Below are 72,089 nucleotides of genomic sequence, written 5' to 3' on the forward strand. Positions count from 1 at the left end.
CAGTGATAAACCTTCAAGATAGACATGGTTATGATGTTAGCTTTAAGCTCATGTCTAATCTGGATAGGTTCTGGGCTAATTTTCCCAGGTTTAGGGACACAGAAGGTTGGAGTAAATTTATTTTTATTCCAATCTCCAAACCAGACACTGTCACAGTCAACATCATATTCTGGAATGAAGCCGTTCCTCCCCAGGATATTGTGGTGTGGCTCCAGAGACACTATGACCTTATGTCCGACCTGACTAAGAACAGTGACGATGATGGTATCTGGACAGTAGGGTGGAAGGTCCTGTCAAACTGAACCAGCAGACAGTAGGGTGGAAGGTCCTGTCAAACTGAACCAGCAGACAGTAGGGTGGAAGGTCCTGTCAAACTGAACCAGCAGACAGTAGGGTGGAAGGTCCTGTCAAACTGAACCAGCAGACAGTAGGGTGGAAGGTCCTGTCAAATTGAACCAGCAGAACAATATAACATGACATTTACCCATTCCTTCTACATTGGGAGAGAGAAAGGTGTCTGCTTCTACCCTAGTTAGCCCAGAGAGTGCTTCAGATGCGGCAAGGCCTGTCATCTGGCCAGTGCCTGCACTGTGGTGAAGTGCAATCTGTGTGGTGAGGTCGGCCATGTAAGTGTGCAGTGTCCCACTACGAGGCCGTGGGCACCGCAAACTTGTTTTTATTGTGTTTTAATGTCTTGTATTATTCCTGTATGCTGTATTTCATCTCATGTCATATTCTCCCATGTCACAATGTGATTTCACATGTAGGATCCTCTACACAGGCCTAGTCAGGGTGCACTACACTAGTTTCTACACTACACAGTGTCACAGTGTATAAATAGCTTAGCTCAGGCCAATGCGGTATCGCAGCAGATCCGCACACAACTGCTGCACAATACAATTGCACTATATACTCTCTATGTTAGAAAGTATATTATAAGTATATCACACCCCTCAGTATGTCACACCTATCGATAGCACATCTATACCAGTCCTTAAAAGGACTTTTGTGGCCCTATTAGCTAGCGTTTGGTGTCCCTAACAGTCTGTCCCTGCTCCACACAGCAACCTCTCCCTACACTGGCAAAACACAGAATGTAAAATGTCTGCCAGCTCGTTTTTTTTTTTTAGCGGGTGGGGGGTGTCCATGTGCTGAAACATCTCAATTGGCTGTCCTTTACCACCTGATGGATGTGTCATGGGTCAAAGTTCTTTACAATGTAAAAGAATATGGCGGGTGCGAATATCACTATATGTTCGCATGTTCTGCGAATCACGAACAAGCAAAGTTTGCCGCGAAACAACCGCCGGGCAAACCGCAAGGCCATCTCTACTTACGAAAACAAGCTACCAACCAATATGCAGGGATGCTGTGTATATATATATATATATATATATTATATAGATGTCAAACAGATACTTTTAGAACCATTACATCCTTTACATTTATTTTGCAGAACACCAGAATATGAAGAAGTACTATAGATTTTGGTTTAAAAGAATCAGTCCTAACAAAGGACACGACAAGGAGATATTATGGATGTACACTGGACAGCTCTTATAATGCAACACTAATCATGGACTTACCATAGACAGAAGTGTTACTAATACCCCATTGACCAGAGGGTGAAGGGACCTTAGTCAACACTACTTCCATTCAAGAATTAACTTCTACTTCTCACGGCAATGCTTGAAGGACATTTACTGCCCTGTACAAGAAGGGCTGCATTTATTATTTTCGGGGTGAAGCAGGGTTAGGGTAGACACCATTATGTACAACACACTAAAAGGCCCACCAAGAAGTTTACAACACAAAAGTGAACACAATCAAATTCCAAAAACAAATCTAAAACATAAAAATTGTACAACTCTCAAAGTAGAATTGAAAGGGACATGTAGACAATTACGGGGACGTTTGGAGGCGGAACACTCTAGGCCGGATCATCATGGAGACTTTTTTTAGTGAGTAGTAGTCCGTGTTCTTCCAGCTGTACCACACAATGCCATCTGGTCCCATAGTCTCACGACCTTTGACATATTTTCCACCCTAAGGAGGGACAAAAATGTAAATTTTGTACAAAATAAATAAAAACAATATCATGCGTAAATGACTTTGCTAGAGATGTTTTGTTGGTGGTTCCCTATTTCTACCTGTGGAACATGGTTTATGGAAGGTCATTGGAGATGTTTGGCATTGCAGGGTCAAGAAACGGTTTGTTGGGACAATACAGTCTACAGTGACCACAGTCAACCCGTGAGGAGCTCTACAGAGTGAGGGTTACACAAGACGTCTCCAAATATCTCAGCTCCTTGAACTTCTTAAAGGTTTGTTATGATGGTGGATTATTTTTTTTCTTTTGGTGGAATTAACCTTTATGGTTGTAAGACCCTCACCCTGAAGGACATGATCCATTGATATGAGTGGGCCCAGTTTCCACATGGCTGATTGCTGAGAGTCACAGCCAGAGGACACTTTGTGATCTGCTTAATGTCAAAGAACCTTTTTACTTGTGGAGAACCCCTTTAAAGTTAGATCAATATAGAAAACATTTTGGGATAACCCCATGCAGGATTATAAAATGCAAAGTAATAACCCTTGTGGGAATGGTCATGGTGGCCAATATTGGGTTTAACCCATATGTTGCTACCTTGAGACCATGGTATCTCAAAAGTGGATCAGTACAAAATCCTGGCAACAGATGTTCAATTTCCCTGCAGTATCACCACATGGGAGGTAAAGTAGTACACAGCTCCAACCAAAATCAGTCCCCAGGCATGTTGAGTCACTCTGTAGCTGTCTCTGATTGGTTGAGACTTCCCAATCTCACTGTGGACATTGTCCATTTGTGAATTGGTACCTTAAAACGTCCAGTGAGAAAGATAGGAAGAGGAGCCTAGCACCAAAAGGCCCAAGTGGGACCATAGTTGTAGCATAGACAGTTTTTGAAGCAGGCACGCCGCAGAGTTAGTCAATGTCTAAGAAAATTCAGGGTCAGTATAGCTTATGTGGTGTCCATGGAGAGGACCAGCAGGGCACTGGTTGACCGTACAGTCCTGGATTACACCCAGTTTTTGCCCATCTTATTTGTAGAATGAACCTGGTGTAACCACAAGGCCAAAGACCTCTTAATAGTCATGATAGATCCATGAGTGGCCACTTACCGCATAGTAGACACCGTTGAGGTTGGAGTAGAAACACTGATAGTACCACCAACCCCCATGAGAAATGTCCGCACATAGATTTCCAAAGCCTGGAGCACTGAAACTTCTTTTATTGTGGTACCAAGCAAATGAGTCCTCAGCTGTCCCACTAGGCCCAGAAATGTGGAGCCGGTAGTAGTTGGATTCATCCTCTATGCTACAAGAGAAGTACGGTAAGTTCTGAAAAAATATGCTTTTATCTACACACGTGTGCAAAAAATTTTGGTACCCTTCCATTAAAGTACACCAAAATTATTACTCCACACATATAATATAAGTTCATTCTTTATTATTTAAAAAGAGAAAAAGTCAATACATATTGTAATAAATTACATACAGTTGTTGCAGTGCAGGACAATGCTGCAACAAGTAAAAATCCACCCTCCCCACAAAAACTCCTACAATTGGCTTTATACCATCAGCATTACATGGAGTATGCACCAGGGTCTAAATCTAATTACTGTGTAATACACATGTAAGTTTGAATACCTCATACATATGCTAACCCTATGCTATGGCAAATGATCTGCTCATATGCTACCAGTGCAATTCCCATAGACTATTGCATGGAGTTTCCAGCAGGATATACTCGCAAATGCAAAAAAGAGGACCTTGCAATGAATAGCATCCCCGCCCATGTCCTAAAACAGGATCATTGGTGGTGCAGAATGAGCATAAGGAAAACCAAATACTGACCAGGAGCACAAGGGGAGAGAGGATGCCAACCCGACGCGCGTTTCGCCTCGCTTCTTCAGGGAGCGTATCCCTCCACCAAGCCATACAGCCATATATATACCCCCCGCACTGCTACCACTGTATGTAATTTATTACAATATGTATTGACTTTTTCTCTTTTTAAATAATAAAGAATGAACTTATATGTGTGAAGTAATAATTTTGGTGTACTATGGTCTAGTGACACACATATTGAATTACTGGTATCTTGATATTGGTTGTTTTACCCTTCCATTAAAGAAAGAAAAACCCACAATGGTCACTGAAATAACTTAAAAGTGACAAAAATAATGACAAATAAAATTTTTATGAAAATCAGACATTGCTTTTGAACTGTGGTTCAACAGAATAATTTCGAAAAACAATCTAATGGAACTGGCCTGGACAAAAATGATGGTACCCCTAGAAAAGATTGAAAATAATTTGACCATAGGGACATGTGTAAATAAGGAATGTCCTGTAATTAGCATCACAGGGGTCTTCAAACGTGTAATCAGTCAGTCTGCCTATATAAAGCGTTAAAAGTAGTTACTGTGCTATTTGGTATCATGGTGGGTACCACACTGAACATGGACCAAAGAAAGCTAAGTAGAGAGTTACCTCAGGAGTAAATATGAGCGAAGCAGTTCGGTTTAAACTTTACTATTTTTCGGACAGTAGACAAACCCAAATCTTTGCGGGTTCGTTTTGGACAAATCCACTAAAATGTCACGTAGCGCCATTTTGGTGCACATGTTGGTGGGAAAAAAGCAAGAAGGGTGTAACGGGGCGCCGAAGGCGCACTCGGTCTCCCATCAGCCACAGACCTGCTGCTTAGCTTCGGGAGCGAGGATCTGTGTTTGGCCTCGTTCCCAGGGCGGCCTTGCTAGCTGGGAGGCTCCCTGCTCCTAGGTCTGCCTTGAGCGCCGAGCTGATCACTCGGTGCTCGACTTGTTTGTCTGTCGGTCATGTGACGCTGGCCACGTCACATGACCCTCACTCCCCACTATAAATACAGGCGGCCTGCTGGCTACAGGTTGCCTGTGATTTTCGTCCTATAGGCTGTGTACTTTATTGTTATTAAGCTACCTCTGGAATTGAACCTCGATCCGCCTCTTGACACCTCTTCTGCCTGCTCCCTGTACCTTGACGCTACCTCTCGGATTTTGACCTCGGCTTGTTTATGGATTTGTCTTTGCCTCTTCCCTTGTTCTGACGTGACCTCCTGGACTGACCTCGGCTAGTTGACCCGCCTTGCCTTCCGTTTTTGTTCTACCTCTTGTCCGCTTATTGTAACTTCTCAGTGGCTGTCCTCTTCCCTGCTGTCTCTTTCTCTCTGCTTGCACTTAGTAGGTTAGGTACTGTCGCCCAGTTGCGCTCCGTCACTTAGGGCGGGTGGTGCAAGTAGGCAGGGACAGGGGACCGGGTGGCAGCTCAGGGGGTGCACCTCCGCTCTATCTTGATTCCCGTTACTCTACCCGTGACAAAGGGTTCTCACATGATCCTGAGAGGAAGTGGGGGGAGCCTGCCCTGATATATACTGTGTGTATATATACAGTACAGACCAAAAGTTTGGACACACCTTCTCATTCAAAGAGTTTTCTTTATTTTCATGACTATGAAAATTGTAGATTCACACTGAAGGCATCAAAACTACAAATTAACACATGTGGAATTATATACATAACAAACAAGTGTGAAACAACTGAAAATATGTCATATTCTAGGTTCTTCAAAGTAGCCACCTTTTGCTTTGATTACTGCTTTGCACACTCTTGGCATTCTCTTGATGAGCTTCAAGAGGTAGTCCCCTGAAATGGTCTTCCAACAGTCTTGAAGGAGTTCCCAGAGATGCTTAGCACTTGTTGGCCCTTTTGCCTTCAATCTGCGGTCCAGCTCACCCCAAACCATCTCAATTGGGTTCAGGTCCGGTGACTGTGGAGGCCAGGTCATCTGGCGCAGCACCCCATCACTCTCCTTCATGGTCAAATAGCCCTTACTTTCAAAGTTTTCCCAATTTTTCGACTGACTACCTGACCTTAATTTCTTAAAGTAATGATGGCCACTTGTTTTTCTTTACTTAGCTGCTTTTTTCTTGCCATAATACAAATTCTAACAGTCTATTCAGTAGGACTATCAGCTGTGTATCCACCTGACTTCTCCTCAACGCAACTGATGGTCCCAACCCCATTTATAAGGCAAGAAATCCCACTTATTAAACCTGACAGGGCACACCTGTGAAGTGAAAACCATTTCAGGGGACTACCTCTTGAAGCTCATCAAGAGAATGCCAAGAGTGTGCAAAGCAGTAATCAAAGCAAAAGGTGGCTACTTTGAAGAACCTAGAATATGACATATTTTCAGTTGTTTCACACTTGTTTGTTATGTATATAATTCCACATGTGTTAATTCACAGTTTTGATGCCTTCAGTGTGAATCTACAATTTTCATAGTCATGAAAATAAAGAAAACTCTTTGAATGAGAAGGTGTGTCCAAACTTTTGGTCTGTACTGTATATATGATTACTACAAGACGCAAGGTATAGCAGCAATCGTCTGTTCCCGTGAATTCCATTTCCATCCGGATGCAATTAAATTTTTTAGGGATTGTTTAATCGAATGAACCAGCATATATACGTGATTACTGCAGCAATACACAGGGTAATGCAGCAATCTACCTGTGAGTGTTATTGTGAAATTAAGCATCAAGCCTCAATCGTCCATTCCCTGAATTCCCTGAAATTTTTTGGTTGTTCAATTTAATTAGCCAGCTTATATACGACGCGTGATTACTAAAAGACAAAAGGTATAGCAGCAATCTACCTGTGTGTATTAATGAGAAATTGAGTGTCAAGCCTCACTGGTCCGTATATGTATTTTCAGTTTGGACACGGTTGGAATTTAAACTTTTTTGGGGATTGTTAAATGTAATCAAAACAGCCTATATATCTGTGATTAGTACAAGACACAAGGTATAGCAGCAATCTGCCTGTGTGTATTAATAAGAAAGAGGAAAATTTATGACAAATTGAAGAGACAGATAATATGAATGGCGACCAAAGAGCCCAGAACAACTTCCAAAGAAATTAGAGGTGAACTCCAAGGTAGGATGGCCACTTCTGCCCCGAAACGCAGAGCTAAAAACATCCAAGAATGGACTAAGAGCAAAGCATTGGACTATTCTGAAGTGGCCCTTAGGAGCCCTGATGTAAATCCTATTGAACATCTGTGGAAGTTGCTGAAACATGCATTTTGTAGCAGGCACCCTTCACACCTGAGACGGCTGGAGCAGTCTGCTCATGAGGAGTGGTCAAAATACCTGGGGACTGGTGCAGAAGTTTCATTGAGAGTTACAGATTGCCTCAAAAAGTTGTGCAACAAAATATTAAGTTATGGGTAACATCATGTTTGCCCAGGCCAGTTTCAGTTTGTTTTATAAAATTATTCTGTTGAACCACAATTCAAAAGCAATGTCTGATTTTCATTAGTTTATTTTCAGTAAATTTCAAGTTATTTTAGTGACCATTGTCAGTTTTTCTTTCTTTAATGGAAGGGTACCAACAATTTTGTCTATCTATCTATCTAATATCTATCTCATTATCTATCTATGTAATATCTATCTACTAGGGACACAAATAAAAATCTAATACTATGGATGGTTCCTGTACTATAACTTACCTGAACTCCAGGTAGTGGACATACTTGTGCTCCCTGTCCCAGTCCTCCATGTCAATCCTCAGTGAGTATCCCCCCCTGCTGGTGATTTTGTGGATATGGTCATTTCCTAGCCAGAATTCACCCTTCAGGTCACCAAATCCTTCTTTGTATTCTTTCCAGGTGCGGTTGAAACTGATTGATCCATCCCGACGTCTCTGAATCACTGTCCACCCCCCGCCTTACAGAAAAAGAGCAAGAAAATCATGAAGACGATATATGTTAATGTGGGGGAGGGGTCAACAGGGGTCACTGGAAATAGAGATGAGAGAATCCATTCTAAACAAATTGTATTTGTTACAAATTTACCATAAATTCATCTGCCAAGCGAATCCAAAGATTTGGCGATTCACTTTGGATGAATTGCGCATAAACAGCACTCAGGGCTATTTTCCTGTAGACATTGGGTGGAACAATAGAAGGGAGGATGAAGGTGAAAGATCACAAGACACTGGGAGGGGGGAGAGATTGTCCTGATTGGCTTAGAGGCTGACAGACAGCCTAATCAACCAATCAGGGACATTACAATGATAGACAGGCTAGTGAGCAGAATGTAAAAGTTAATTCCCCATTAAAAGTGCCCTGTCTGACCCAAGAAGAAGTACAGCGGAGTCTTAAAAAGATTAAAATAGACAAATCTCCGGGACCAGATGGCATACACCCCCGTATACCAAGAGAATTAAGTAATGTTATAGCAAGACCCTTATTTCGGACATTTAAGGACTCTATACTGACAGGGAATGTCCCACAGGATTGGCACAAATGTGGTGCCAATATTAAAAAAGGGTCTAAAAACAGAGCTGGGAAACTATAGGCTGGTAAGTTTAACATCTGTCGTGGGTAATCTGTTTGAAGGTTTTCTAAGAGATGCTATCTTAGAGTACCTCAATGAAAATAAGCAAATAACGCCATATCAGCATGGCTTCATGAGGAATCGGTCATGTCAAACTAATTTAATCAGTTTCTATGAGGAGGTAAGTTCTAGACTTGACAGCGGCGAATAAATGGATGTCGTATATCTGGACTTCTCCAACGCATTTGACACTGTACCGCATGAAAGGTTAGTATATAAAATGAGAAGGCTGGGACTGGGGGAAAATGTCTGTATGTGGGTAAGTAACTGGCTGAGTGATAGAAAACAGAGGGTGGTTATTAACGGTACACACTCAGATTGGGTCACTGTCACTAGCGGAGTACCTCAAGGGTCAGTATTGGGCCCTATTCTCTACAATATATTTATTAATGATCAGATGACACTAAACTGTGTAAAGTAATTAACATGGAAGAGGACATAATACTGCTACAGATGGATCTGGATAGATTGGAGGCTTGGGCAGATAAGTGGCAGATGAGGTTTAACACTGACAAATGTAAGGTTATGCACATGGGAAGGAATAATGCAAGTCACCCGTACATACTAAATGGTAAAACACTCGGTAACACTGACATGGAAAAGGATCTAGGAATTTTAGTGAAAAGCAAACTAAGCTTTAGAAACCAGTGTCAGGTAGCTGCTGCCAAGGCCAATAAGATAATGGGTTGCATCAAAAGGGGCATAGATGCCCGTGAGGAGAACATAGTCTTGCCCAGGGCTGGCGGTTCCATATAGGCAAGGGGGGCACTTGCCCCCGGGCCCCCGAATCATTAGGGGCCCCCAAGCCCACCACCGGGCGCCGGCCCACAAGTAACGACAGGTCACAGGGAGATGAACGCTTCCATTGTGGAAGCGTTCATCTCCATAGTCATCTGTATCGCCATCCTCAGGACAGCGATACAAATGGCTGTGCTGTGGGGCAGGGGAGGGAGAGGCGCTTGATACTGGCATATGGTTTGGTTTGTCACTTGATTCTGGCATATGGGGGGGTTTGGCACTTGATCCTGGCACATGGGGGGGTTTGGCACTTGATACTGGCACATGGGGGGTTTGGCACTTGATACTGGCACATGGGGGGTTGGCACTTGATATTGGCACATGGTGGGGTTTGGCACTTGATACTGGAACATGGGGGGGATTGGCACTTGATACTGGCACATGGGGGGGTTGGCACTTGATACTGGCACATGGGGGGGTTGGCACTTGATACTGGCACATGGGGGTTTGGCACTTGATACTGGCACATGGGGGGTTTGGCACTTGATACTGGCACATGGGGGGGTTTGGCACTTGTTACTGGAACATGGGGGGCATGAAGAGTCACTTGTTACTGGCACATGGGTGGAAGAGAGGCACTTGATACTGGCACATTATTATGGGGCCCTATGGGGGCTTCTACTGAGGCCACAAAGAAGGGGTATTTTATATGGGGGGCTCTGTGTGGTACTAGTATTATCTGTGTCTGCACAGTATAGTATTGGGGAGCACAGTGGCACAGTATTGGGGGTAGTAGGATGATTTGTCCAGAAGATGGGAGGATGATGGAAAAGTAGTAAACTAAGATTTTTTTTTTTGTTGTCAAACTGCAGAGATGGAAAATGGCGACAAAATGGTGGTCTGGTCTGAAAGGAGAAGACGAGGACAGAGAACATCTACATCAAAGGAGACGTCACTGGATGTAACAGGTATGGGACGCTGTATTTCTGTAGTGATGGGGGGGAACGTTCAGAACAAGCCTCTTTTTCTTCTGACAATTATCACTTGTATGTGTATAAATACAGGCAGGCATTCTGCCCTCATTATGGCATACTTTTTGGATGCTTGTGCAGAACAAGCCCCTATTTCTTATGACATTATGTGTACAGGAATCTGCCTCCATTGAGGTATAATTTTTGGACGTTTGGTCCCCAGACAAGCTGCTGTTTTGTATCCTATAACACTGTGTGTGTTTAAACACCATCTGCCTCCAATTTTGGAGCTTTTTTCAACACGCTGTTTGTTAACACCATTAAATGCATTTACCCATAGCTATGTATGTCAGTGTCATTTAGACATCATTTACTATTGCTGTCATCGCATTCAAGAACTTAGGGAGGGGGGATAGAAAGAGCAAAAATTCAACTAAAAAGTTTAAAAAGGTATAAAAAATCTGAGTTATCTCAGAGTGTCATACCAATTTCAGGCCAATTAGAGTACTTTTCATTTGGATAAAATCGATTTGGCCACAAATGAAATTTTTTAAAAAAATTGACGAATCGGACACAAGATAAATTTCAAGAATTTCGCTCATCTCTCACTGGCAGCATTGGCAGGGTGTCCTCAATTTCTCCCTGTTAGAAGGTTCCCTAACGATAAACAAAATTCTGACCCATCGGTGGGAATCTCAGTTGTGTTCTTTGAGGGGGTGAACCTGGAAGCAAGTTTTCATTTACCCTTCAGTGCCCCCACAGGGACCCGAAGAACAGAAAATGGAGATGTGAATTCTTCCTAATATGTACAATCATTAACTATTTTAGCTGTTTTCAAATATATTTCTAGTGCACTGCAGAAAAAAAAAATGTCCTACCTGGGAATCGTCAACATGCTGCTTAAAGGGCTTCCACCACCAAAAATACTGTTATGTAGCCGTTCATGTCTGTCTTCGGCGCAGTGAGTGAAGGCCGCTCTCCTGATGCCGGATTCCTCACTGTGACGTAGTCGGCGCAGGCGCAGTGAGGAATCCGGCACCAGGAGCGCATCATTCACTCACTGCGCCTGCGCCGAATACAGAAGTGAACGGCGCAGGCGCGGGATTTCAGTCTTATGTAGGGGCTCATTTTTTTTCGATATGAGATGACGGTTTGATTGGTACTATTTTAGGGTGAATATGACTTTTTGATCGCTTGGTATTACACTTTTTGTGATGTAAGGTGACAAAAAATGGCTTTTTTGACACACTTTATTTTTATTTTTTTACGGTGTTTACCTTAGGGGTTAGGTCATGTGATATTTTATACAACAGGTTCTTACGGATGCGGTGATACCTAATATGTATACTTTTTTAAATTTAATTTAAGTTTTTCACAATAACAGCATTTATTTATATTTTTTTTTAACTTTCTTTATTAAAGTTCCAATATTAACAATCAGTTTTATAAAACATATAAATATTAACATCTTTTTTCAGCAAAAATACCCCCCCACTCCCTCCCCCTCCTCTCCTATGATGCATCCTCCCTCCACCACCACCCCTCCGTAACCAGACCGAGGAGAGATGGAGAAGGATGGCGAAGGAATCTAATCTCCCCAGATACTAAGCCATTTTATCTCAATATTTCTTTGCTTATACAAAATATATTCATATCTCTTATTAGTATTTACCAAATTTTGCCATGTATTCATACTGGGAGCATCTCGCACAAACCAAGAGCGTGCTATTAGGAGTCCTGCCAGGAACATTATCTTAAACAAAAGATTTTTTTTTAATTGCTGACAGCCCACCTTGGCAAGATCACCCAATACCCAACATTCAGCAGTAAAAGGAATCCGTACATTCAGTTTTCTCTCTATGTAATTCTGAATAGCCCCCCAGTATTGTTTCAGCTCTACACAGAACCAAAACATATGCAAATAATCTGCATCAGGAACATGTATCACATATGTAACACATATGTAACACCTATGGCAATTGTAATCGCTCCTAATACCACATCTCTTAAGCCAAAAAAGGTGTAACGTAAAGACTATGTAAAATATTAAACTGCACCACAACGTGATTAAAATTGTGTGAAACCAATTTTAAATCCTGAACTACCTTCTCCTGATCATCCAAGTAAATCATTGAACATTCATTTTGCCAAGCCCTCTGTCCAGAAGAACAGGTATCTGCAAATCGTGCTATAAGTAAATTTTTATAAAGTTGGGAAATCTTCATCCTTTGCCCCAAGTTCCCTCTCAAATCATAAAATTGTATAGAAATGTGTATTTCAAGTCAATTTTTTTTTTAATACTTAAAAGTGCCGATCTTAACTGTAAGTACCGAAACCATAATAGTTTCTGTGACTTTTCCCTTTGTGATAATACCGTGAATGGAACAATATCTCCATTACCTACTACCTGTGTCACATACAAAATATTACCTTTTTGCCAATAGGGATCTCTATCTCTACCTAATTCAACTAAAGTTTGCAAGTGCTTATTATACCACAAAGGAGTACATCCCATTGAACCCTTCACTCCACACCAAAGCCTAATAGAATACCATGAATTCATAAAAAGATTACTGGCGAATTTAAATTCCTTATCGGAGTCGGTGTCACGGATGATGTTGCAGATAGCTGGAACTTATAAATAAACATCCGACTGGCTTGATCCCGAACTAAGGAGCATATGGGTGAGCCCTATAAAACCCTAAGAGCTCTCCCTGACTGCTATGCCCATGCAAGGGTCTGAATGGTAGACTATTGCATGCCCACGTACCTAAGACTGTGTGACACCTGAAGACCCTATATTAGTGAGGGAACACGACCACCGGCTCCCTGCACTTAATACGGATGGAGTCAGGGTCACCTAGAATCAAGCCAGCAAGGAAACACAAATAAAGAAAAAGACTTATCTTAGCAAACAGCAGCAGCAGCCTCCAGCAGTGAACACCTCATCCAGGAAGTAGTATAAACCGCAAAGTGAGGCAGTATGGGAGGGAATATAAAGGTGGACAATTAGTCTAAATAGGTGACACCTGGGAGAAGGAGAGGAGATGACAAAGTGAAACCAAAACAAAGAACGTCATGCAAGAGGTAGAGCAGAACGTCTGCCAGACCTTCTCACAGAACTGGCGGTGATAGTCGGTCAATTGATCAGACTCCAATAACTTAAAAAAATTATCATATGGAGATCTATTCACTAAATACTTACAGAGTGGGCTATCATTCCACTCCCGGAAAAAACAAAACTGTGCAGCTAAAAAATAGCCCTTGAAGCAAGAGAGATTATCTCCTCCCCTCTGCAACGGCTTATACCAATGCTCTAATTTAAGTCTTACACGTTTCCTCCCCCAAAGTAAGTCATTAATAATTCTTTCTATTAGCTTAAAAAACCTATCCCCAATCCAAACTGGAGAATTCCTAAAGACATAAAGTAACTGGGGGAGAATCACCATCCTAACTAGAGATATTCTATCAGCCTTCGATAAAGATAAACAAAGCCATGTTGTTATTTTTGAGCCTATTTATCAATGGAATCAAATTAAGCGGGATAAAATCTTCCACCCTAGGAGAGATTGTAATACCTAAATACTCAAAAGACTCAAATTTTCAAAGTGTTCAAAGGGGCGTCATTGGGGAGTACAGATTTATCTAAGGGCACAGTCATATTATCCAATGGCATGAGGGTAGTTTTTTCCCAGTTTACATCCACACCTGAAACTTCTCCAAAATGATTTAGCGTTTGGATGATATTCATTAAAGTAGATTGTGTCTGTTGAATATAAAATAAAATATCGTCTGCATATAGAGAAATTCGGTCTTCCATTCCTAATACCCCAAACCCTAGAATCCTAGGGTCTTGTCTAACTCTAGCGGCCAAGGGGTCAATGTAGATGTCAAATAAAAGAGGAGAAAGTGGACATCCCTGGCGAGTGTCTCTAGTCATACAAAAACTTCTTGTAAGATGACCATTTATATTCAATCTTGCGGTAGGAGATCTATAAAGAAGTTTAATTATATTACTAAACCTAGGGACGAAGCCCATCTTATGAAGCACTCTCCAAAGAAACCCCCACTCAACTCTATCAAAGGCCTTAGAGTAATCTATAGACAAAATAGATCGTGAGGCCCCTCCAAATGTTTGTAAATTAGCAAAAAGACGGTGTCGATTATAATGGGAACCTTTATTAGGCATAAAACCATTTTGGTCTGGATGTATAATTGATGTCATGACACTAGCTAGCCTCATAGCTAAGATTTTAGACAGGAGTTTGACATCTGTATTAAGAAGAGAAATACAAAAAAAGGTTGAAAGAAATCCAGCTCCACTTGGATAAAGGAATGTGCGTTTATTCAGCTTGCGGTTAAAAACTCATCCATGAATTACAAAATTAGCAGTCTTGTCTACGCGTTTCGGGCTACCAGAGACAATTCCAGCCCTTCTTCATGACAGAAGGGCTGGAATTGTCTCTGGTAGCCCGAAACGCGTAGACAAGACTGCTAATTTTGTAATTCATGGATGAGTTTTTAACCGCAAGCTGAATAAACGCACATTCCTTTATCCAAGTGGAGCTGGATTTCTTTCAACCTTTTTTTGCATTGCTGCCCGTACCTGACATGGGTTATCCGTGCTCACAACCAAAGGAAGGACAGGTGAGAGCTGCTAAACTTCTCTTTTCTTTAAGAAGAGAAATAGGTCTATACGAACCCAACTCATTAGGGTCTTTACCCTTCTTTATTATGACTATAATCACGGCCTCTGTCATTGTTTCTGGAAGGGCTCCCTCCTTTATTGAATCAGAGAGTGTTCTCCACAGATGGGGAAGAATAACCTCCCTATATTTATGATAAAACTCATACGGGAGTCCATCCAGTCCAGGGGAGGAATTACCTTAACAGGCTTTAATTGTATCCTCAGATTATAACCACCTGAAAAAAAAAACGGTGGATCTAGAAGATCGATCAAGAAGATGCAATGTACGAATTATTGGCTTAATAGAATCTCCTGATGATAAAAATCTAGCAGGAACGATACAATCCATAATTTTTGATAATTTTGGGAAGGAACATTTTTTCATCATTGTTTCTAATTGAAAGGGCCCATCGAATTCCTGGTGGTAAATCTATTCCGGGGAGGTTGCCAAGGATTGTAATTATCAAGATGTTAGCCGCTTGCGATAGAGATATGATCCTGAGGCGAGCACGTGATTCCCCTCCGATTTTGTATAATGGGTGTAAACTCTTCTTTTTCCCCGATTTTTCGAAAGAAACGCCTTCAGCGCAAGGACATTAAGTACTCCTTTTTGTATCCAGCCAAGTTAAGGATTGTGTTTAACAAATCTGTGCTTTTTTTTGATACTCCAGATATGGCCACTGATTGGCTAGATAGGAATAATGTCTAAAACTTGTTTTTTCTGATTGATGGAGGTTCGGTTGAGGGAGTGAAGGAGGGATGGTCCTAGTTAAGAGGTCTGTTACCTGTAGTCACAGATCAAAGGGGATTTGGGGTTTTGTGGGTAGGGGGAGGGGGAGGATGGGGGGGGTCAGAGGGGAGGGTGGGTTATGATGCGTCTTCTTTTGAGGTGGGGAACAGAGCGAAGCCTCAGGAGTCTATTAGCTGGATGCTTTAAGATTAATTAATGATTACTAGAATACTAACATGGAATGTTCGGGGCCTTGGGGAGAAGATAAAAAGGCAGGCGGTTTTAGATTTGATACGGAGACATTTACCAGCTATTGTTAGCTTGGTAGAAACCCACTTCACACAGGACACGATTTTTCGACTTGGGGGGAGGTGGGCTACACAGGTTTACAACTCTACATATACTAGTTACTCTAGAGGAGTCACAGTTTTAATCCATAAACAGATTCATTTTTTATGTTTGGCATCCTCTGTTGATAGACAGGGGAGATATGTCTTTCTCCATGGTAGGCTTGATGGGAAGATATGTATCTTGGCCTTTATTTATATCCCCCCTCCTTTCTCTATGCAAATATTGACTTGTTTGATGGTGTTTGTGGATCAGTGGCCTGAATGTTTGGTTATAGTAAATGGGAACTTTAACTGTGTGATGAATCCAGAGGTGGATAGGATCTCTATGGGAGGGAAGGGTGATTCCCCGGCCCAGGGGTCCCCCTTGGCTCGGTTTTTTGCCAAGAGGTGGGCCTCGTGGATGTTTGGGAATATCTATTCAAAGGAAAAAGACCTTATTCCTGTGTTAGTAAATCTGGAAGCTCTATGTCTAGAATTGATCTGGCCTTGATAAATAAAGGATATTTAAACTGTATTAAACATATGAAATACGAGACCAGATCTATTTCAGATCATGTTCCCTTTTTAATAGAGCTATGTATGGTCAGGAATAATTCTAGACTGAAACCCCCATTTAGATTGAACCCCCACTGGTTATTAATAATTGATAATCATAACCAGATAGAAAATGAGATTACTTCCTTTTGGGATAAAAAAATATTGCTTCAGCCAAATCTCAATATGTTTGGGGTGCATTTAAAGCGGTTATGAGAGGGATTTTTATCAGTACAATTGCTAATTTGACAAAACGTTATGCAAAGAAGGAGAAAGAACTAGAGGAAGCAGCTGCGGCTGGAATGGCTGGATACGCTAAGTTAAAAACAGAGGAAGGTGGAGAGATTATGCCGAAGACAAGTCAGGCTTTCTCTGACTTTCTTCTGGATAAAACTCAACAGAGGTTATTCTTTAGAGGACAAAAATATTTTTCTGAGGCAGGACGTCCCGGGAAGATGCTGGCTTGGGTAATAGCTAGCCAGGACCTAAAGAAAGAGATTCGTAGTATTTCGTGCCTCGGATGGGACCATTATTGAAGATCATGAGGGAATAATAAAAATATTTATAAACAATTTTCCTTAATTATATAAATCAGAGAGTGTTCTCTCAGAGGAAAAGATTGACTCATATTTGGATTCTATTTCCCTTCCAGTGCTTACAGATAGTCAAAAAGAACGTTTGGAGATGGACTTATGTCTTCAAGAGATAGAGGATGCAATAACAGCATTTTTGGAACAAAAAAAATCATGTTTTAGTGTCTCCATATTCTGAGAGCCATAGTTTTTTATTTTGTGGGCGATTGTCTTAGGTAGGTTCTCATTTTTTGTGGGATGAGATGACGGTTTCATTGGCACTATTTTGGGGTGCGTATAAATTTTGATCGCTTGCTATTGCACTTTTTGTGATGTAAGGTGACAAAAAAATGGTTTTTTGACACCGTTTTATTTTTCATTTTTTTCTTACCGTGTCATCTGAGTGGTTAGATCATGTGATATTTTTATAGAGCAGGTCGTTATGGATGTGGCAATACCGAATATGTCTACTTTTTATTTATTTATTTGTTTTACACAATAATATAATTTTTTAAACAAAAAAAAAATCATGTTTTAGTGTCTCCATAGTTCTGAGAGCCATTGTTTATTTTTTATTTTTTGGGCAATTGTAATACGTAAGGCATCATTTTTGTGGGATGAGATGACGGTTTGATTGGCATTATTTTAGGGTGCATATGTCTTTTTGATCGCTTGCTATTACACTTTTTGTGGTTGTAAGGTGACAAAAAATGGCTTATTTTACACTGTTTTTATTTTATTGTTTTTATGGTGTTCAACTGAAGGGTTAGGTCATGTGGTATTTTTATAGAGCCGGATGTTACGGACATGGCGATACCTAATATGTCATTTATTTTAATTTTTTTACATTTAACACAATAAAAGCATTTTTGAAACAAAAAAATCATGTTTTAGTGTCTCCATGGTCTGAGAGCCATAGTTTTTTTATTTTTTGGTGCTCATTTTTTGCGGGATGAAGTGACAGTTAGATTGGTACCATTTTGGGGGGCATACGCCTTTTTGATTGCTTGGTGTTGCACTTTTAGTGATGTAAGATATTTAATTTTTTTGACGGTGTTCACCTGAGGGGTTTGGTCATGTGACCGTTAGGTTGAAACGGACACGGCAATACTTTTCTTTTTTTTCCTAATTTTTACAATTATTTTTTACATTATTTTGGGGAAAGGATGCTTTTTTTTTTTTTTGAAACTTAATTTTTTGTAAAACTTTATTTTTTTCACTTTTTTTTCACTTTTTTTTTTTTCACTTTTCTGGGACTTCAACTTTTGGGGGTCTGATCCCCTTTACAACGCATTATAATACTTCTGTATTGTAATGCATTGGCTGTAAGTGTATTACCAGTGTAAAAAATGTGCAGCTTCCTGCCTGTGAGATCCAGGGGGCTGGATCTCACAGGCTGTCACGGAAGGCAGCCATGATGCCTAAGGAAGGCATCGCGCTGCCTTCCCTGCCATCGGGTCCCTGTCACAACAGCGCGGGGACCCGATGGAAGCTATCTCCCTCCCTCCACACATTGCACGTGCCACGATCAGCGCTGAACGCGGCACATCAAGGGTTAATGTGCCGGCATTGGTGCATTCACCGATGCCGGCGCATACAGCAGGGGTCCGGCTATCAGTGACTGCCGGACCCCTGCCGCTGATCGGGCGGGCGCAACTCCTGCACCCGCCCAATCAGCCTGCCGTAATAGTATGGCGCTGGGCAGCAAGTCACATCCCTCTGCGCTGTACTATTACGGTGCTGGTTGGGAAGGGGTTGTCCCGTGAAAAATATTCTGCAATTTTGAAACCAGCGCCTGGATCTGAACACTTTTGTAATTGCATGTAATTAAAATATTATCATAGCCACTGAGTTATTCAATAAAATGTATCTGTATAGCGCCACCTGCTGTTTGTTCTATCTCATTTCTTTGACCTGCTCACTGAGATGGTCGCACATGCTCAGTTTCATCCTTTAACTGCTTCCTGAGCTGTGATAGGTAGATTATGGACACACCCCCTGAGCTGCAGCAGAAAATACACTCCCCTGAGCTTTCAGCTTGATATAAATCTAGCAGAGCAATGAACGTGGAGATCTCTGGATCCATGTGAGGTACTGGGCTGGTTCTGGCTTTGTTAGAAAGAGGTTGTCATGTACTATATGATGTCTGATTCTCATTTTTCACATTAGTCATGGGAGAACCCCTTTAACTAAAATATTGCATATAATAAATACAATAATGTGAAGATTTTAATTGACTGGACAGATTTGACAACAATGTAACTGTAACTACATAAGTAACGTCCACTCTTAATTACAATACATTTCATTCCTAGAGGAACCTGAAAAAACTGCAGGGAAATAAAAGATTGGGCTTGAAATGTGACATTTAAAGGGGAGCACTCAGTCACACACCTTGCGTCTCCATGTCACAGAACACGTCTACTGGACTTCTACCACTAGATGGCAGTACAGTATAGCTGCCGGAGCTGCGGATCCCATTGTAGTACAGGCTGGAACAGTCGGAGGGACAGGACTTTGTGTGTTTCAAAGCTGCTAATGGATAGGTACATGGATTAGATAGATATACGATAGATATACGATAGAAATGAAAAAAAGGCCAGCAGCACACCAAGGGTTTCAAAGAAAAACGTGCGGTTTATTCACCCAGTATCAGTAGCAGCGACGTTTCAACCGCTTGTTGCGGTCTTTCTCAAGCTATGTGCACATGTGTTACAATCATACAATATAATGGTGTGGACAGAACCAAAAACCACAGACCCCCAACGCCAGAAAGCATTAAACAAAAAGAGGACACAGTGGTAAATATCTCTTCCCTTATATTAAATAATGCGCCGCAGTCCGTGTTGGATAAGGGGCTGTCGTTTTGCCCAGTGTCCAAGATGGACTGGTTTAGCATGGAGTTGGATTTACTATTAAGCTTAAGATTTGGTTTTCTACACAGTGTCAAGCTCCTAGAGGTGATGGGGATAGACCACCAGAATTGTCTTTGTGTAATACAGGGTTGTATATTAAGAGTAATTTCAGTCCTGTAGTAGATCACCCAGTAGAGATATTGACACGTTAAAACATCATTTCTATCGTTCAGAGAAGAGCTACTAAACTGGTACACGGATTGCAGGATAAAACTTACCAGGAAAGGTTAAAGGACCTTAACATGTATAGCTTGGAAGAAAGACGAGACAGAAGGGATATGATAGAAACTGCTAAATACATAAAGGGAATCAACAAGGTAAAAGAGGAGGGAATATTTAAAAGAAGAAAAACTGCTACAAGAGGACATAGTTATAAATTAGACGGGCAAAGGTTTAAAAGTAATATCAGGAAGTATTACTTTACTGAGAGAGTAGTGGATGCATGGAATAGCCTTCCTGCAGAAGTGGTAGCTGCAAATACAGTGAAGGAGTTTAAGCATGCATGGGATAGGCACAAGGCCATCCTTCATAAAAGATAGGGCCAGGGGCTATCCATAGTATTCAGTATATTGGGCAGACTAGATGGGACAAATGGTTCTTATCTGCCGACACATTCTATGTTTCTATGATTCTGACATCAATTGCCTGAAATATGGCAATATTACATCCGAGGAGATCACCGCGGTGGACTCTCTGGCCTCCGACCACAGCCTCACCATCAAGTCGGCCGATAAAGGTGGTGGGGTTGTGGTCATGGACACCAGTGAGTACATCCGGGAGATCTATGGTCAACTGAACGATGCACAGGTGTATAAGCGAGTCGCACAGGACCCCAAATTTGGTTTATTAAGGGAATTGCGAGACATCCTGAATCAGGCCCGAGAGGTTGATATCATTGATGACAAACTTTTCTCTTACCTTTATTGTGTAAACCCTGTACACCTATTCTGTATACTTTGCCTAAAATCCATAAGAGATTGGATTCCCCCCCCCCCCCCCGGGTGACCTATTGTGTCCGGGAGGGGGTCTCTATTTTGCAATGTGGCTATCTTTCTTGACAGAATGTTGCGTCATTATGCTATATCCTCGAAATCTTACATCAGAGATACAAGCGATTTTTTGTCTAAAATAGACAATCTTGACATTCCTGCAGGTGCGACTCTGGTATCATTCGACGTGTGTAGCTTATACACGTCGATTGACCATGAGTTGGGCCTCCAGGCAGTAGAAGTATGTTTAAAAGATTCGGACTACACTGAAGCCTGCCAAACTTTCATGTTGACACTATTGAGATTTGTTTTAACCAAAAACTAATTTTTATGTGCAGATGCGTGGGACGGCGATGGGGTCCAACGTGGCGCCCACTTATGCCAACATCTACATGGCCCACCTCGAGGAGTCGTTTGTATATGGCAGCCACCGCTTCAGACATGTTCTGGGGTGGTGGCGCTATATCGACGATATCTTTTTGGTGTGGACGGGCGACACGTTGGGCCTCCTCGCGTTCCACGCATTTCTCAATGAAATCGATCCGACAGTAAAATTCACTGTGGTCCATTCCACTGACAAACTGCAGTTTCTGGACACGGAGGTCCGGATCATAGGACGGGGATTGATGACTGATCTATTTGTGGAGATCACTGATAAAAACACGTTGTTGCGCTATGACAGCCATCATCCCCGCTCCATGATTCGATCATTGCCCTTTAGTCAATTCCTCCGAGTACAGAGGATCGTGAGGGATAAACAGACTAGAGATATACGGCCTAATGAAATGGGCCAGAAATTTGCTACTCGAGGGTATCCAAAGAAATTGATCAGGGGAAGTATCTCGCGAGTGGACAATAATTCCACTACAGCCAGCCCCAAGGAAGGTTCTCCAAAAAAAAAACGAATTCCCTTCGTCTCCCAATTTTCCGCTGACAGTCCGCAAATCGCGGCTGTCATCAGGAAACATTGGAAGATGATAGGGAATAGTTTCCCCCAGGTTGAGGAATTCCGTACACCACCTCTATTTTCCTATCGAAGAGGACGCAATTTGGGAGACAGGCTGGTGAGGTCTGATGTGGGTAGTGCTAAGACCAGCGTAAGAGCACTATGTGGCTCCACGCGGACTGGCTGCTACCCGTGTTACCATTGTGTAAATTGTAACCTTATGTTGAAGGGGGATACATTTTTCAATCCGGCTACTAACAAAATGATCAAAATTACCCAGTACTTGACGTGTGACTCGTCCTACGTGGTCTACCAGCTGACCTGTCCCTGTGGGAGGTGGTATGTTGGTGAGACCACGTGGGACGTGAAGACACGGTTAAACCAACACCGATACTCCATTAGAAAAGAGAAAATGGATTTGCCGGTGTCCAAAGGCAGGACACACACAAAAAGATCTGAGGTTCCGTATACTGGAACAGATATAATTGGGAAGGCGGGGGGGGGGGGGGGGGGGGGGGGAAATAGACAAGCAAGCTCTCCTCAAAATGTGCTGAGAGCTATTCTGGATTTTCACCTTGAAAACCTTGGGACCAAAAGGGTTGAATGTTGATTTCAGAGTGGATTAGTGGTGTCTCTCACCGGGTACCGATTTGTCCGTATTCCCTACTTTGGGTTGAGTGACACATGTGTACAAAATGATCAAGTGGAATAGTTTTTTTTATAAAAATTCTAAAAAAAATATTCTTTGCTTTTAGATTTATCTGTCTATCACGATCATGACTGACATCCTGCACAGGGAGAAGAGCATCTTGGGTCCTGCCGGCTACCCACGATTTTACTGTACTACATGTAGGCGAGATGGCCCGGCCGGTGTTCTGTTCCAGTTGTGGAGTGTGATCCATGACAGTATATATTTTTAATACCCTAATAGGAATTAGTTGATGCTATTTGAGTTATATCCAGGTCTGACACTGGCCACTCAGTGTACTAGGTGGATGGTGAGGTGACACACTGGGGACGGTTCGCAGTGAAGGCTCGCTGCGACGTCACCGTCTCCCTATCCCGGCGGTGATTTGACCGTAGATACGGTTGGTCCCCGCTGTGGGACACCAGCCTTCCCTATTTTGTGCACGCATGGGTGGCTTCAGAACAAGACCACAGGGTTGATAGGACGCCGGACCCTGGATCTCCACATGTGCATGCCATGCATATTTGTGGGAATTCCGGGATCTATGCGATCCAGACCCACGTTTTAGTATTAAATTACCTAAACCTATTTTGTTTATCTGCCGTTGCTTGGTCATGTGACATTGATCACATGATTACTGGTGGGAGGCCGACGCTTCTGCATTGACATGCGCACACTGGGGAATGAACAGGCCGAGCCATCTTGGATGTGGTTTTCAGTCAGTCTCTCTGCGTCCGAGGGATCGCAGGATTTGGTGTTCCCGCGCATGCACAGAGACTGAATGGGGACGCCGCCGGGACCGCGATGCCGCATATGTGCAGCTTATCAGCTGATTGTGAGTTTTTATGTTTATGCCACTAACGGGATACACCTGCACTGAATTATAAGTAATTACAGTACTTTATGTATGTTTAGGACACATTATGTATGTTATCACAGCACTTTATAAATGTACTGTATCTGTGAACTTTTATGACACTACCTACGAGATTTGCTCACAAGTTTAAACTGCTGTCACTATGAACTTTGTTACTTGTATGCATAAATTAATTTGATTGTAATATTGATTGACACACCTTTATATTGTATGATTGTAACACATGTGCACATAGCTTGAGAAAGACCGCAACAAGCGGTTGAAACGTCGCTGCTACTGATACTGGGTGAATAAACCGCACGTTTTTCTTTTGAAACCCTTGGTGTGCTGCTGGCCTTTTTTTCATTGCTACTGAATTGGACCGTGGTGCTGGTCCATACCAGCCTGATTTGCACCCGAACACGACAGAGTGCTGCATCCCCACTTTCCAAATCTAGATATACGATAGATAGATAGATAGATAGATAGATAGATAGATAGATAGATAATAGATAGATAATAGATAGATAATAGATAGATAGATAATAGATAATAGATAGATAATAGATAGATAATAGATAGATAGATAATAGATAGATAATAGATAGATAGATAGATAGATAGATAGATAGATAATAGATAGATAGATAGATAGATAGATAGATAGATAGATAATAGATAATAGATAATAGATAATAGATAGATAGATAGATAGATAGATAGATAGATAGATAGATAATAGATAGATATCTTGAGAAAAGAGAAGGCAGCACTCCAGTTTTTAAAACAAAATTAAGATTTTTTTTGTTTTGCTATATATACAGTACAGACCAAAAGTTTGGACAAACCTTCTCATTCAAAGAGTTTTCTTTATTTTCATGACTATGAAGGCATCAAAACTATGAATTAACCACTTAAGGACCACAGGTTTATACCCCCCTAAAGACCAGGCCCTTTTTTACAAATCGTCACTCCACAATTTTAGCCGTTTATTGCTCAGTCATGCAACTTACCACCCAAATGAATTTTACCTCCTTTTCTTCTCACTAATAGAGCTTTCATTTGGTGGTATTTCATTGCTGCTGACATTTTTACTTTTTTTGTTATTAATCGAAATTTAACGATTTTTTTGCAAAAAAATGACATTTTTCACTTTCAGTTGTAAAATTTTGGAAAAAAAACGAGATCCATATAGAAATTTTGCTCTAAATTTATAGTTCTACATGTCTTTGATTAAAAAAAATGGTTTGGGTAAAAAAAAATGGTTTGGGTAAAAGTTATAGCGTTTACAAACTATGGTCCAAAAATGTGAATTTCCGCTTTTTGAAGCAGCTCTGACTTTCTGAGCACCTGTCATGTTTCCTGAGGTTCTACAATGGCCAGACAGTAGAAACACCCCACAAATGACCTTATTTCGGAAAGTAGACACCCTAAGGTATTCGCTGATGGGCATAGTGAGTTCATAGAACTTTTTATTTTTTGTCACAAGTTAGTGGAAAATGATGATTTTTTTTTTTGATTTTTTTTTCTTACAAAGTCTCATATTCCACTAACCTGTGACAAAAAATAAAAACTTCTATGAACTCACTATTCCCATCAGCGAATACCTTGGGGTGTCTTCTTTCCAAAATGGGGTCACTTGTGGGGTAGTTATACTGCCCTGGCATTCTAGGGGCCCAAATGTGTGGTAAGTAGTTTGAAATCAAAATGTGTAAAAAATGGCCGGTGAAATCCGAAAGGTGCTCTTTGGAATATGGGCCCCTTTGCCCACCTAGGCTGCAAAAAAGTGTCACACATCTGGTATCTCCGTACTCAGGAGAAGGTGGGGAATGTGTTTTGGGGTGTCATTTTACATATACCCATGCTGGGTGAGAGAAATATCTTGGTCAAATGCCAACTTTGTATAAAAAAATGGGAAAAGTTGTCTTTTGCCAAGATATTTCTCTCACCCAGCATGGGTATATGTAAAATGACACCCCAAAACACATTCCCCAACTTCTCTTGAGTACGGAGATACCAAATGTGTGACACTTTTTTGCCGCCTAGGTGGGCAAAGGGGCCCATATTCCAAAGAGCACCTTTCGGATTTCCCCGGTCATTTTTTACACATTTTGATTTCAAACTCCTTACCACACATTTGGGCCCCTAGAATGCCAGGGCAGTATAACTACCCCACAAGTGACCCCATTTTGGAAAGAAGACACCCCCAGGTATTTCGTGATGGGCATAGTGAGTTCATGGAAGTTTTTATTTTTTGTCACAAGTTAGTGGAATATGAGACTTTGTAAGGAAAAAAAAAAAAATCATCATTTTCCGCTAACTTGTGACAAAAAATATAGAATTCTAGGAACTCGCCATGCCCCTCACGGAATACCTTGGGGTGTCTTCTTTCCAAAATGGGGTCACTTGTGGGGTAGTTATACTGCCCTGGCATTTTACAGGGGCCCTAATGTGTGGTAAGTAGGTAAATGACCTGTGAAATCCGAAAGGTGCTTTTTGGAATGTGGGCCCCTTTGCCCACCTAGGCTGCAAAAAAGTGCCACACATGTGGTATCGCCGTACTCAGGAGAAGTTGGGGAATGTGTTTTGGGGTGTCATTTTACATATACCCATGCTGGGTGAGATAAATATCTTGGTCAAATGCCAACTTTGTATAAAAAAAATGGGAAAAGTTGTCTTTTGCCAAGATATTTCTCTCACCCAGCATGGGTATATGTAAAATGACACCCCAAAACACATTGCCCAACTTCTCCTGAGTACGGAGATACCACATGTGTGACACTTTTTTGCAGCCTAGGTGCGCAAAGGGGCCCACATTCCAAAGAGCACCTTTCGGATTTCACCGGCCATTTTTTACAGATTTTGATTTCAAACCACTTCTCACGCATTCGGCCCCTAAAATGCCAGGGCAGTATAACTACCCCACAAGTGACAGCATTTTGGAAAGAAGACACCCCAAGGTATTTCGTGATGGGCATAGTGAGTTCATGGAAGTTTTTATTTTTTGTCACAAGTTAGTGGAATATGAGACTTTGTACGGAAAAAATAAATAAAAAATAAATCATCATTTTCCGCTAACTTGTGACAAAAAATATAAAATTCTAGGAACTCGCCATGCCCCTCACGGAATACCTTGGGGTGTCTTCTTTCCAAAATGGGGTCACTTGTGGGGTAATTATACTGCCCTGGCATTTTCCAGGGGCCCTAATGTGTGGTAAGTAGGTAAATGACCTGTGAAATCCTAAAGGTGCTCTTTGGAATGTGGGCCCCTTTGCCCACCTAGGCTGCAAAAAAGTGTCACACATGTGGTATCGCCGTATTCAGGAGAAGTTGGGCAATGTGTTTTAGGATGTCTTTTTACATATATTCATGCTGGGTGAGAGAAATATCTTGGCAAAAGACAACTTTTCCCATTTTTTTATACAAAGTTGGCATTTGACCAAGATATTTATCTCACCCAGCATGGGTATATGTAAAATGACACCCCAAAACACATTGCCCAACTTCTCCTGAGTACGGCGATACCAGATGTGTGACACTTTTTTGCAGCCTAGATGCGCAAAGGGGCCCACATTCCTTTATGAGGGCATTTTTAGACATTTGGATCCCAGACTTCTTCTCACGCTTTAGGGCCCCTAAAATGCCAGGGCAGTATAAATACCCCACATGTGACCCCATTTTGGAAAGAAGACACCCCAAGGTATTCAATGAGGGGCATGGAGAGTTCATAGAATTTTTTTTTTTTTTGGCACAAGTTAGCACAAATTGATTTTATTTATTTTTTTCTCACAAAGTCTCCCTTTCCGCTAACTTGGGACAAAAATTTCAATCTTTCATGGACTCAATATGCCCCTCACGGAATACCTGGGGGTGTCTTCTTTCCGAAATGGGGTCACATGTGGGGTATTTATACTGCCCTGGCATTCTAGGGGCCCTAAAGCGTGAGAAGAAGTCTGGAATATAAATGTCTAAAAATTTTTACGCATTTGGATTCCGTGAGGGGTATGGTGAGTTCATGTGAGATTTTATTTTTTGACACAAGTTAGTGGAATATGAGACTTTGTAAGAAAAAAAAAAATTTCCGCTAACTTGGGCCAAAAGAATGTCTGAATGGAGCCTTACAGAGGGGTGATCAATGACAGGGGGGTGATCAATGACAGGGGGGTGATCAATGACAGGGGGGTGATCAGGGAGTCTATATGGGGTGATCACCCCCCTGTTATTGATCACCCCCCTATAAGGCTCCATTCAGATGTCCGTATGTGTTTTGCGGATCCGATCCGTGGATCCGTAAAAATCATACGGACATCTGAATGCAGCCTGACAGGGGGGGTGATCAATGACAGGGGGGTGATCAGGGAGTCTATATGGGGTGATCACCCCCCCTGGAAGGCTCCAGGGAGACGCCTGTATGTGTTTTGCGGATCCGATCCATCTATCAGTGGATCCGTAAAAATCATGCGGACGTCTGAATGGAGCTTTACAGGGGGGTGATCAATGACAAGGGGGTAATCAATGACAGGGGGGTGATCAGGGAGTCTATATGGGGTGATCACCACAGTCATTGATCACGCCCCTGTAAGGCTCCATTCAGACGTCCATATGCGTTTTGCGGATCCGATCCATCTATCAGTGGATCCGTAAAAATCATGCGGACATTTGAATGGAGCTTTACAGGGGGGTGATCAATGACAGGGGGGTGATCAGGGAGTCTATATAGGGGGATCACCACAGTTATTGATCACGCCCCTGTAAGGCTCCATTCAGACGTCCGTATGCGTTTTGCGGATCCGATCCATCTAGCAGTGGATCCGTAAAAATCATGCGGACATCTGAATGGAGCTTTACAGGGGGGTGATCAATGACGGGGGTAATCAATGACAGGGGGGTGATCAGGGAGTCTATATGGGGTGATCACCACAGTCATTGATCACGCCCCTGTAAGGCTCCATTCAGACGTCCGTATGCGTTTTGCGGATCCGATCCATCTATCAGTGGATCCGTAAAAATCATGCGGACATCTGAATGGAGCTTTACAGGGGGGTGATCAATGACAGGGGGGTAATCAATGACAGGGGGGTGATCAGGGAGTCTATATGGGGTGATCAGGGGTGATCAAGGGTGAATAAGGGGTTAATAAGTGACAGGGGGGGTGGTGTAGTGTAGTGGTGCTTGGTGCAACATATTACTGAGCTACCTGTGTCCTCTGGTGGTCGATCCAAACAAAGGGGACCACCAGAGGACCAGGTAGCAGGTATATTAGACGCTGTTATCAAAATAGCGTCTAATATACCTGTTAGGGGTTAAAAAAATCACATCTCCAGCCTGTCAGCGAACGATCGCCGCTGGCAGGCTGGAGATCCACTCTCTTACGTTCCGTTCCTGTGAGCGCGCGTTCACAGGAAATCTCGGCTCACGCGAGATGACGCCAATCGGCGTTAGCGTAGCCTGGGGGAGCCGCCGCGATGACGCCTTTCGGCGTTACAGTTGCGGCAAATGGTTAACACATGTGGAATTATATACATAACAAACAAGTGTGAAACGACTGAAAATATGTCATATTCTAGGTTCTTCAAAGTAGCCACCTTTTGCTTTGATTACTGCTTTGCACACTCTTGGCATTCTCTTGATGAGCTTCAAGAGGTAGTCACCTGAAATGGTTTTCACTTCACAGGTGTGCCCGGTCAGGTTTAATAAGTGGGATTTCTTGCCTTATAAATGGGGTTGGGACCATCAGTTGCGTTGAGGAGAAGTCAGGTGGATACACAGCTGATAGTCCTACTGAATAGACTGTTAGAATTTGTATTATGGCAAGAAAAAAGCAGCTAAGTAAAGAAAAACGAGTGGCCATCATTACTTTAAGAAATGAAGGTCAGTCAGTCAGCCAAAAAATTGGGAAAACTTTGAAAGTAAGGGCTATTTGACCATGAAGGAGAGTAATGGGGTGCTGCGCCAGATGACCTGGCCTCCACAGTCACCGGACCTTAACCCAATCTAGATGGTTTGGGGTGAGCTGGACCGCAGAGTGAAGGCAAAAGGGCCAACAAGTGCTAAGCATCTCTGGGAACTCCTTCAAGACTGTTGGAAGACCATTTCAGGGGACTACCTCTTGAAGCTCATCAAGAGAATGCCAAGAGTGTGCAAAGCAGTAATCAAAGCAAAAGGTGGCTACTTTAAAGAACCTAGAATAAGACATATTTTCAGTTGTTTCACACTTGTTTGTTATGTATATAATTCCACATGTGTTAATTCATAGTTTTGATGCCTTCATAGTCATGAAAATAAAGAAAACTCTTTGAATGAGAAGGTGTGTCCAAACTTTTGGTCTGTACTGTATATATATATATTTTTTGTTTAGATAGATAGATAAATAGATAATAGATAGATAGATATTAGATTGATTGATAGGTACATGCACTAATTGACAAAAATTACCGCCCCCAGATAGAAATGTCGGATTGTTGCTAAATTCAGCATGCAATTATGTCTCAGGCAGATAGATAGATCGATAGATCGATAGATAGATCGATAGTGCAGTATTTCCCCCCCGCTGGCACCTTGCCCCATGTCCTCCCTTTTACCTGCTGCTTGTGGTGATCTCTGAGCTCCCAGTACATCAGCTATAGGACATGTTGAGTTCCTGATGGCTCCTTCCAGCATCAGGGAGATGTTACGGACCTGAGCTTGGATGTCATAGATAAAGGTGGCCTGTAGGCGCTGCAGAGTGCTGCTCTCACCGGCCCATATCTCCAGGCTCTGCACTCTGTGCCCCAGGGAGGAGTTGTAGCTCCCTACTTCAGGCTGTGGAGACAACATGACGTATTCAGTAAGCCTTTGAGCTCCCTCTAGTGGCGGTTGCAGGTAGTCAGCAAAATGATTGACACTTTAACCATAAATCACGACAGATAACAGCATTACCCACAGCTGGCACTGTTATGCATAGGTGGTTCTCTGCTAGCTTATTAACTGGGGTCCTGATTACAGTTTGTGGCAAGTAAAGTATATATGTTTTCCATATTGTATTACATGATCTGTATGGTTTGGACTGAAAAAAGGCAGGGCTTCTGTAGATTTGATGTTTGGAATATGTGTCGAGCTTGCAATTTGCGGTTCAAATGTTGGAAGGTATGCGGTACTGAGATATGACTGAGAAGTCATACTAATCATGAAGCCCCCAAACCCCTGCCCTATATTTACCAGTAGATTTTCACATTTTGAGCAATAATTAGGAATAATCCTATAAACGTTTTTTCATTGCAGTCATGCAGTTCTGACCTATGACCTGCAGGTGTCACTGTTTGCACACAAAATAAGTAGTATGCAAAGACGAGGAATCTTTACCTGATGTTCTAGAATCCTCAGACGATGTCTATGGTTCCTGAGCTCTTCCTGAAGTTCTGCTATAAGTTCCCTCATCTCCAGAATGTCCTGTTTCCTATTGTCATTTTGGTGGAGCCAGTAGGACACCTCATCAGTACAACGGAAAATATCCGGGCAGCGGTGTCCGTCTTGTAGAGGCAGCGTAGCCGTAATCTTGCACTTTCCATTTGCCAGAACCTGACGGCTGTACTCCCCACAACCTCTTTGTGCGGAGTCGCCATGAGTTGGATATTGGGGCGCCGGATGGGAGCGATAGTCATTCAGAGCTACCACGCTTTGTAGAAGTGGCCATATGAAGCCAGAAATGAGCAAATGAGCGGCCATTTAGAAATTGTTTCCTGTCATTAAATCCATGGAGAGAGTGTGGAGAATAGGACAAAGCTGTATCCCAGAGAAGGGAGTCTAGGAGAATTCTTTGCCGTGCGCCACTGTATCACACAAACACCCAATAGTCACTTTATGTTTACACCATCCTAGAAGGATAAAATATGAGTGAAGGTCAGTGTTGAGGTCATTCAGACATATCTAAAGGATTATGAGTCCTGGGGCAAAAGTACAGCTTGGAGGATACATACACACAGCTTTTCTGCATGGCTGCCAACCGAAGACCACCAATACCTTTTAGCTGCATCCGTGGCAATGTTCCCTCTAAGGCTTTGTATCCCTGGTGGTCTAGGACAGTAAAGGTGTTAGTGTCAGCTTCCTTAGTAATCTAGCACAGTAAAAGAACTAATATCAGCATTCCTGGTGATCTCAAGTAGTGAAAGGAAAATGTCAGAGCCCCTGGTAGTGTAGGGCAGAAAAAGGTTAATTGTCGGTCGGGGCCGCGCTCCGCAAATGCGGATGCGGACAGCACACTGTGTGCTGTCCGCATCCATTCCGTCCCCATAGAAAATGAATAGGTCCGCACCCGTTCCGCAAAATTGCGGAACGGATGCGGACCCATTTGCGGTCGTGTGAATGTACCCTTAATCTGTAATTGTCCTGATAAAGGGGGCGCTTTGCCCTTGAAACGCGGACTGTAAATAAATAAATAAAAGAATATCGATACTTACCCTGAAGACCTCTCTGTACGCTGACAGCGCCGAAGGATTGGTTCCCTTTTTCTCCACTTTTCTCTTCTTCAAGTTTTCCTGGTACTCGTAGAATTGAGACAGGAAGGGACTAAGGCAGCAGCACAGCATTAACTGGTGCTGGTGGCGCTATATACCAGCAAGGTGATTATAGCTGTTGTGACTCTTCACAACAGCGTCCGGCAAGCACAATAAGCACCATTTATTTGTATACTCACCCAGACGATACCGCACATGAGGCGCTGTTTTTTTATTTTTCTCCTGTTTTTCTATATATATATAGCTAGCCATCATACAACCATAGATAGTGGCTTTAGATTCAAAATATGGCTGCATGCTTTAAAACAATACCTTGCACATGTCTCTAGCTGCTACACAGCCTGAGATACAGCAGGTTAAAGCAGCCCCTAGGTTCTCAGCCAGCATGGAAGGGAGGGCAGTTGGGATGTGCTGACAGGCAGCAGAGAGAGATTTAGATCCTCTCCATGTGTAACTACTGTAAGTGATCCCAGGGGGAGAGGTAACGTGGACTTCTGTGCATTTTATACACTTCTCCCCAGGAATCACAGAGCATACTTCCTCTCTGTCACATATAGGGAGTCTTTTTAAAAAAAGGAGTAAGAAGAAAAGCTCTTGCTCACCTAATAGCCCTTTTGTGGCCGTTTATTGACGACACCAGACAGAAATTTATCAGCACACCCTGTGGCAGGCGCATCACTGTGAAGTGCCTTTTGTGCTGTGGCATTAGGAGAATTCTGATATCTCTGACTTTTAGTCTAACCAGACTGTCTATTACTCTGTAATTCCTCTAGCGCCGTTCTATGGAAACAGTAGGTTTAAAGAGCCCACCAAATGCTTGAAATAACTTCTTTATTAACTTCAACTTTTCTTCATATAACACTGCCGCCTTCGCAGCAGATAGTCCATGTACAAAACACGTGTTGAAAATATATCACAAAATGGCGGTATGCATAAGATGGTGGTTCAACTGTTCAATCTTGTTATTCAACATAAAATGGTGGATATATTTCTCTCTTCAGTATCTGTACTCTCACTTTAAGTTATTTAAGCACTTTATGATCTCTCTGAGAGGTATATCTGAGGTCTAACTAATAGTTCTACTTGCTGAATTTGGTCGCAATTTGCAGTATGCAGTTAGCAGTAACTATTTGCAGATTGGTTGAGTATGATCTGGTATGGTTATATGCAATTTTAATTGCAATATGGAATTTGAATGGTTACAATTGCGAACTTTGTAGTTTGCAATTGGTGGAACTATTTTGGCCTCTCTGCTTCCATAAAACAAAGCTGTTAGTGGAGTGAATGTATGTTCAGCTTCTCTCCTCTGGTGTAATGATTCTAGCAGCTACTGCTAGGGGGATTTCCCATACAGGCTGGCTGTGATAGGTCAAAACTTCTGCTGTGTGTGAGGCTGGCTGTGATTGGTCAAGACTCCTGCCCAGCAACAACAGTTTAACTCTATGCTTTCTGTTGTTTCTGCTGTGTCATTGAGCTTACCTCACATCCATATAATGAATCTTAAAGGCATATTATCTTTTCTGCTTCTGTGAACACAATATATATAACAGTTATATGACATCCAAACATGAAGTCACTGTAAATAACTCTGCTTTTGTCTTTACCATACAAACATAGGAACTGTATTAAGGTTATTGGCAGGTCTACAAGCTATATTAGTAACCTAGGACAGGTCTTAGCTGGCCAGCTACACACACTCACAAATGATCTTTTGGCTGGATGGGAACAAATTCTCACCGACACACTCCAAAATTTGGGTGAAAGTCTTCCCAGATAGGGGTCCACCTCTATATTAACGTCCATGGTTTTGGAATGGGATGTCCAAAAGCTCATATAGGTGTGATGGTCAGGGGTGAACATACTTTTGGCCATATATTGTGTCTAATCACTTTTATTCTATTTTTTTTGTCCGAAAGCCTAAGGACAGGGGAAGTGCTTGTTCTGTTCTCCAGCCTAGAAGGGCAACTAAGTGCCTATTGTTCTTGACAAGGTTTAGGATCCCAGTGGTCACACTCCCAACTTGTCTGATTGACAGGCCATAAGACAAAAAGAGGCTTTGTGGTTGGATATTTCCTTTGATTTTGACCCTATTTCCAATGATTTGATAACACATAGTATCACAAGATGTTCCTTATGCTTCTGGCCAGGTATTTCATATTTTTGCGAAAGTTCTAGGACGGCTGTAGTGGCAAATTGTATTCTAAGAATCTCCAACAATTACATGAGTCAATCGAGAGCTCAATACATGTATGAAATAATGGGTCTCTTAAAAAGAGTCCAAATTAAACCAGTATTGAGAATGTTAATGAATCACATTGAAGTCCATGATGTGACACAATTGAATTGGCCCTGCTTGATTTTCCACTAGTTTAGGGCATAGTGAGGAACATGGAGCACCCTCTAAACGTAGGTGACTTTAAAAAGGGCTTTTTGAGTTAATTTTTTATGAATACTAAGATGAGACCATCATCCAGGGTCAATCTGCAGCACAAAAGCCGTATACACATTAATGTCAATCGCCATTTAAAAGCAAAACTCGTTGAATTTCAAAAGGAACATAAACTTTTGTCCCCTCGAAGGGGCTTTTTGCTAGTTTCAATTAATTTTAAGTGCTCTTTATCTAAGGCTGATCTTCGAAGACGTAACAATGGGAGAGTACATTTGACAAGAACCCATATTTGTTCGACTAGATAGATCTGCCTGGTTGCGCTCTCTGGAGGACCACTTTATCCATACAAAGGTTCAATAAAAGTCCTGAGATTAAATCCATTTTCGACAAGATCAGAAAATAGACATTGGAAATGGCAAGATGGTAATGTCAAAGTTGTAGAAGTTTACTGTTAATATCCTCCATTGATTTCTAGGTCTGCACATTGTCCTTATTGATCGTCAAAGCCAGGGGCGTTGTTAGGGTCTCAAAAGATTCGGGGCCCAAGCCCCAATGAATATGGCCCAGTTCTCTAAGTAGAACCCCCCTCCCACCATACACCGCATTTTGCTATACTTGCTATACAGCAGCACATACCTCTCACATCCAGGACCTCCAGGTGACGTCTCATCCGATGTAGATCTTCTCTGTCATCATCTTCTCCATATGGTCCGTACAAAGCCACCTCGTCTCTGCAGAGTGTGACACACAGACATCTCAGCGTCCTCACTTTTCTATCATCATCCCCCAACCTGGAGTCCCAACGCTGTTATCCTGCTGCTCGCTGTGCTCCCTAATACCCCCAAATACTATCCTGAAGAAAAATGAGTGCCATACAGATAATCTACCCCATAGTAATAGTGCTCCTCATAGTCCCACCAATAGTAATTCCCTTCTAGAATGCCCCCATTAGTAATACTGCCCCATAGCGCTCCCTAAGAGTGCCCCCATTAGTAGAAGAGCCCTCCAGTATTAATAATGCCCTTACAGAGTCTCCAGTAGAAATAAGACCCCCCTATTGTTCCCCCAGTGGTAATAATGCTCTCTACAGACCCCTCGGTAGTAATAAGGCCCCCATAGTGCTCTTAGTAGAAATAATGCAGATCTATAAGTTCCTCCTATAGAGCCCTCAGTAGTAATAAGAACGCCTAATGTCCCCTGGATTTCCAGTGCCCCCTGTAGTTATATTCCTCTCACAACCATACAGTCCTTGTAAATAACATCACATCATCTCTCCTGCCCCCTTTAAAATATAGTCTTATGTAAATAACATCACTCCCCTTCCTTCAGCCCCTCCAACATTCAGTCCCATGTAAATAAGACTATTTCCCTCCCTCCGCCATACAGTCCCATGTAAATAACATCACACCATCTCTCCAGCCCCCTCCAATATACAGTCCCATGTAATTAATATCTCTCTCTATCTACAGCCCTCTCTCAAATATAGCCCCATGTAAATAACAACACCTCCTCCCCAGCTGCCTTCAACATACAGTCCCATGTAAACATCACCTCCTCAACATTCAGTCCCATGTAAATAACATCATTCCGCCCCACCAGCCACCTTCAACATACAGTGCCATGTAAATAACATTGCCCCTCAACTTTCAGTCCCATGTAAATAACATCACTCCCTCCCTCAGACCCCTGTAACATTCAGTCCCATGTAAACAACATCACACCCTCCCACATCCACCTCCAACATACAGTTCCATGTAAATAACATCATCCCCTCCCACAGCCGCCTTTAACATACAGTCCCATGTAAATAACATCGCCCCCTCAACATTCAGTACCATGTAAATAACATCACTCTATCCCTCAGACCCCTGTAACATTCAGTCCCATGTAAATAACATCACTCCCTCCCATAGCTGCCATCAACATACAGTCCCATGTAAATAACATCACTCCCTCCCACAGCCGTCTCCAACATACAGTCCCATGTAAATAACATAATCCCCTCCCACAACCGCCTTCAACATACAATCCCATGTAAATAACATCACCCTGCCCCAGCCCCCTCCAACATTCAGTCCCATGTAAATAACATCACTCCCTCCCACAGCCACCATCAACATACAGTCCCATGTAAATAACATCACTCCCCCAGCCCCCTCCAACATACAGTCCCATGTAAATAACATCACCCCCTCCCCAGCCACCTCTAGCACACAGTTCCATGTAAATAGCATCCCTTCAGCCCTAACATACAGTCCCATTTAAAAAACCACAACTCCCAGCATTGCTCTGCTTTTCCCTTCATTTACCTCTCCTTATGTAGCAGACATCACCACAGCTTCTTCTCTGAGGACTTCTCCTCTTAACTGCCATCCTCTCCAGCACTGGTCACATGATGGTGACATCATCGCAGGTCCTTCTGAACCACTGCTTGTTTTACTGGTCACATGATCTCTGATGTCACCACAGGTCCTTTAGCATTTCCAGTGCATTAGATTCAATTGTATTGCAGTCCTGAGGACGGCAATACAGTTGTATCTGGCAGACAGGCAGGACATTCGGAGCCTGGGACAAAACATCAGGGGCCCAGGCCCTGAATGTTTTAACCTAGCAACGCCCCTGGTCAAAGCGGTTACCACTTGAGACTTGATGTCCTTTAGAAGGTCCACCTATAGCCATATCGTGCCATTAGAGATTATGAAGGGGGACAGGTATATCAATGGTCATCAGTAAGGCTGGCCCATGCATTGACTGCAAGATCCATCGACTTTCTCTCTAGATTGGGTAGAGAGACAGTCTTAAAGGAGTTCTGACCTTAAACATGTATGCCATATTCACAAAATAGTCCATATCAGATATTTCCATAGCCAAAGCCACATTCATGAGCCAGGTCATCATTTCTTATACTCTCTATCTGGATCTAGCAGTAGGCACCAACCCCACTTGGCAGAATGGAGGTCGGAGGGCTCCAGTTTTCTAATGGGCCGCACCTATCAGACATTTAGGCAGGGCCAGTTTTCAGGGTGTGCAACCTGGGGGCACCTGCTAAAGGGAGCACCACAAATGGTCTGGAAGTGCTATGTTGGTATCATTTGAGCAATGTATGGTGGTAATTATTTAGATGTTATTTGATGGGGCCACTTAGGCAGTGTGTAGTATATTATTTTTTCAATGTTTGCTGCTAGCCGCAGCATTACTCTAATTGGGCAACTGTATGAAGGTGTTATTTGGCCAACGTGTAATTTGGGATTATTGTGTGGCTCCCTGTCTGCTCCTCTGACAACCGTCCAGGACTCCCTCAGCTAAGCAGCTGAACAGTTCTCCTTCAGAGACTCACAAAAGCCCACCCGACAACCCTCCACCCTGTTCTCAGGCCGCAGTCATATCTTCTGACCACCAGTCTACTGCCAACTCTTCAGAGGTCAATCCACTCCATTCCCCAGTTCACCACAATTGAATAGGGCTGAGCGGCACCTAGGCCACATGACCGATGAATGTAATATTCCATGGTTGTGGTCTCTTAAAATAACTAATTGGCAAGAGGTTCCAAGAGTTAGACCCCCGCCGATCTGATATTGATGACCTATCCTGTGGATATGCCATCAATATTAAAATCTTGGACAACCCCTTTAATACACAATATAACATATGTATATGTGTGCCACTCAATGTAATAACGGCCCTTCCATTAGGATAGTCAGTTGATCTGCTTTACAATTCTATGGCAAGAAATGCCAACAAGACTGGACTCCATATGGTCATGCATAGGACAAGCTGAAGCAAAGTTGGGTTGTCCTTCAGACCCGGAGAAAGGTGCATTCAAAATCAGAAACTTTTTTAGTATGTTACTTCTATGCTGTGTAAAAGGATTAGTTTACATAAATACATACATACATACATACATACATACATTTACAGTTACAGCACTAATGGCCAAAAAGAAAATTGGAGGACTACATGTCCCCTACTAATTTCTAACTTCTAGTGATTATAGAATTTTTTTTAGAATTTTAGTCAGTGGTGGGAAAAGAAGCTCCTTTGACATAAGGAAAACATAATCAAATGTAATTGTACAGACTAAAAACCCCAGTAGGTGGTGCTATAGAGTATTCTACTACAAGTGCCCAAATCAAGGTCTTTTACGTTCTCAGTAACTCATGTAAATATTTCTTAGAACAGCACACCATGTGGTCAGGCCCGGTACTGCAAGTAAAACGTAATGGCTTTAGTACATACCATCATCCAATCAAGCATACCAATACAGTCACTGGTAATCTGCTTTTAAAAGATTTTTAGATTTAAAAAAAAGCATTTTATAATGAAGAATAAAGGTTGTTTTTATTACTTTATTGTCTTTAATATGTTTTAATGTTTTATTAAAATTTTTATTTTATTCTTTTTGTTAGGACATGCAATTTGCCAATACAATGCACTGCAATACTTCTGTACTGTAGAGTATTACGCCTCAGGAAAGGATAATAGGTGTACAAGGATGGAAGACTTAAGAGCCTTAATTAAATGCCCATATACCCTACAGGGGAATTTCCTGATGGGCCGATGCCCATGGGGCCACCCGAGCCCTACTCGTGGCTGCTGGTGCATTAGTTAATGCTAGAAACATCAGGCACTTATGCCCCTGGTCAGCACCTGCAGATGCCCTCCTGAATTCCATGTATCACTGTCCTCAGTATGGTGATAGGGCAGTATTTTATACTGCACTGTGAGATTTGGTTTTGCTGGGGCGGTATTTTGCAGTGCTTACGGTATCGCTGGCCCCTCCTACTTCTGTTGTCCCTGCCTACTTGCGGCTTGTATTGGCCATGCCTACTTGTGTTGCACCGCCTTCTGTCAAATTGGACTCACCTACAACATGGGGCCACTTTTTTTTTTTCCATGGCCAATTTAAGTTCCCAGTCCACCATGTGAACTCATCGGCACCCTGCAAGACTATGTTAAACTCTGATCCTAGCCACTGCACTGAGTGTCAGCCATCATACAGTACCCAGTAGTTTTCTTCAAATTAAAATTTTTATACATAGAAAGAAAGAAAATGTAATCAATATTTTATATGTGACCCAAAATGAAGCCAATGAATAAGTTATATACCTCGAAACATGTCATCTACAATGGGAAAAATAAGTATTTGATACACTGGTGATTTTGAAAGTTTTCCCACCTACAAAGAATGTAGAGGTCTGTAATTTGTATCGTAGGTACACTTCAACGGTGAGAGACAGAATCTAAAAATAATCCAGAGAATCTCATTGTATGATTTTTAAATAATTAATTTGCATTTTATTGCATGAAATAAGTATTTGATCACCTACCAACCAGCAGGAATTCTGGCTCTCACGGACCTGTTAGTTTTTCTTTAACCTCTTAAGGACACATGACGTACCGGTACGTCATGATGTCCTGGTACTTAAGGACACATGACGTACCGGTACGTCATGTGTTGTTCCGATCACTGCCGCCCGGCCGGCAGTGATCGGAACCCGGTGCCTGCTCAAATCATCGAGCAGGCACCTAGGCTAAATGCGCGGGGGGGTCCCGTGACCCCCCCATGTCGGCGATCGCGGCAAACCGCAGGTCAATTCAGACCTGCGGTTTGCTGCGATTTCTGCAGTTTCTGATCCCTGCGGTCCCTGACCGCGGGGATCAGAAACTTTAGTATTCCTAAAATAGATCTGTATCCCTCCCCCTGCACCCCCCGAGTGATTTTAGCCCGGTGGGAGGTGCAGGGGGAGGGTTGCGGGCAGTGCGGGCGGTGCGGGAGGCGGGCGGTGCGGCAGGCGGGATCGCGATCCCCCGCCCGCCTCCCCTTGTATAATCGTTGGTTTCTAGTGGGTATACCAGGGTGCCAGCACATTGCTGGCACCCTGGTATAAACGGCTGACATCTGCGATGCGATGTCAGCCGTTAACCCTTTCCATACAGCGGTCCGTACGGACCGCTGTATGGAAAAGGTTAACAGCGCAGGGAGCTCCCTCCCTCTCCCATCGGGGGGCTGCTGTGCCTTTGCAGCCCCCCGATGGGAGAGGGAGAGAGCCCCCAGAGAGCCCCCCTCAGCCCTGTGCTTACCCTTCCCCGTCTGCGCAGTTCTGAGCAGACGGGGAAGGTTCCCATGGCAACAGGACGCCTCTCAGGCGTCCTGCTGTCCATGGTGCTGAACAGATCTGTGCTGAAAGCATAGATCTGTTCAGTGTAAGTAAAATACAGTACAGAACAATATATATTGTACTGTACTGTATTATACAGACATCAGACCCACTGGATCTTCAAGAACCAAGTGGGTCTGGGTCAAAAAAAAAGTTAAAAAAAGTGAAAAAAAAAGTAAAAATCAAAAAACACATTTATCACTGATTAAAAATGAAAAAAATAAAATTCCCTACACATGTTTGGTATCGCCGCGTCCGTAACGACCTGATCTATAAAACGGTTATGTTACTTTACCCGAACGGTGAACGCCATAAAAATAAAAAATAAAAAACTATGATGAAATTGAAATTTTGCCCACCTTACTTCCCAAAAAAGGTAATAAAAGTGATCAAAAAAGTCGCATGTACGCCAAAATAGTACCAATCAAACCGTCATCTCATCCCGCAAAAATCATACCCTACCCAAGATAATCGCCCAAAAACTGAAAAAACTATGGCTCTTAGACTATGGAAACACTAAAACATGATTTTTTTTGTTTCAAAAATGAAATCATTGTGTAAAACTTACATAAATAAAAAAAAAAGTATACATATTAGGTATCGCCGCGTCCGTATCGACCGGCTCTATAAAAATATCACATGATCTAACCCCTCAGATGACCACCGTAAAAAAATTAAAATAAAAACGGTGTAAAAAAAGCCATTTTTTGTCATCTTACGTCACAAAAAGTGTAATAGCAAGCAATCAAAAAGTCATATGCACCCCAAAATAGATGCCAATCAAACCGTCATTTCATCCCACAAAAAATGAGACCCTACTTAAGATAATCGCCCAAAAACTGAAAAAACTATGGCCCTGAGACTATGGAGACACTAAAACATTTTTTTTGTTTTAAAAATGAAATCATTGTGTAAAACTTACATAAATAAAAAAAATAGTATACATATTAGGTATCGCCACGTCCGTGACAACCTGCTCTATAAAATTACCACATGATCTAACCTGTCAGATGAATGTTGTCAATAACAAAAAATAAAAACGTGCCAAAAAATCTATTTCTTGTTACCTTGCCGCACAAAAAGTGTAATATAGAGCAACCAAAAATCATATGTACCCTAAACTAGTACCAACAAAACTGCCACCCTATCCCGTAGTTTCTAAAATGGGGTCACTTTTTTGGAGTTTCTACTCTAGGGGTGCATCAGGGGGGCTTCAAATGGGACATGGTGTAAAAAAAAACTGTCCAGCAAAATCTGCCTTCCAAAAACCGTATGGCGTTCCTTTCCTTCTGCGCCCTGCCGTGTGCCCGTACAGCAGTTTACGACCACATATGGGGTGTTTCTGTAAACTACAGAATCAGGGCCATAAATAATGAGTTTTGTTTGGCTGTTAACCCTTGCTTTGTAACTGGAAAAAAAATATTAAAATGGAAAATCTGCCAAAAAAGTGAAATTTTGAAATTGTATCTCTATTTTCCATTAAATCTTGTGCAACAACTAAAGGGTTAACAAAGTTTGTAAAATCAGTTTTGAATACCTTGAGGGGTGTAGTTTCTTAGATGGGGTCACTTTTATGGAGTTTCTACTCCAGGGGTGCATCAGGGGGGCTTCAAATGGGACATGGTGCCAAAAAAACAGTCCAGCAAAATCAGCCCTCCAAAAACCAAACGGCGCACCTTTCACTCTACGCCCCGCTGTGTGCCCGTACAGTAGTTTACGGCCACATATGGGGTGTTTCTGTAAACAGCAGAGTCAGGGCAATAAAGATACAGTCTTGTTTGGCTGTTAACCCTTGCTTTGTTAGTGGAAAAAATGGGTTAAAATGGAAAATTAGGCAAAAAAATGAAATTCTCAAATTTCATCGCCATTTGCCAATAACTCCTGTGCAACACCTAAAGGGTTAACGATGTATGTAAAATCAGTTTTGAATAGCTTGAGGGGTGTAGTTTCTTAGATGGGGTCACTTTTAGGGAGTTTCTCCTCTAGGGGTGCATCAGGGGGCTTCAAATGGGACATGGTGTAAATAAACCAGTCCATAAAAATCAGCCCTCCAAAAACCATACGGCGCACCTTTCACTCTACGCCCCGCTGTGTGGCCGTACAGTAGTTTACGGCCACATATTGGGTGTTTCTGTAAACGGCAGAGTCAGGGCAATAAAGATACAGTCTTGTTTGGCTGTTAACCCTTGATTTGTTAGTGGAAAAAATGGGTTAAAATGAAAAATTAGACAAAAAAATGAAATTCGCAAATTTCCTCCCCATTTGCCAATAACTCTTGTGCAACACCTAAAGGGTTAACAACGTATGCAAAATCAGTTTTGAATACCTTGAGGGGTGTAGTTTCTTAGATGGGGTCATTTTTGGGTGGTTTCTATAATGTAAGCCTCGCAAAGTGACTTGAGACCTGAACGGGTCCCTAAAAATTGAGTTTTTGTAAATTTCTGAAAAATTTCAAGATTTGCTTCTAAACTTCTAAGCCTTATAACATCCCCAAAAAATAAAATATCATTCCCAAATCAATTCTAACATGAAGTAGACATATGGGGAATGTAAAGTCATCACAATTTTTGGGGGTATTACTATGTATTACAGAAGTAGAGAAACTGAAACTTTGAAATTTGCAAATTTTTCCAAATTTTTTGTTAAATTAGGTATTTTTTGGTGCAAAAAAAATAATTTTTTTGACTTCATTTTACCAGTGTCATGAAGTACAATATGTGACGAAAAAACAATCTCAGAACGGCCTGGATAAGTCAAAGCGTTTTAAAGTTATCAGCACTTAAAGGGACTCTGGTCAGATTTTCAAAAAATGGCCTGGTCCTAAGGTGTAAAAAGGCTGTGTCCTTAAGGGGTTAAGAAGCCCTCCTACTCTGCACTCATTACCTGTATTAATTGCACCCGTTTAAACTCGTTGCCTGTAAGACACCTGTTCACACACTCAATCAATCACACACACTCCAACCTCTCCACCATGGCCAAGACCAAAGAGCTGTCTAAGGACACCAGGGACACAAGACTGGGATGGGCTACAGGACAATAGGCCTGCAGCTTGGTGAGAAGGTAACAACTCTTAGCTCAATTATTAGAAAATGGAAGAAACGCAAGACGACTGTCAATCTTCCTCGGTCTTGGGCTCCATGCAAGATCTCACCTTGTGGGGTAAGGATGATTCTGAGAATCAGCCCAAAACTACACGGGAGGACCTGGTCAATAACCTGAAGAGAGCTGGGACCACAGTCTCAAAGATTACTGTTAGTAACACACTACGCTGTCATGGATTAAAATCCTGCAGGACACGCAAGGTCCCCCTACTCACGCCACCACGCGTCCAGGCTTGTTCGAACCTCACCAATGACCATTTGGATGATCCAGAGGAGGCATGGGAGAAGGTCATGTGGTCAGAGGAGACCAAAATATAACTTTTTGGTATGAAATCCACTCACTGTGTTTGGAGGAAGAAGAAGGATGAGTACAACCCCAAGAACACCGTCCCAACTGTAAGCCATGGGGGTCGAAACATCATACTTTGTGTGAGGGGGGATCTGTGGATGACATATAGCAGTGTCATCCACAGATCCTCCCCATAACAGTTCCATCCACAGATCCCCTATAACAGCACCATCCACAGATCCCCCACCAAATAACAATGCCATCCTCAGATCCCCCCACCCCATAACAATGCCATCCACAGATATCCCACCCCATAGCAGTACCATCCACAGATCCCCATAACAGTGCCATCCACAAATCCCCATAACAGTGCCATCCACAGATCCCCCATAACAGTGCCATCCACAGATCCCCCATAACAGCGCCATCCACAGATCCCCCATAACAGTGCCATCCACAAATCCCCATAACAGTGCCATCCACAGATCCCCCATAACAGTGCCATCCACAGATCCCCCATAACAGTGCCATCCACAGGTCCCCCATAACAGTGCCATCCACAGATCCCCCACATGACAGTGCGTCATCCACAGATCCCCCAAAACGGTCACATGACATTTAAAAAAAGTATCGGTATTCGGTATCGGTGACTACTTGAAAAAAAGTATCGGTACTTGTACTCGGTCCTAAAAAAGTGGTATCGGGACAACCCTAATTAAATTATTTTTATTACTATTTTTAGTAGCAGAATTATTTTTATTATATTTTGTATTGCTATAACTACTTATTGCTATTTTTTTTTTTTATTAATCTCTATTATTATAATAACAATAACAAGCACAGTGCTGTAGCATTACAGTATAAGGTCATGTTCTCCATACTAAATAATACAAGCAATATATCCCACATACAATTCAATCTTACACAGTTTGTATAATCTAAAAATATTAGATATTATAATATTAGATGATTCAATAGTCCATCCATTAGAATTGTCTTATCATGTCCTGTCATACCCAATAGTTCTGTCTTCTGTCTCAGGGTCAGTGATGAATTTTTAGGGGTTTCTTCTCCAGTAAGAGGGTGATCTCTCTGTATGTGAAGAGGGTCTCTTGTCCTCTGTGTATCCCGTGATCACCATACGGAACCAGCATTATGGAATAAGGGAGTGTAATCCTCTTGTAAAATTCCCAGTTAGCTTACCGTGTATCATCCCTGGACAGGAGAGCAGACATTTGATCTAATCCAGATAAACACAAGAAGCAAATAATCTCCTTTCAGGCTTACACAATACGTGGAGACATACAGTAGACTTCGGAATTTTTGCGTTAACTTGAGGGCCCTGGTTCTTTAATTCATAAGCAAATATTTGCTTTCAGAAAAATATGTGAACCTACAAATTCAGTAACTGGGGCTACATCCATGAGAAGTATTGACTTCTGTCAAAGATTTAAGGTTGACCAGCACCATACATGGTTTGGGAAGAAGCAACAATTAATTCTACAGTTGTGTTCCAAATTATTCAGCCCCCAAAGCTCTAAAGGGTTTTAGGGAATTTAGTGTACATTTGTAATTGTGTTCAGAATGAAATCTTACAAGGACTTTTTAAAGAACCAAATGCAACTAAAATTACATCAATTGTTTTTGTAATACAGTATTAAATGTTTTTTTTTGTGATTTCTTCATTGACACAATTATTCAACCCCTTAAAGACTACCACTCTTAAGAACAGAGGTTCATTCAAGTGTTTTCGATCAGGTATTGAAAACACCTGTGGATGTCAAGGAGCAGCAATCAAGCATAATAAGCACCAATTAGGCAGATGTAAAAGGACTGTGATACTCAGCTCCTTCTAGACATTTACTGGTGTGTTTACAAACATGGTGAAGTCAAGAGAATGGTCCAGGAAGAGAAGATGTGATTTCTCTTCACAGGAAGGGCAATGGCTATAAGAAGATTGCAAAGATGTTAAACATACCAAGAGACACCATAGGAAGCATCATTCGCAAATTTAAGGCAAAGGGCACTGTTGAAACGCTACCTGGTCGTGGCAGAAAGAAGATGCTGACTTCGACTGCTGTGCGCTACCTGAAGCGCAAAGTGGAGAAAAGTCCCCGTGTGACTGCTGAGACACTGAAAAAAGATTTGTCAGATGTGGGTACTGAAGTTTCAGCTCAGACAATAAGGCGCACACTGCGTAATGAAGGCCTCCATGCCAGACCTCCCAGGCGCACCCCCTTGCTGTCTCCAAAGAATAAGAAGAGTCGACTGCAGTATGCCAAAAGTCATGTGGACAAACCACAAAAGTGTTCTGTGGACTGATGAAACAAAATTAGAAATGTTTGGGCCCATGGATCAACGCTATGTTTGGAGGAGGAAGAACAAGGCCTATGAAGAAAAGAACACCTTGCCTACTGTGAAGCATGGTGGGGGGTCAATCATGCTTTGGGGCTGTTTTGCTTCTACAGGTACAGGGAAGCTTCAGCGTGTGCAAGGTACCATGAATTCTCTTCAGTACCAGGAGATATTGGATGAAAATGTGATGCAGTCCATCACAAACCTGAGGCTTGGGAGACGTTGGACCTTTCAACAGGACAATGATCCCAAGCATACCTCCAAGTCAGTGGCGTCTCTATCTATCAAATTTTGGGGGGGCACACTGGGGGCCAGGACAAAAGTAGGGGGGGCAGCTATAACAACGATACATTTACACAAGTACGCTTAGAAATGCTGCAATACTTTACCCAATACCTAAAACCGCAACAGGGAGGAAAAGTCCAGCTGTCTGTGGATGACACTTTTATATAGAGGGGGATCTGTGGATGACACTGCTATGGGGGGGATCTGTGGATGACACTGTTATGGGGGGATCTGTGGATGACACTGTTATGGGGGGATCTGTGTCATGCCATCTGTGGATATAAAATACCCCTTCTTAGTGCCCCCCGTAGATGACTCCATAGTACTCCTCTCTCCCCTTCTCCATAGTACCCACTATAATGTGTCCCAGTATAAAATGCTACTGTACAGAGCCCCCCATATAAAACACCCCTTCTTTGTGGCCTCAGTAGATGCCCCTATAGTGCCCACCAATAATGTGCCAGTAATAAGTGCCCTCAATAACGTGCCAGTAACAAGAGCCCCCCAATGTGCCAGTAATAAGCCCCCATCATGTGCCAGTAACAAGAGCCCCCATCACGTGCCAGTAATAAGCCCCCCATCACGTGCCAGTAATGAGCCCCCCATCACGTGCCAGTAATGAGCCCCCCATCACGTGCCAGTAATAAGCCCCCCATCACGTGCCAGTATTAAGCCCCCCATGTTCCAGTATTAATACTGGCACATGATGATGGGGGGGGACTTAATACTGGCACATGATGATGGGGGGACTTAATACTGGCACATGATGATGGGGGGACTTAATACTGGCACATGATGATGGGGGGACTTAATACTGGCACATGATGATGGGGGGGACTTAATACTGGCACATGATGATGGGGGGACTTAATACTGGCACATGATGATGGGGGACTTAATACTGGCACATGATGATGGGGGGGCTTAAGTCCCCCATCATCATGTGCCAGTATTAAGTCCCCCATCATCATGTGCCAGTATTAAGTCCCCCCCCCCCAACATGTGCCAGTATTAAGTCCCCCCCATCATCATGTGCCAGTATTAAGTCCCCCCCATCATCATGTGCCAGTATTAAGTCCCCCCCATCATCATGTGCCAGTATTGACAGATTGACAGATTACTGGGAGGGGCTGGAGACGATCCAGCGGTCATGGTCCATATCGGAACCAATGACAAAGTTAGAGGTAGGTGGAGAGCCCTTAAAAATGATTTCAGAGATTTAGGTCAAAAGCTAAGGGCAAGGACCTCAAAGGTAGTATTTTCCGAATAACTGCCTGTGCCACGAGCCACACAAGAAAGGCAATGGGAGATTAGGGAGATTAACAAGTGGCTCAAGAACTGGTGTAGGAAGGAGGGGTTTGGGTTCCTGGAGAACTGGGCCGACTTCTCTATCGGCTACAGGCTCTATCGTAGGGACGGGCTACACCTCAATGGGGAAGGGACAGCTGTGCTGGGGAGAAAGATGGCTAGAAGGTTGGAGGAGTGTTTAAACTAGGGACTGGGGGGGAGGGTAATTACACTATAGAAGGGGAAGATAGTGCAGATAGAGACCGGGGGCAAGGTAATAAGAATGGGGGAGGAATGGAAGGAGGGACTAGAACAGTTCAACTACCCAGATATAGACTGGGAAACTGAAACTTGTATATCTCATAAGGGAAACAGGTTCTTGGCAATAACCAAAGACAATTACCTCTCCCAACTGGTTCAGGACCCGACTAGAGGGACGGCCATACTGGACTTAGTATTAACCAATAGACCTGACAGAACAACAGATGTGCAGGTCGGGGGACACCTGGGAAATAGTGACCATAAAGTAATAACCTTCCAATTATCTTTCAAAAGAGCGTTTCTACAGGGAGGAACAAAAATACCAAACTTCAAAAAAGCTAAATTTAGCCAACTAAGAGAGGCCATAGGCCTAACTAACTGGGACAAAGTCCTCACAAATACAGACAAAAAATGGGATATCTTTAAAAACATCCTAAAATCTCATTGTGAGATGTACATACCGTATGGTAATAAAAGGTTAAGGAACAAAAAGAAACCAATGTGGATAAATAGAACTGTAAAGAAAGCAATAAATGACAAAAAGAAAGCATATAAAACACTAAAACAGGAGGGTAGCACGGAAGCACTGAAAAACTATAAGGAAAAAAAATAGAACATGTAAAAAACAAATAAAAGCGGCCAAACTAGAGACCGAGAGATTAATTGCCAAAGAGAGTAAAACTAACCCTAAAATGTTCTTCAATTATATAAATGTTAAAAAGTATAAAGCTGAAGGTGTTGGCCCTTTAAAGAGTAATGAGGGGGGAGTCGCAGAGAGCGACGAGGAGAAAGCAAAGCTGTTAAATAATTTTTTCTCCAATGTATTCACTGAGGAAAATAAATTGTCAGATGACATGCAGAATGTAAAAATAAATTCCCCATTAAAAGTGTCCTGTCTGACCCAGGAAGAAGTACATCAGCGACTTAAAAAGATTAAAATAGACAAATCGCCAGGACTGGATGGCATACACCCCCGTATCCTAAAGGAATTAAGTAATGTCATAGCCAGACCCTTATTTCTGATATTTGCAGACTCTATACTGACAGGGAATGTCCCACAGGATTGGCGCATGGCAAATGTGGTGCCAATATTCAAAAAGGGGCCAAAAACTGAGCCTAGAAACTATAGGCCGGTAAGTTTAACATCTGTTGTGGGTAAACTGTTTGAAGGTTTTCTGAGAGATGCTATCTTAGAGCATCTCAACGGAAATAAGCAAATAACACCATATCAGCATGGCTTCGTGAGGGATCGGTCATGTCAGACTAATTTAATCAGTTTCTATGAGGAGGTAAGTTCTAGACTTGACAGCGGCGAATCAATGGATGTCGTATATCTGGACTTCTCCAAAGCATTTGACACTGTACCGCATAAAAGGTTAGTATATAAAATGAGAATGCTCGGACTGGGAGAAAACATCTGTATGTGGGTAAGTAACTGGCTCAGTGATAGAAAACAGAGGGTGGTTATTAACGGTACATACTCAGATTGGGTCACTGTCACTAGCGGAGTACCTCAGGGGTCAGTATTGGGCCCTATTCTCTTCTATATATTTATTAATGATCTTGTAGAAGGCTTGCATAGTAAAGTATCAATTTTCGCAGATGACACTAAACTGTGTAAAGTAATTAACACTGAAGAGGACAGTATACTGTATATATATATATACTACAGAGGACAGTATACTATATATATATATATATATACTACAGAGGACAGTATACTACTACAGAGGGATCTGGATAGATTGGAGGCTTGGGCAGAGAAGTGGCAGATGAGGTTTAACACTGATGAATGTAAGGTTATGCACATGGGAAGGAATAATGCAAGTCACCCGTACATACTAAATGGTAAAACACTCGGTAACACTGACATGGAAAAGGACCTAGGAATTTTAATAAACAGCAAACTAAACAGCAAAAACCAGTGTCAGGCAGCTGCTGCCAAGGCCAATAAGATAATGGGTTGCATCAGAAGGGGCATAGATTCCCGTGATATGAACATAGTCCTACCACTTTACAAATCGCTAGTCAGACCACACATGGAATACTGTGTACAGTTCTGGGCTCCTGTAAACAAGGCAGACATAGCAGAGCTGGAGAGGGTTCAGAGGAGGGCAACTAATGTAATAACTGGAATGGGGCAACTACAGTACCCTGAAAGATTATTAAAATTAGGGTTATTCACTTTAGAAAAAAGACGACTGAGGGGAGATCTAATTACTATGTATAAATATATCAGGGGTCAGTACAGAGATCTCTCCCATCAGCTATTTATCCCCAGGACTGTGACTGTGACGAGGGGACATCCTCTGCGTCTGGAGGAAAGAAGGTTTGTACACAAACATAGAAGAGGATTCTTTACGGTAAGAGCAGTGAGACTATGGAACTCTCTGCCTGAGGAGGGGGTGATGGGGAGTACAATAAAGGAATTTAAGAGGGGCCTGGATGTATTTCTGGAGTGTAATAATATTACAGGCTATAGCTACTAGAGAGGGGTCGTTGATCCAGGGAGTTATTCTGATTGGAGTCGGGAAGGAATTTTTTATTCCCCTAAAGTGGAGAAAATTGGCTTCTACCTCACAGGGTTTTTTGCCTTCCTCTGGATCAACTTGCAGGATAACAGGCCGAACTGGATGGACAAATGTCTTTTTTCGGCCTTATGTACTATGTTACTATGTTACTATGTTACTATGTTACTATTAAGTCCCCCCATCATCATGTGCCAGTATTAAGTCCCCCCCATCATCATGTGCCAGTATTAAGTCCCCCCATCATCATGTGCCAGTATTAAGTCCCCCCCATCATCATGTGCCAATATAAAGTCCCCCCCATCATCATGTGCCAGTTTTGTAATAAGCCCCCCCAATGTGCCAGTAACACTATTGTAAAAAAAAAAAAAAAAAACACTTATACTTACCTCAGTGTCAGCGATGCGATGCAGCCTCTTCCTGTGTCCCACGCTGTAATGTAAGGCTCAGGCGGCACGATGACGTCATTGCGCCGGCCTCTGATAGGCTGCCGGCCTAGTGCCTGCAGCCAGGGGCGTACATAAAAATCACTGGGCCCCATAGCAGGAATCTAAATTGGGCCCCCAGTCCCCTTTTATAGCCCCTCCCTTTGTTCCATGAACTATTCTTGCTGCTGCGTTTTATAATTTATGCCATCAGGGCCGGAATGGGATTACAAAACAGCCCTGGCACACAAAAGAGGTATAATAAATGCAGATGTATATTATATACAGCAGTGTACAGTTATGTGAGGTACGCGGTATAATAGATGCAGTGTGTACAGGTATATAGTATATTCCCTAGTGTTCTGATATGTGAGGTTCAGGGTATAATAGATGCAGTGTGTACAGGTATATAGTATATTCCCTAGTCTTCTGATATGTGAGGTACAGGGTATAATAGATGCAGTGTGTACAGGTATATAGTATATACAGCAGTGTACTGATATGTGAGGTACAAGGTATAATATATGCAGTGTGTACAGGTATATAGAATATACAGCAGTGTACTGATATGTGAGGTACGGGTATAATATATGCAGTGTGTACAGGTATATAGAATATACAGCAGTGTACTGATATGTGAGGTACGGGTATAATATATGCAGTGTATACAGGTATACAGTATATACAGTAGTGTAATATGTGAGGTACGAGGTATAATAGATGCAGTGTGTACAGGTATATAGTATATACAGCAGTGTACTGATATGTGAGGTACGGGGTATAATATATGCAGTGTATACAGGTATACAGTATATACAGTAGTGTAATATGTGAGGTACAGGGTATAATAGATGCAGTGTGTACAGGTATATAGTATATACAGCAGTGTACTGATATGTGAGGTACGGGGTATAATATATGCAGTGTATACAGTATATACAGTAGTGTAATATGTGAGGTACGAGGTATAATAGATGCAGTGTGTACAGATACATAGTATATACAGCAGTGTACTGACACCTCGTACCTCAGATATCAGTACACCGCTGTATACACTATATATCTGTACACACTGCATCTATTATACCTCGTACCTCACATATATAGTATATACAGAAGTGTACTGATATCTGTACACACAGCATCTATTATACCTCATACCTCACATATCAGTGCACTGCAGTATATACTATATATCTGTACATATTGCATGTATAATACTGTGTAATATATGCAGTGTGTGTGCATGTATGTGTGTGTATATATATATATATATATATATATATACAGAGCAGTGTATTGATGTGACACATAGAAGGTATAATACTGTAGATGCAGTGTTTATAGAAATATGTGGTCAGTTATGCATTATAGTCACTGTGAGGTACATGAGGTAGTGGTAACTGTCTGAAGTATTATACATGAGTGAGCAATGAGTAAAAACAGGGCATGGAGGGGGGGGGGGGGTAAATGATGAAAAGTGGAGGACCTCCTCTTACCTCTCCATTCCAGTCTGTATGGATCAATGCAGAGCTGCTTGTGAACTTCTAATACTTGCTGTTAGGGGTTGAAGGACCTGAGATGATGTTATCATAGGTCCCGGCAGATGTACCTTTGAAACCTAGGAACTACACCATTTTTGGTGCAGTTCCTTTGCTAGATTCTGCAGGACCTGTGATGTTGAAGATGATGTCATCACAGGTCCTGGCAGATGTACCTTTGAAACCGAGGAACTACACCATTTTTGGTGCAGTTCCTTTGCTAGATTCTGCAGGACCTGTGATGTTGAAGATGATGTCATCACAGGTCCTGGCAGATGCACTGTTCTAACCTGGGAACTACACTTTACACTGTGCAGTTCCCTTACAGGACCTGTGATGACATCATCAAAGGTCCTTTAGCTTTAGAAAGATAAACAGGAGTAATTAGGGGGCGGGGCCTCTCCTCCACTTCGGTGCCTGCCTGCAGCCTATCAGAGGAAGGGGAAGGGACACGCCTCTCCCTCCCCTGCACCTCCGCTGGCACAGGCAGTTTACAATGGAGATGAGCGCAATGGAAGCGCTCATCTCCCTGTGCCCGGCGGAGGCGGCGGCTGCTCACTTGGGGGGGGGGCACATGGGGGGGCACAGCATGATGTAGGGGGGGCCGTGGCCCCCTCTGGCCCCCCCCCTGGCGACGCCACTGCTCCAAGTCCACTAGAGCATGGTTGCAGATTAAACATTGGAACATTGGAACATTTTGAAGTGGCCATCGCAGTCACCAGACTTAAATCCGATTGAGAACCTGTGGTGGGACTTAAAGAAAGCAGTTGCAGCGCGCAAGACTAAGAATGTGACTGAACTGGAGGCTTTTGCCCATGAAGAATGGGCGAAGATACCCGTAGATCGCTGCAAGACACTTGTGTCAAGCTATGCTTCACGTTTAAAAGCTGTTATAACTGGAAAAGGATGTTGTACTAAGTACTAAGATTGAATGTCACTTGGGGGTTGAATAAAACTGATAATGATGTGAGCACAGAAAAGACATTTGTGGTTATTTCATTATAAATGTTCTGTTATATTTGTCTGACTTACAAGTGCCTCTTTGATTTAATTGTAAACAAGATGACTGAAATGATCGAAATCAATGTCAAACTGGCCAAAACACTCAATTTCAGTGGGGGTTGAATAATTTTGAACACAACTGTATGTGGTAGGCAGGGTACAGTTTAAGGAGAAGAGCCTGGAGCCGGCGCGCAGCTACCAGTCTCCAACCACAAATATTATAGCACCAAGTACAACAGTGCTGACGAATAATGTGACAAATAATGAGGCGACACAACTGATAGTTTTAGCAGAAATAATTTAATGGTCAAAGAAGGGATTTAATATTAAGTTATATTAAAAAAATTACGTTTTATTAGGTAAAATAAGGAAAACAGGAGTCTGTTAGACTAATTGGAAAAATTGTGCCTTTACATATGTCTGGGTCTAAGTTATATAGAAAAAGACTGACCTCATTAACACTCAGTTAAGCAATATCCTTACTAGTTTGATAGGAGTTTCAGCTATAATGAGTGTTTATAAGGTCAGAAGATCACATGAGCTGTCAGTACCCGGAGGAAACCCACACAAACACGGGGAGAACATACAAACTCCGCGTAGATTTTGGTTTGTTGAAATAGACCAAAAGCTAAGATTAATTCAGAATACTTGAAGACAAATATATGAATAACTGGCATAACATTCAAAGTGTAAACTATAAAATAAAGAAAATGAGGACCCACACCAGCAGGGTAAGCATCCTGACCCATGATCATGTGGGATACCTGTACATCCATAATACTGGACGAGGGGTTCAAATCATGTCAGAAGACGACCAATGCATGTAAATAAGAACAGTCTTACCAGGGATAGTAGATCAAATTAAAGAGACATGCAGTTCATCAGAGAGGTCCTGGGCAAGTTGGATTTCTTTCACTCCGCTGCCCCTACTTGGCGCCTGATCTTGTTCTTCCAAGTAAGCGGAGCTTCCATTCTGGAAAGAGCGGCCCCTCAGAAAAGTTCCCTTGCACTTAAATGCCCTAGAGTCCTTCATAGGTAGGTGGTACCAAAACTACAACTGGAAGGTGGACCGAGGAGATAAGTTGTAACGTCCCTACGAGTTTCAACCGCGCAGTCTTATCAGGGAACTAAACAAAACCTGTGGACCGGCTGTTTGGTTGTTTAGGACTTAGACCATTTGAACAATTGTGATATATCACTGTGACTGCTGACTGGACATACTTCTATGACACACTGGTCATACCTCCCAAAGATCGATTCTGGATATCATTAACAAAGTTTGTGCTCTAGAATTTCTGCAAACTCCCTGGGCCAGGTTCTTTCTAACTCATCTTTGTGACTCCCATGTGTCTTACCTTCTAGCAAAATTTTTGAAAAACAGGCCATGGAACCAGTCCGTGTCGAAGATTAAAGCTCAGGGGTTTTCTAAAGAGTATTCCCAGTTCTGAAACCCGGTGGGAAAATTGCGTTTTATTATAGATCTGTGCTTCCTCAGATCTCATAGTTGCCCCATCATACAAACCCTTAACAGGCAATTATAGCCATATTATATTATTATTGCTAATGGATTACAATGAATGTGATTTGATGTCATCTCTTTTGCACTTTTCTGTTAAGTTATAAAAGAAACATTATTACATGTTTTTGTACATGTCAAGTACTATGTAGCTCAGTGCTTGTGCACTTCTTGAAGTACTTCGTTTGTATACGATGCTGACATTTCTAAGATCTCATAATTAAATATTTTAAAAACTAGATCTGTGCTTCCCTAAACCACCATCTTTGGAAAATAAAATTCAAAATGGACACTTTCAAATCGGTAGTCAATGTCAGGGGATTTCATAGTGTCCCTTGATCTGATCTTATATTCCTAAAAGTAGGGAAGACGGGAAGTTTCTGAGAATTAGGATAACAGTTCAAGGGAAAATTCAGCAGTTTCAGTTCAGGGCCATGCTGTTTGGATTGTCTCTAGCACCAAGCATCTTCACCGATGCAGCTTTGAGACTTCAGCTCATTCAAATTATCCTTTACCTCAATGGCTGGTTCAATCTACAGACCATTTTGTTCCTGCTGGAAAGACTGGGATTTATTATCAACCTAGACAAGCCAGACCTTTCTTCAGCATCTCAAATTTTTTTATCTGGGGTTTATAAAAGACTCCTGTGCTCAGAGGATCTTTCTTCCCCTAGAGAAGATTGTCAGCATCAAAAGGGACAGAAATAAGAAAAAAAATTCCTGAACCTGAAAAGCAAGACTACTTACACTACAGTATATGGTACCTCCAGATTGCCAACACTATGTCCACACTTCTCCTCCGTTTTAGGATTTCAGATCTTCTCAGATTTCAGACTCCATGGAAGCAGGAAGACAGCCAGGATGAGGAAGACAACGACAAAAAGGACTACTGGGTAGGATCCATGTTAGAATAAAACCCCCACTTCATTACATAAAACTTACAAGATATCGCCTTGTACCAGTGCACGTCAGTAAAACAACCCTGGAGCTCACGTCCGACCAGGTTTCTCCTTACGGCTTAATCAAGGACTGAACTCTAAAGTATTCACATTCCTTAAATCCATACTGGTACAGCCAGTTAGGTAGCAAAGAAAACAGAATCCCACATCTCTAGCCCCAAACGAGTCTCTATGGGAAGAGTTCACACCATGCATACTCAACTCTTTCCCCATCACATCAATGACTAAGATTACATTCCCATTAGGCTCCATTCAGACACCCGCACTTTGGGTCCAGATTCGTTCCGCAATTATGCGGAACGGGTGCGGACCCATTCATTTTCAATGGGCACAGTGTGCTGTCTGCATCCGCATTTCCGGTCCGCAGCTCCGCAAAAAAATAGAACATGTCCTATTCTTGTCCGCAGCTGCGGACAAAAATAGGCATTTCTATTGGGGCGCCAGACCGATGTTTTGCGTATCCGCAATTAGCGTATCCGCAAAACGCTGTTTTCACAACCAACTGAAGTCAATGGAGCTATATACAGTATCTCACAAAAAGGCCTTTTAGGGGTTTTTAAAAAAATACTCATCTCATCCACTTGTGCAATGAGCCCTTGAGGAGCCAGAGTGGAGGATGGGAGTGGTAGTGGCTTTGGCTGTCACAGTCAATCACAGCGGCTAATCTTATATCATTGCTCCCTAGGTCCATGTGCAATATGCCACCCCCTAGAGCCAATCGTGTCCCAAGTTTATAGGATGCCAAGTGGTGTGGTGCTCCTACCTGGATACCGTCGCTCCCAAGGGTTAGGCTCCAAAGCAATAAAGGGGATGAGTAATGGTGGAAGTGGAGAATAAATTGAGCCCAGACCTTTATAAAGTTCAACAGCTTTACTTGAGTAAACTTGCTTCCAGATAATATTCAGGCTTTCTCTTGGTTCCAGCAAGCTTTGGCATACACTGGCAGGCAAATCTGAGTACTCTGCATTATCTCTCTGCTGTGCTAAACTCTACTCTATTCTTGGCAGCTGGACTTTAGGACTGTTCTGGTATCTCTGGAGTTGGGTGCCTTTGGCTGTTGTCCCCCTTGTGACACTCTGAAGGTGAATCGGCAAGGAGTCAGCGTGCTCTATGAGCTGCTTCCCTCTGGAGCGACTCCAGCTGCAGGAGGGGGGATTTAACCTCACTGATACCTCATGGTACATCTTTTCAGCTCCATTGTCTAGACTGAACTGGCATAATCTAGAGCATCAACCCCTTTGGTAGGAAAAAGGACTAGCCCACTTCTGCCCAAAAGGGCGAGAATGAAATGGTAAGTTCCATTATATCTAAGGATTTCTCTGCCATTTATCTGCTGCCACCTGCTGGTGAACCAGGCACATAACATGTACACAACAGTTTAAGACCAATAATATTAATGCACAGTGACAAAAGACCTAGAAACAATACACAGATGACATTGTGGTTAGCAGATAAAGACAGTAGCAGGGTGAAGAAATGGTAATACCACTCTTGGGTAATACACATGCAATGAAAAGAGGGTACATCGTTTCTTCTTCCAGGCACACCCTAGTTCTGGGGCTCTGGCATGATGGTATTTGAGGTCCCTGGGATCGTAGGTGTTTATATGGGTGCAAGGCAGGATATGAGGAATGCAATGGCTGGCCTAATGGTGGCTGTAATGTCCACCGTGGGATCCAAGATTTTAAAGTCTGGCCAGGACGTGTCCAAGTGTGAAGAGTGTTTAAACTGTGTCCCTCACTGCAGTAAAGTCTTAGCAGCCTTTGGTAGCAGGTTACCTTACTGACTCCATTGCTCAGCCATGCAAATTCAGAATTGCCTAATTCTCTCCTTTGTCATTCTCCCTCTCTCCTTCTGTAGATCATGCAGAGATCAAAGAGTCTATATAACAATATGAGCCTGAGAAAGGGAGCATAGTGACGTCACTAGCTGCTCCTAGAGAGCGAGAGCTGAAAAGTTATACGGACGGAATGGCGCCACCGGCCCGGGCGCTATCCGTAGCTCAGATAGCAGAGCCATTAGAGCTTGATCCCTATACTGCATACAAGAAAAAGCAATTAGAACATTGCAAATGATTCAGGCTGATTTGCTCAAACAGAGAAGTGAAGGGGAAGTGCAATGTGCACAACTGGGAGATTTTTCTGTAACAGATGGAGTCCGTATCAGGGGATGAAGAGGTTTAAGGTGGATGAAGCATGGCCAACATACCAGGAAAAATAAACAAGGGCCAATAACCTCAACCCTATTGGTGACCTCTTCCAAATGTCTTCTGGATTCTTTAAATCGGGAAGAAGGTTTTTAAGACGGGTCACTGAGGTATCATCCAAATCCTTTCCCGGTGAATCCTTTCTGGTGGTCTTGGCAGCTGTTGTTAAAGCAGAAGTTTCAAAGTGCATGGTGCACTGTGCGGTATCTGCAGAGTAGTCACTAGTTGGTAGGTCACTTTCAATGGTTGCCATATCCGGTAGTGTCAGTTCAGGTGAATTTGGTTCAGCAGATGGCAGGGAGGGAGTCTAGGCACCAGTCAAACGGCTCTGGACATCAGGCCAGACTTCTGCGGACTCCTTCTGAGGTTGTGCTAGCTCACAAGTTCCCCAGTTTAGCAAGTTTGTATTCTTAGATTGCATTTTAAATTCAGCAAGTTTGCGTCTCAAAATGCAAGGTAGATAATCTGGTTGTGGCGCAGCTCTTCTTTTTCCCGTGCTTATGAGGGCAGTGACCCTTTTTGGCATGTTCAGGCTGTACGGTAATGGTAGTAGGCCCCAAGGCTCTACATTCGGTCATGATGACTGTGGCTAGATGTCACTTTTCATCTCTGGATCCAGTGCAGGAGTTGTTAGAGGCACTTGAGGTGCAGGGTGACCACACAGCACAGGTGAGAGAGACCTAGAGAGGCATGATACCTGATGCCCGCTCTGTACGGGCCCTGCGGGTATTCCGCTTGGATAACAGTCCCTTCATATAAGGCCTCCTAAAGGCCTTCACTCTCCAACCCCATTCTGTATCCACATAGGTAAACATTCACATCAGGTTGACAAAACAGCAAGCCACAGAAATTTCAGCCCATACTCTCTCAGTTGCACAGTCGAGAATTAGAGGTGGTAAACTCGGATTATACAAAAAATCAGCATGTATGGTGTGTGGCCCCATTAAAAGTTCTAGCAGCAGCTCAGCAAGCGCAGCTGTAGAGCACAATAGCTTTCTATCATAATGTAGTACTCCAGACCCCGAGGCACTACAATTTGTATATAGTTTGTATTCTTATGTATTTCGTATGTTTTCTGGTCGTGAATACCAGCATGGATATGGATGGCAAATAGATAAGGAACAGAGCTAACCACCCTGTTCCTACATTCTTGATAGCAGTGGGGTGGTCCTGCTTCCAGAGACAGAGAGGAGAGGAAGCACATTGCAGAGCTCCTGCTCCTGTTACAGATTCTCCAGAGAGAACTACTCAAGCCTTCCTCAAGTAAAGTCTTGAGATGCTAGACATCATCTACAGACACTCCTGTAAGATGAGGGATTACAAGCAAGACACCCATCACCAAACTACTATTAGGGCAGTATAACCTAAGTGCTAAACTGCAGCCATCCAAACTGCCTTCATATCCTTACTGGTGCCAGAAAGAAGATGGCACTAAAAGTCTGCTGCTGCTGAATGTATTTGAAGTTCTATTTTGCACTGTTACGTTTAAGTCTGGTCTACTTCTTCAGCATAAGATTTCCATTGCTCTGATCCCCAGGGAGCAACAGCCTGAGGGAGTCCCCCATGACACAACACCTCATAAGGTCCACTACCACTCCCATTTTCTACGCCGGCTTCCCATGGGCTCGCTCCACTAGCCCTTCCAGTGAATAGGATGAGCATTCTGTGGATTTAAAAAGAGTTCTTCAGATTTATTTTTCCAGGACTCAAGATTGTCATAAGGAGAAAAATGTTTCTGCAGTTCTGGCCTTCCCTCTAGCACCCTGGCAGCCCTCCAATCTATCCTCAACTCTGCTGCCCGACTAATCCACCTCTCACCCCGTTCCTCCTCTGCCAATCCCTTCACTCGCTCCCCATTGCCCATCGAATTCAGTTTGAAATTCTAACAAATACATACAAGGCTGTCCACAACCTGTCCCCTCCCTACATCTTTGAGCTTCTTTCCCGATACATCCCTATCTCCTATCTCCGATCCTCACAAGACCACCTTCTCTCCTCACCTCTTATCACCTCTTTCCACAATCGCCTCCAAGATTTCTCCCGTGCATCCTCCACACTCTGGAGATCTCTTCTCTAACCCAACATATCAGACTCTCACCTACAGTGAAAACCTTCAAAAGAAACCTAAAAACCCACCTCTTCAGACAAGCCTACAACCAGTGACCCTGCTGCCTCTATACAGCCATGACCAACTTCACCCGCACCTACTGTGTCCTTCTCCCATACCTTGTAGATTGTAAGCCCTCACGGGTAGGGCCCTATCTCCTGTACCAGTTTGTACTCGTATTGTTCATGCTTAGTGCAATTGTCTGCATTATGTATGTGCACCGCTTATCATATATACAGCGCCAAAGAATGAACGGCGCTATAATAATAAAATAAAAAAATAATGATGAGGATGGTTCATCTCCTCTGTTTCCTGTTAGGGCTCACTGAACAAGATCGGCTGTGACCTCCTGGTCAGAGAAGGCCCCATTTGTAATGCAGCTTCTTGGACAACCTCCTCCACATTCATTAGGCAATACAGGCTCGACATCCAGGTTTCTGAGAATCCAACCTTTGGCACAGAAGTACATGATGCAGTCTATGACTCTTAAAGAGAATAATGTCACATGTTTCCACTAACATAACTACAGTAACAGCATTGCCTCTCCAAAGTTTGTAAAAGCATTTCAAACATTCCTGTGTGTGATTTGGATATTTATTCTAGTCCAGGAAAAGCACTTTTGATCTGCTGAAAAACAGCTCCTAAGTGCCCAGTTGAGCGGGCTTTGCTCTTCAGTGTCCTAGACCGCCACATAATACTGCCTCCTATGTACAAGACTATAACTACTATAATACTGCTCCTATGTACAAGAATATAACTACTATAATACTGCCTCCTATGTACAAGAATATAACTACTATAATACTGCTCCTATGTACAAGAATATAACTACTATAATACTGCTCCTATGTACAATAATATAACTACTATAATACTGCTCCTATGTACAATAATATAACTACTATAATACTGCTCCCATGTACAAGACTATAACTACTATAATACTGCCTCCTATGTACAAGAATATAACTACTATAATACTGCTCCTATGTACAAGAATATAACTACTATAATACTGCTCCTATGTACAAGAATATAACTACTATAATACTGCCTCCTATGTACAAGAATATAACTACTATAATACTGCTCCTATGTACAAGAATATAACTACTATAATACTGCCTCCTATGTACAAGAATATAACTACTATAATACTACTCCTATGTACAAGAATATAACTACTATAATACTGCCTCCTATGTACAAGAATATAACTACTATAATACTGCTTCTATGTACAAGAATATAACTACTATTGGGGCGGAGCCTAGCTACGCTGCTGAATGGCCGCACGAGCTTGAGCTCCTCCAGCATTCCGGCTCATTTGCCCTAATTAAGCATATAATTTTGCCTTATTATGGGGAAATCTGGCAAGGACAAGGTCAGAGGAAGTACAGAGACGACTCCGAGGCATTCCAAACAGCCAGAAATGGAGAAGTTTCTCCGGAAAACGCCGCGGCTTGTAGCACAGAAAGGCCCCAATATGGCGGAGTCTGCTGTCCATGACTCCGATGCCGGAGACCTCTCAGACGCGTGCAGCGGATCTGACATCTCAGACAGGAGACCCAGAGACCCACCGATTTCAGAACGGACTCTCCGACGGGTCCTGGAATCAGCTCTCTCGCCCATCAAGCAAGACCTATCCGATATAAAAGATGACCTGAGGCACTTAGGCCAGAGGGTGGTTGCGCTAGAAACGGCGCAGGAATCCATCATGGAGTATGAAGGCAAAGCATCGGAGGTGCTGGCGGCCCATAGGGCCTTATTGAATGATGCCTTTTTAAAGCTTGAGGACCAGGAGAACCGCAGCCGTAGGCGCAATATTCGATTCCGCGGCTTACCTGAATCGATAGCGGCGGAGGCCCTGCCGACAATGGCGCGCGAAATCTTCTCCATGCTGCTGGGCCCGGATAGAGCGGAGGGTGTCGTGGTGGAGCGGATACACCGGGCGCTGCGGCCCAGGCCTAAGCCGCAAGAGCCCCCACGAGATATTATCTGTGGCTTGTTGAGCTACGTGGACACTGCGGCCCTCTTGAAGAGGCAAAGAGAGATGGAGACACTCGAATATGAAGGAACGCCATTCCAGATGTACCAAGATTTGGCGCCATCGACTCTGGCGAAGCGGCGCCTGCTAAAGCCCCTCCTGGATGTCTTGAGGAAATCATCAACGCCATTCCGGTGGTTATACCCCTTTGGGCTTGCTGTATCCAGAAACGGTAAAGTACTTACCATACGATCCCCTGCCGATCTCGCCTCAATCTGGAACTCTCTGGATGTCCCCCCTGTGGAGATCCCTTCCTGGCTACCGGCCGACCAAGATGGCCCCTTACCGGTTCCGCCGCGGATCTCGGCCTGGCAGAAGGCCTCATCGGGCAGACCTGAGCGCCCGAATCGTAGCAAGGCGGAGAGGGCCCCCACCTGATTTATACTAACCTTTTTTCTTACAGGATAAGCTTATGGGCCTGAGGTTTCATTTCCCCCTTGGTTATGGGGATGTCTGTTTTACATCTCTTGTCCTGCCTTTTTTCAGTCTCCATGGGGCCAAGGGAGATCCTGACCTATTTTTTTGTTTTTGGGGCCTGAGCTGCTTTTTCCATATTGGCGGATGGGAATATGATGTTGTAAGGAACTGCAATTACCTCCTTATCATGTGATGGACGTTATCTCTGAACTGAGAACTTTGATCCCCACATGCAGGGTAATGACCGGAGCGTTTCCGGTGCTGGATATGTTTTTTGTTGTTGGTCTCTTTTTGTTACAGACCATAGGGTGCTTTACCTGCCCCCTTGCCAATCCAACCCTGTCTTGGATGGTGATAGGTGAAGCACTCACTCTTTTTCAGATGGATATTCTGTCTGCGCTGGCTCATTGCCAGTCTCACATGTTGATTGTAATGTTTTTCTTATTTTTTATTCCTCTTTACCTTTCCCCCCTTTCTCCTCATATTCCCTGCTCTGCTCATATATTCCATGCGCTATCTAATACTTTCCTGGGTATCTGGCACTATCTCTCTCATACACGTATGTTGATATGTCGTCAATTGTAGTCGCCTCCCTAAATGCTCATGGGCTGAACGAGCCATGCAAAAGGTCTCAAATTATCTCCCTCCTCCTGAGGGATAAGGTCTCAGTTGCCTTCCTACAGGAGACTCACTTTAGGACAGGTAGAATCCCAAATCTCCCCCCTAAGAAATTTGTTCAGTGGTTCCATAGCACAAATGACTCAGCTAGTAGGGGAGTTAGTGTGGCTATACACAAAAATCTACCATTCAAGCACACCGCTACCTCAGCAGACCCGGAGGGACGGTACATTTTTGTAAAGGGTGTTTTAAGCGATTCACCGGTTACATTTGCCAATCTTTATGCGCCTAATAGAGGCCAAGTACCATGGCTCGTTCAGACCCTTGACCTACTGGCATCCTTTTCTGAGGGACTGTTAGTTTTAGGGGGCGACTTCAATGTTGCCCTGGAACCGGCGGTGGACACCTCAGTGGGCAGACCGTCTGTGTCAGGGGCGTAACTAGAAGTGACTGGGCCCCACAGCAAATTTTTGTATGGGCCCCCCCCCCCCTCGCAACTCAACTTGAATGGGTCCGTGATCTGTCTGCACCACAAAAAAAATAGAACATGTATTTTTTTGCGGTGCGGAGGCACTGACAGAAACCCCATGGAAGCACTCTATAGTTCCGTGCCTCTGTTCCACACCGGACCTTCCGGATTGCAGACCCATTGACTTGAATGCGGGGTACACACGGCTGGTGCATGTGTATTGCGGACCCGCTGTATGTGGGCTGCAATACTGGCACGGCCGGGGAACGCCGTGTGCATGATCAGTCACCTCCTGCTGTTCTGAAATTACAACTCCCAGAATCCTCCTTTCAATTTAATGGGGGGGGTTACAAGAACAGCTGCGCATGCTGGGAGTTGTAGATTGACAGCAGCTGGAGTGCAGAAGGTTGCTGATCCCTTACATTACAATATTATCTATCTGTACCAGGGGCAGTATCTATGGCCAGAATAGGAACAGGCAGAGAGAAGATATTTCAGAACCTGAAATCCTGAGACTTTGCCCAGTAACTGTCCTAGCCCCTAGGTCCCTGCAGACTAAGGCCCCTTTCACACGGGCGAGTATTCCGCGCGGATGCGATGCGTGAGGTGAACGCATTGCGCCTGCACTGAATCCGGACCCATTCATTTCTATGGGGCTGTTCACATGAGCTGTGATTTTCACGCATCACTTGTGCGTTGCGTGAAAATCGCAGCATGCTCCTCTTTGTGCGTTTTTCACGTAACGCAGGCCCCATAGAAATGAATGGGGTTGCGTGAAAATCGCAAGCATCCGCAAGCAAGTGCAGATGTGGTGCGATTTTTCACGCACGGTTGCTAGGAGACGATGGGGATGGAGACCTGATCATTATTATTTTCCCTTATAACATGGTTATAAGGGAAAATAATAGCATTCTGAATACAGAATGCATAGTAAAACATCACTGGAGGGGTTAAAAAAAAAATATATATAATTTAACTCACCTTAATCCACTTTGCTCGCGCAGCCAGCATCTCTTCTGTCTTCTTCTTTGCTGTGTGCAGGAAAAGGACCATGTTATAAGGGAAAATAATACAATCTACAGAACACCGATCCCAAGCCCGAACTTCTGTGAAGAAGTTCGGGTTTGGGTACCAAACATGCGCGATTTTTCTCACGCGACGGAACTGCTTGCCGGATCTCTCTGCCGCAAGTGTGAAAGTAGCCTTACCTGTGCTGGGAGGTCTGGGAGATAGTGCTTAGCTCAGCAACCAAGGGCACAAGCTGCCTGGTACTTAGCCCCATGCACAGCTTCCTGTGTGATCTGCAGTCCCACATAGTATGTCTCAGTGAGTACCTGACAGAACTGCTGGCCATGGACGGCTACAGGTATCGCAGATAAGGGCCAGGGGCGCATACTAGGGCCAGGGACAGGGCACAGATAAGGGCCAGGGCACAGATAAGGGCCAGAGACAGGGCACAGATAAGGGCCAGGGCACAGATAAGGGCCAGAGACAGGGCACAGATAAGGGCCAGGGGCGCATACTAGGGCCAGAGACAGGGCACAGATAAGGGCCAGGGACAGGGCACAGATAAGGGCCAGGGACAGGGCACAGATAAGGGCCAGGGGCGCATACTAGGGCAGGGACAGGGCACAGATAAGGGCCAGGGACAGGGCACAGATAAGGGCCAGGGACAGGGCACAGATAAGGGCCAGGGGCGCATACTAGGGCAGGGACAGGGCACAGATAAGGGCCAGGGGCGCATACTAAGGCCAGGGACAGGGCACAGATAAGGGCCAGGGGCGCATACTAGGGCAGGGACAGGGCACAGATAAGGGCCAGGGGCGCATACTAAGGCCAGGGACAGGGCACAGATAAGGGCCAGGGGCGCATACTAAGGCCAGGGACAGGGCACAGATAAGGGCCAGGGGCGCATACTAAGGCCAGGGACAGGGCACAGATAAGGGCCAGGGGCGCATACTAGGGCAGGGACAGGGCACAGATAAGGGCCAGGGGCGCATACTAAGGCCAGGGTCAGGGCACAGATAAGGGCCAGGGGCGCATACTAGGGCAGGGACAGGGCACAGATAAGGGCCAGGGGCGCATACTAAGGCCAGGGTCAGGGCACAGATAAGGGCCAGGGGCGCATACTAGGGCAGGGACAGGGCACAGATAAGGGCCAGGGGCGCATACTAGGGCCAGGGACAGGGCACAGATAAGGGCCAGGGGCGCATACTAAGGCCAGGGACAGGGCACAGATAAGGGCCAGGGGCGCATACTAGGGCCAGGGACAGGGCACAGATAAGGGCCAGGGCCCAAGGGCGCAGACTAAGACCAGGGGGGGGGGGCTCAGAAAGGGCCATGGTGGCGCATACAGGGGCCAAGGGGGCAGACACAGGTCACGGGCTGTGCTGAAAGAGCCAGGGAGGCACAGACAGGGGCCATGGGATGCGCTGACAAGGACAAGGGAGGGGGGAACACAGGCAGCGGGCACACACGTACCTGAAAAGCTGTGCGCTGCTGTGCCGCTGCCTTGCTGCTTCTCTTGCCTGCCGCGCTGTTTCTCCCGCCTGCCATTACCTCCTCACTCAGGTCAGTACTGTAACTTGGTGGGCGGGCCTAATTATAACAGCGCGCTGTCGGATTGTACTCGCTTGCGCTTGAATGATTCATGCACACACTGTCTGGCAGTAAGATACACAGGGGAGAGGGGGGGGGGGCCCAATGTCGCTGGCGCCGCACTGTAAGGGCCTAGCCTAAAAAAACTGTATTAAAACTTGACTGACATGAAACGCTGCGGGCCCCTTGTCAGCCCGGGCCCCGAAGCAGCCGCTTCCCCTGCTTCCCCGGTAGTTACGCCACTGGTCTGTGTCCTACAGGCTTTTGAAAAGGCTTAAATCTTCCCTACGAAAATTGAAGGTCAGGGATGTATGGCGTACTTTTAATCCCAGTAGCAGGGATTATACATATTATTCACATGCCAAGTCGTCCTTCCATAGATTGGATTATCTGTTCTTGTCTGACTCGCACATGCGCAATGTCTCTGGGGCCCGGATTGGTAGTATCACGCTATCCGATCACGCACCTGTTATTATTAATTTTTCCCTGTCTGGACCACTCAGAAAGGAACGCTTATGGCGGCTCAACGACACCCTGGTTTTGGATCCCACCCACGCTTGCAAAATCAAGAAGTCGATTTCTGAATTTTTCAAACTTAATGATACGCCTAATTCCCCTCCTTCTCCTTCCATACTATGGGAATCCCATAAGGTAGTAATTAGGGGGGAACTTATCGCGCTAGGAGCTCATGTGAAGAAACAGAGGACGCAGGCCTTGGATACTGTACTAGCAGACATTGCTCGCCTTGAATCCTCTCACAAGGAATCACAGGCCAAGCGCTGCTTGAAAGATCTTACTGAAGCCAGAGTACGCTTAAAAAATCTATTGAATGTCACCTCTGCTAAGCTGGTCCTACGCTCACGATTTAAAGCATACGCACACGGAGATAGAGGAAACAGACTGATGTCGGCGATTGCCAAGAAGCAGTTTTCTGACTCCTTTGTTTCCTCTATTAAGGACTCCAATGGCAAAATACATAAGTCCACTCCTGATATCGCCAAGGCATTTTGCGCCTTTTATGAAGCCTTATATAACTTACCCAACCCTGAGGGGTCCACTACTAGTGATCTTTCAGAGGCGACAGATAAGTTTTTGCAGACACTAGACCTTCCTTCTATATCCTCAACCAAGGCGTCCCAGCTTACTAGACCCATTACTGACTCTGAGATTCAGAAGGTGCTCGCGTCCATCCCTTCGGGCAAAAGTCCGGGCCCAGATGGTTTCTCCATCATGTATTATAAGTCCTTTAAGGACGTTTTAATACCCCGCTTCAGGGATTTGTGCAACTATCTTCTCTCAGGAGGTTCCCTCGCTCCTCACTCCTTATTGGCGCACATCACTGTCCTGCATAAGGAGAATAAGGATCCAACTTGCTGCAGCAATTACAGACCGATCTCTTTACTTAACTGTGATGTGAAGTGGTGGGCGAAGATCTTGGCTACTAGGCTTCAGGAGGTTCTTCCTGACATCGTTCATGAAGAGCAAGTTGGCTTTGTCCATGGCAGACAGGGGTCCGATAATACGGTACGGCTTCTTCATCTTGTAAATTGGGCCAAAAGATCCTCTAAGCCCTTAGTGTTGGTTAGCACCGATGCGGAAAAGGCCTTCGACAGGGTCAGCTGGCAATATATGTCGCGGACCCTGTCGAGGTTTGGTCTTCCAGAACAATTCATTGCAGCCATTTATACCCTGTATTCGGCCCGCTCTGCTAGGGTCAAGGTCAACGGTGCATTGTCACCACCATTTCGCATCACTAACGGGACGAGGCAGGGTTGCCCCCTCTCCCCTGCGCTATTCGTCTTAGTAATGGAGACCCTTTTGTGTAAAATAAGAGAAGACCCGGATATTAAAGGTCTTCAGATCGGTGCTTCTACACATGTTGCTGCAGCATTTGCAGATGACCTGTTGGTCATGATCTCTAATCCTAAGGAGGCTTTACCCAAACTACTGACCATATTTGAGGACTTTGGATTTATATCTAATTTCAAAATTAATTATGGAAAGTCCATGGCACTTAACATCTCCTGCCCACAAGCGGTGATTAAGGCTACCAAGCGTGCCACTCCATTCACCTGGGCCTCCAGAGACATTGCGTATTTGGGGACTCACATATCGGCCAATGTACAGGATCTGGCTTCCCTTAACTATATACCACTTCTGAAAACAGTGCGTACGCATTTACAAAATTTGAAGCTTCCATTTGTCTCCTGGGTAGGGAGAAAGAACTACCTTAAGACCTTTATTCTTCCCAAATTTTTGTACTTGCTGCAAGTGCTCCCTATTTGGTTGCCAAACTCATATTTTACAGAACTACGGAGAGTATTCACACGCTTCCTGTGGAACGGGAAATCTCCGCGTATAGCTTATTCGGTTCTCACAAGGGACAGAAGGTTTGGTGGTTTTGGGATGCCAGATGTGAAATTATATTATAATGCAGTACAGCTTTGTAGATGCGTAGCTATCATGACTCGTCACTCCGTTTCCCTTTGTTCCCGCCTTGAAAAGGTGCTGTTCACGGACCAAGAACTACTTACTTTATGGGGCATTAGGCCTCTTTCGGCCAATCACTACTACTCCTCTCCAGTTTGGAAGGGTATGCTGGTTGAATGGTCCAAAATGGTTCAGTCTCGCATTTTTAATTTTCCTAACCCTAGTATGCCACTTAACTTGTTGCAGAGCCACATTCACCCCTCTGTGTTGAACCCCTCCGGGATCTGGTCTAAGCTCGCTGACATTCCTCTGCGAGATGTCCTTCTCCCGGACGGCAGTTTGAACTGGGATTCAGTGGTGGACCTCCCTGAGGTTAAAGCTGCGCCTTTTTTCCACTTAGCAGATTTTAAACGAGACACTAAAAAGTGTACTGGGCCTTTGGCAGGTCATAGTCCTCCCTCCTGGCTTGAAAAAAGGGTTTTAGCTACTAAACCCCCCTTTAGACCGTTATCCCAGATGTATAAAGAAATACTTTCTTCATTACCCCCAGAGCTACATTATGTGGTCTCTTGGGAGCGTGAGCTCTCCATGTCTCTCACTGAGCCGGAGAAGGCGTTCATCTTATCCCACTCACACGGCTTCAGTCGTTGTGTGAGGATTCAGGAGAATTCCTTTAAGCTTCTCAGTAGATGGTATAAAACACCCGAGTTTTTGCATAAATTAAACCCTGAGGTCCCTGAATCGTGTTGGAGATGTGGTACAGGTATTGGGTCTTTGTCGCATATTTGGTGGTTTTGTCACAAGATTCAACCGTTTTGGAAATCAATCGAGACGGTGGTCAACCAAATATGCAACACTAAGATATCAATAGATGCTAAACTAGTGCTCTTATGGTGCCCTAACAGCTCTCTCACCCCCTCTAAGCATAACCTACCTACGATGTTGCTTACAGCAGCTAAGCTACTTATTCCCTTTTTGTGGAAGAATGACTCCCCACCGACTCTCCATATGTGGACTGATAAGGTGGATCAAATTTACCGTTTTGAGGAGCTTGCGCATTGGGAGACTAACTCACGTGCCCGCTTCTTAAAATTGTGGTCCCCATGGAAAGCTCATAGGAATTTTACATGATAGAGCAGAAGCTACCTCACTTCCTCGTTTCCCCCCCTCCTCCCTTCTCTCCCTCCTGATTGTTCCTTTCCCCTCTTCCCTTTTACATTTTTATTTGATGTCTCTTATTGAATATGGCAAGATTGCATGTAATGTCTATACATGATGTATATGCTGGATGAACGTATGGAGATCTGTCACCGCCACTGTAATGTCATGTACGGGTCTCGACCCTGATCTTTTGCTCTCTTTCAATAAAAAGAAATATGGTTAAGAATATAACTACTATTATACTGCTCCTATGTACAGGAATATAACTACTATAATACTGCTCCTATGTACAAGAATATAACTACTATAATACTGCTCCTATGTACAAGAATATAACTACTATAATACTGCCTCCTATGTACAAGAATATAACTACTATAATACTGCTCCTATGTACAAGAATATAACTACTATAATACTGCTCCTATGTACAAGAATATAACTACTATAATACTGCTCCTATGTACAAGAATATAACTACTATAATACTGCTCCTATGTACAAGAATATAACTACTATAATACTGCTCCTATGTACAGGAATATAACTACTATAATACTGCCTCCTATATACAAGAATATAACTACTATAATACTGCTCCTATGTACAAGAATATAATTACTATAATACTGCCTCCTATGTACAAGAATATAACTACTATAATACTGCTCCTATATACAAGAATATAACTACTATAATACTGCCTCCTGTGTACAAGAATATAACTACTATAATACTGCTCCTATGTACAAGAATATAACTACTATAATACTGCTCCTATGTACAAGAATATAACTACTATAATACTGCTCCTATGTACAAGAATATAACTACTATAATACTGTCTCCTATGTACAAGAATATAACTACTATAATACTGCTCCTATGTACAAGAATATAACTACTATAATACTGCTCCTATGTACAAGAATATAACTACTATAATACTGCTCCTATGTACAAGAATATAACTACTATAATACTGCTCCTATGTACAAGAATATAACTACTATAATACTGCTCCTATGTACAAGAATATAACTACTATAATACTGCTCCTATGTACAAGACTATAACTACTATAATACTGCCTCCTATGTACAAGACTATAACTACTATAATACTGCTCCTATGTACAAGACTATAACTACTATAATACTGCCTCCTATGTACAAGACTATAACTACTATAATACTGCCTCCTATGTAAAAGAGTATAACTACTATAATACTGCTCCTATGTACAAGAATATAACTACTATAATACTGCTCATGTGTACAAGAGTATAACTATTATAATACTGCCCCTATGTACAAGAATATAACTACTATAATACTGCTCCTATGTACAAGAATATAACTACTATAATACTGCCTCCTATGTACAAGAATATAACTACTATAATACTGCTCTTATGTACAGGAATATAACTACTATAATACTGCTCCTATGTACAAGAATATAACTACTATAATACTGCCTCCTATGTACAAGAATATAACTACTATAATACTGCCTCCTATGTACAAGACTATAACTGCTATAATACTGCTCCTATGTACAAGAATATAACTACTATAATACTGCTCCTATGTACAAGAATATAACTACTATAATACTGCCCCTATGTACAAGACTATAACTTCTATAATACTGCCTCCTATGTATAAGAATATAACTACTGTAATACTGCTCCTATGTACAAGAATATAACTACTATAATACTGCCTCCTATGTACAAGAATATAACTACTATAATACTGCTCCTATGTACAAGAATATAACTACTATAATACAGCTCCTATGTACATGAATATAACTACTATAATACTGCCTCCTATGTACAAGAATATAACTACTATAATACTCCTCCTATGTACAAGAATATAACTACTATAATACTCCTCCTATGTACAAGAATATAACTACTATAATACTGCTCCTATGTACAAGAATATAACTACTATAATACTGCTCCTATGTACAAGAATA

General features: G+C 43.1%; 1 protein-coding gene across 1 annotated transcript; it reads right to left on the reverse strand.

Moving 5' to 3' along the window:
• Positions 1-1,902: 1,902 nt before the first annotated feature.
• LOC120998948 (fibrinogen-like protein 1) lies at positions 1,903-31,161 on the reverse strand. The gene is made up of 6 exons (XM_040429825.1): positions 30,799-31,161; positions 30,039-30,258; positions 19,458-19,595; positions 7,593-7,809; positions 3,162-3,357; positions 1,903-2,046 (listed from the first exon to the last, which is right to left on the reverse strand). The coding sequence occupies exons 1-6, from the start codon at positions 31,159-31,161 to the stop codon at positions 1,903-1,905; spliced, it is 1,278 nt and encodes a 425-aa protein (XP_040285759.1).
• Between the last annotated feature and the right edge of the window lie 40,928 nt (positions 31,162-72,089).

The sequence above is a fragment of the Bufo bufo genome, chromosome 4 (genome assembly GCF_905171765.1).
Source record: "Bufo bufo chromosome 4, aBufBuf1.1, whole genome shotgun sequence".
Taxonomy (NCBI): Eukaryota; Metazoa; Chordata; class Amphibia; order Anura; family Bufonidae; genus Bufo; species Bufo bufo.

Coding starts and splice junctions, on each gene's coding strand:
- LOC120998948 (XM_040429825.1), bottom strand. CDS start 31,161: ATGGCCGCTCATTTGCTCATTTCTGGCTTCATATGGCCACTTCTACAA. Junction 30,259..30,798: donor TGAGGATTCTAGAACATCAG/GTAAAGATTCCT, acceptor TTGTCTCCACAG/CCTGAAGTAGGGAGCTACAA. Junction 2,047..3,161: donor TCAACGGTGTCTACTATGCG/GTAAGTGGCCAC, acceptor GTCCCTCCTTAG/GGTGGAAAATATGTCAAAGG.